Raw genomic sequence first — 72,089 nt, 5'->3', positions numbered from 1 at the left:
ATTGATCTGCCATAATCACAGAATCACACAGTGCAGAAGAAGCTCTTTGGCCCATCAAGTCTGCACCAACACATACAAAACACCTGACCTGTCGACGTAATCCCATTTACCTGCACTTGGCCCATAGCTTGGGACTGGTGGAGGGCCTGGGATGAATTGAAATGAAATGAAAATCGCTTATTGTCACGAGTAGGCTTCCTATGAAGTTACTCTGAAAAGCCCCAAGTCGTCACATTCCGGCGCCTGTTCGGGGAGGCTGTTACGGGAATCGAACCATGCTGCTGGCCTGCTTGGTCTGCTTTCAAAGCCAGCGATTTATCCCTGTGCTAAACAGCCCCTAAGGGCAGCGGTGTTGATACTGGGAGGAATAGGGTACGAGGGATTGGGACTGGGATGGAAGCAGTGTTGATACTGGGAGGAATAGGGTACAAGGGATTGGGACTGGTGGAGGACCTGGGATGGGCTGTGATGTTGATGAGTTGAAGCTTGCATTCCTTACCATCTGTAAGAAACAGGAAAAGATTCCTATTAAGACGTCAAATGATGCGAAGGATGAAATGAAACTGGGGACAGGGACAACTTTGAGAGAGAGAGTAAGACGGTGCTGCTGGAGAGAGATGTTGAGTGTCTTCATGTGGCGCCGCATGGCACTGATTGTGGCTTTCAGGATGCAGCGAGAGCAGCAGTTGGAAGAATGTTGTATACCCTGGTGGTACCTGTAATCCTGGAGGTTACATGCAGGGTGAAATCTAAGTTGAAATCCCCGTGGGGGAGACTTACCATTTCTCAATCAGTCCCAATCCCTCGTTCTCCATTTCTCCCAGTATCAACACCGCTGCCCATCCCAGGCCCTCCACCAGTCCCAATCCCTCGTACCCCATTTATCCCAATCCCAGCCCTTGCCGTGTTTTCATCATACCCACTGACCTGCCCCTCTCTGGGGCTGAGCGTGCTGTTCTCAGCAAAGGACTCAGCTTTGTACCCTTACGTCCCCACCTCAATGAATTCCGGGCTCGACATGATGTTGAACTCTTCTTTTGTTGCCTTCGTCTCCGTGCCCACTTCTTTGAGCAAGAATCCTCCCCCGTTCCACTGATCCTTTCATGTGCCTCCAACATTCTGCCTCCAAATGCACCCCCCCCCCCCCCCCCCCACCCCGGCCGGGACAATTACCTGCCCTCGATCTTTTCATTGAGAACTGACGACGGGACATTGGCTGTCTTAATTTTTCTGCCCCCCTCACCCATTCCAACCTCTCTCCTTCTGAACTTACTGCTCTTCACTCTGTCAGGTCTAACCCCGACTTTGTCATCAAACCTGCCGACAAAGTGGGTGCTTTTGTCGTCTGGCGCACTGACCTCTACCTCGCAAAGGCTGAGCGCCAACTCTCCGATACTTCCTCTTACCTCCCCTGGACCATGCCCAGACCACTGAACATCAAACCATTATCTCCAACACCGTTAGTGACCTCATTTCCTCCGGATGCCTTCCCCCTACGGCTTCCAATCTCATAGTCCCCCAACCCCGGACAGCCCGCTTTTACCTACTTCCCAAAATCCACAAAAAGGACTGTCCCGGCAGGCCCATTGTGTCAGCATGCTCCTGCCCCACCGAACTTATTGCCTCTTATCTTGACTCCATCCTCACTCCTGTGGTCCATTCCCTCCCCACCTACATCCGGGATTCCTCTGATGCCCTGCGTCATATTGACAGCTTCCAGTTCATGGGCCCTAACCGCATTCTATTGACCATGGATGTCCAATCCCTCTACACCTCCATCCCACACCAGGATGGCCTGAGAGCCCTTCGCTTCTTTCTCGAAAAGAGACCCGGACAATCCCCATCCACCACCACTCTCCTCCGCCTGGCTGAACTCTTTCTATCTCTCAACAACTTCTCCTTTAACTCATCTCTCTTTCTCCAAATCAAAGGTGTAGCAATGGGTACCCTCATGGGTCCGGGCTATGCTTGCCTGTTTATGGGGTATGTGGAACATTCCTTGTTCCAGGCCTATCTGGGCCCCCTGCCACAACTCCTTTACTGATACATTGATGACTATTTTGGTGCCGCGTCATGCTCTCACCCGGACCTGGAAAAAATCATCAACTTCGCTTCCAGTTTCCACCCCTCCATCACTTTCACCTGGATAATCTCAGATACTTCCCTTCCTTTCCTTGATCTTTCTGCCATTTCCGGCAATAGACTATCCATTAATATCCACTACAAGCCCACTGACTCCCACAGCTATCTGAACTACAGCTCTTCGCACCCTACACCCTGTAAGGACTCCATCCCTTTCTCTCAACTCCTTCACCTCCATCGCATTTGTTCTGACGATGCCACTTTCCAAAATGGGGCTTTGAAAATGTGTTCCTTCTTCCTCGACCGTGATTTCCCACTTACAGTTGTGGACAGGGCCCTCAACAGTGTGCGGTCCATCTCCCGTGCCACTACCCTAGCCCCCTCCACTCCCTCCCAGAACAAGGATAGAGTCCCCCTCGTTCTCACAATTCATCCCACCAGCCTCCGTATGCAAAGCATAATCTTCTGCCATTTTCACCAACTCCAGCGTGATGCCACCACCAAACACATCTTCCCTTTACTCCCTCTGTCAGCATTCCACAGAGACTGTTCCATCCGAGATAATCTAGTCCACTCCTCCACCATACCCAGTACCTCTCCCATCACCCATGACACCTTCCCATGCAATCGCAGAAGGTGTAACACCTGCCCCTTTACCTCTTCCATGCTTCACATTCCAGGCCCAAAACACTCATTCCAGGTTAAGCAGCGTTTCACTTGCACCTCTTTCAATCTCGTCTATTGCATTCGCTGCTCCCAATGTGGTCTCCTCTATATCGGAGAGACAAAATGCAGACTGGGAGATCGCTTTGCTGAGGATCTTCGGTCTGTGCACATTCAGGATCCTGACCTTCCTGTTGCTTGCCATTTTAACAAAAGACCCTGCTCTCAATGTCTTTTACCATTTATTTATTTCCTGCACCGTTCTCTTCTTTGCTTCCCTCTTCCCCTCCCCCCACACCTACAGTTCATCCTCTGATGTTAGTTTCCCTGCTGTTTGATCTTTCACATCTTTTTCCTCTCTGGGGACTGCCATTAACACTCTTTCACCTTGGTATCTGTGGCCATTAGCACCCGGTTTCCCTGGGTTTCTGTGGCTATGGCTCATCTTTCATTCTCACTCCACAGTATAAATATTTCCCACTCTCTCTGTCTGTTAGCTTTGACAAAGAGTCATCGGACTCGAAACGTTAGCTCTTTTCTCTCCCTACAGATGCTGCCAGATTTGCTGAGATTTTCCAGTATTTTCCCTTTCGTTTCAGATTCCAGCATCTGCAGTAATTTCCTTTTATCCTGCTTCAGACAGTGGAGGGTGGTTCACATCAGAGGATGGGGAGAGGGGATACTAAATAAGAGCTGACACTTTACACTCAAATCAATGAGGACTCTGATCTCTGGCAAGGAAGGAAACCCTGGCAGGTGGGTGGGGAGGATTCACAAACACCCGCTAGAGGTCCCAAACCCCTAATAAGACCCATTGGTTTTATTGTCAGTCTGCAGACAGGAGCTGGAGAACTGAACCCAGGCAGAGGAGAGGGAGGGAGAAAACTGGGAGTGGAGGAAAGAAATGGTGAGATGGGTTTGGATTTCAGCCAGGGAGGAGGGAGAGTGTGTGGGACGGGGATTCACAGCTATGGGGGAACAACAGAGAAACAAATGTTCCGGAGAAACTAGAATTGTCTCTTCAAAATTTCTATCCTATCCTGGACTGACAGTGATGACTTTTGTAAATTCCTTTTATAGATTGAGCGAAGAAACTGTAACAGCACAATCTCTGAAAAAGATTGAATCAGGACCTGAATATCAATGTGGAATGAGAAACAATTGTTCCATTTGAAAAAATATATTTAAAACATCAATGTGGCAGGAAAAGCATCGAGATGCACACGAAGCTGAATGAGAGTGTTCCAGTGAACTGACTATGAAAAGAGCTTTAACCAGTTACACAGACTGAAAAAACATCACACCATTCACAGTGGGGAGAAACCATACACCTGTTCTGTGTGTGGATGGGACTTCAACTGATCATCTAACCTGGACAGACACAAGGACACCTGCACAACGGAGAAACCGTGGAAATGTCGGGACTGTGGGACGGGATTCAAATGCCCATCCACGCTAGAAACTCACCGACGCAGTCACACCGGGGAGAGACCATTCACTTGCTCTGTGTGTTGCAAGGGATTCACCAAGTTATCCAGTCTCCAGTCACACCAGCTCATTCACACTCAGGAGAAACCATTTAGCTGCCCTTTCTGTGGAAAGAGCTTCAGACAGTCAGGCACCCTCATTACGCACTGGCAAGTTCACACAGGGGAGAGGCTGTTCACCTGCTCCTTGTGTGGGAAGGGATTCACAAAATCATCCAACTTGCTGACGCACAAGCAAATTCACACTGGGGAGAGGCCGTTCACCTGCTCTGTGTGTAAGAAGGGATTCAGTCGGCCATCCCAGCTACTGATACACCAGCAGGTTCACACTGGGGAGAGACTATTCACCTGGTCCGCATGTGGAAAAGGATTTACCGATTCATACTGCCTCCTGTCACACCAACAAACTCACGCTGAGGAGAGACCATTCAGCTGCACATACTGTGGAAAGAGGTTCCGGAGTTCATCACACCTCATTACCCGTACGTGTTCATACCGGAGAGAGTCCATTTACCTGCTCTGAATGTGGGAAGAGTTTAATTAATTCGTCCAACCTTTTGGCAGACCAACTAATTCACAAGTGATTGCAGAGATTGGATTCTTCTCTTAATCACACCCAGCACTGAAACAAGCTCAAGCTGACAGTTCGTGTTTGTTTCTGCTGTTTTGATACTCCCTGTAACTGGGCTGGTTGTGTTCCTGGGGCTGCAGTTCCGCTGTGTGTGACCTTCCCTATAATTCAGGAACATTAATCAGAAATTAGTTTAGATGAACTTTTATTTCACTTGTAAAATTGATCTTTGATGCAACATTTATTCTCCAATATCTGGAAGATTATACTGATGAACATCTCCAATTCGAAAGTGCTGATTGATCATTGCTGACAATTCTTACTGATTTGTACATTACACACAGCGACACCTCCATTATCCACCAGAAAGAAGGGGAATGGGAATTGGCGGAGAATCGAGAGTCACTAAATGTTACCCCTCCCGTCTGGAACAGAAGCCCCTGAGCACGGGAATGGTGACACATTCAATTCAAGTACTGGACTGTAAGAAATCACCATCTAATAATCTAAGGTTTCGAAGGATGAGGGTGGGAACTTCTTGAAACTTACAGGATACTGAGAGGCCTCAGTAGAATGGAGGGGGAGAGGATGTTTCCACTTGTAGGAAAAACTACAACCAGAGGGCATAGCCTCAGATTAAAGGTACGATCTTTAGAGATGAGGAAGAAGGGCAGCAGGTGGCGCAGTCACCCTGCTGCCTCACAGCATTGAGGTCCCAGGTTCGATACCGGCTCTGGGTCACTGTCCATGTGGAGTTTGCACATTCTCCCCGTGTTTGCGTGGCTTTCGCCCCCACAACCCAAAGATGTGCAGGTTAGGTGGATTGGCCACGGTAAATTGCCCCTTAATTGGAAAAAAATGAATTGGGTACACTAAATGTAAAAAAAAGCAGAAAAAAAGATGAGGAAGCATTGTTTCAGCCAGAAGGTGGTGAACCTATGGAACTCTTTGCCGCAAAAGGCTGTGGAGCTCAAATCACTGAGTATCTTTAAGACAGAGATCAATGAATGAAATGAAATGAAAATCGCTTATTGTCACGAGTAGACTTCAAATAAATTTACTATGAAAAGCCCCTAGTCGCCACATTCCGGCGCCTGTTCGGGGAGGCTGTTACGGGAATCGAACCGTGCTGCTGGCCTGCTTGGTCTGTTTTCAAAGCCAGCCCTGTGCTAAACAGCCCCAGGTCAATAGGTTCTTGATTAATACAGGGATCATAGGTTATGAGGAGAAGGCAGGAGAATGGGGCAAATTCGACGGGCCAAATGGCCTAAATCTGCTCCTATGTCTTATGGTCTTGTGAAGACAGATTCCACAGCAGTTTGCTGGCTGACAAACACAGGATAGGTCTGTATTCTAAAGACATGTCTCTAGCACAGGCGCTGGAAAAGTCATTTCTAAACTGAATACAATTGGATCTCGTGACCCACAGTAAACCAACTCCGTTTGACTCCGTAAAGATTAAAACTGGCTTTCAAGAGAAAAATATTACTTTGCTAGGAACATAATTTCAAAGTAATACTTCAACACATTGGCTTCTGCCAGTTAAACGTTCAGAGGAGACGACCGTCACCAGGTACAGAGACCAGCTCTCACTCTGCATCATCCGTCTGTCTGTCCTCTGGGACTGGTAAACCATTCTCACTCCCTGTGCTTCAAGACTCTCTTTCTGAAAGGGCTCCAGCCATGAGTCTGCAGCATGTTGAGCATTTCTAACGTTATGACGATGCCCTGGAATGAGTTGCTTCACCATTCCCACAATGGCGGCCATCTGCAATTAATATTAGTCAACTCTGACTCCCCCACCACCATCATCTCCAATCCCCACTCTGACTCCATGAAGAGTGAGCTCCAGGTTTTCCCAGGCTGTGCAGCAGAGTGTGAACCAGTCACCGCTGATGATCCTGAGCTCCAGGTTTTCCCAGGCTGTGCAGCAGAGTGTGAACCAGTCATCGCTGATGATCCTGAGCTCCAGGTTTTCCCCAGGCTGTGCAGCAGAGTGTGAACCAATCACCGCTGACGATCCTGAGCTCCAGGTTTTCCCAGGCTCTGCAGCAGAGTGTGAACCAGTCATCGCTGATGATCCTGAGCTCCAGGTTTTCCCAGGCTGTGCAGCAGAGTGTGAACCAGTCACCGCTGATGATCCTGAGGTCCCGGCAGTTCTCGAGTCTGTGCCGGGTGTATTCACAACCCATAAACATGGTCATGGAGACGTGTCTAAACTCGAAGATATTAGCGGACCGACACAGTGTCCCATGAAGCAGTAGCCTCTCCCTGCTGAGAGTTCGCCAGACACTCAAAACACCGTTCATTCATTGTTAAAGAAGAGTGGTGTACATAAACAGCAAAAATTAAAAAATTAATTGGTTTGAGGAAGAAGTTTGGAAACAATTGTTATTTAATCTAAAATGCTGACAGCTTCTGTACTGAGAAAAATTAAACAGTAAAATTACAACTGTGAAAAGGTTTATGTTTGATTCCCAAAGGATAAGCTTCAGCCTTAAAGGATGTCTGGCCGAAATCCTGTTTGAATTTGGGATCATTTAAAAATGATAAAACATCAGGAGCTTTTATAATAGGTTAAAGTGAAAAATAAACAAAATATATTAATGCCTGGAATTAAATGGGGATGTTGGATCTCTGATCTAAAGGGTTTTCGAGCATGTTGTAGTGGACAGGAATGTTTATCCAGAGCTCATCAATGAGAGAGGATAGGAATTAATGAGACGTCTCAGATTGAGAAGAAGTGAGTGAGGATAGGGGAAGAGACAGGAAAATCACAGCAGGAAATGAATGTAATTCAATGTAACATCTCAATCTGGTATTAATGTACGTTCCAATGAAAGGAAAGTGTAAATGAGATGAATAAATTGAAAGTATTCTTTTGAAGAAGTTTGTATCTTTGTCAACAATCATTTTTAAAAGGAAACTACATTTGTAATATTACAATCCCAGACCAGACCCCAGCAGCAGCTAGGATACTGGACCAAAACCCCAATATTTTAGTTTATTTTGTAAGGCTGTGCAGAAAAAATACTTTGCAACAGGAGTGATTGCACAAGAAATAGGAATTTGGTATTTTAAAATAAAACTTTATTATTAACACAACATTAAACTCTTTAACATCACAGCCGAAAATAGCTTCCAATGACCCCTTAAACAACACAACTCAACACAATAAATACCCTGAATTACCATCTCTATTCCCAAGTAAATAACAAGAAAGGAAAACCCGACGGCTCTCAATCCATCCCACATCCCAAAGGCACAGAGTAATATTAGTTTGCCGGAACAGATTTGACTCCTGTTAGAACCCCTGCAGACTCTATTATATAATCCCCACAGTACAAAAAGAGGCCATTCGGCCCAACGAGTCTGCACCAACTCTCTGAACGAGCACCCTACCTAGCCACACTTGTCCGCTCTATCCCTGTAACCCCACCTGGCTTGAACATCGCTGGACACCAAGGGGCAATTTTTGCCTGGCCAATCCACCGATCCTGCAGATCTTTGGGCTGTGGGAGGAAACTGTAGCACCCGGTGGAAGCCCACACAGACACGGGGAGAAAGTGAAAACTCCACACAGACAATCACCCAAGGTCGGAATTGAACCCGGGTCCCTGGTGCTGTGAGACCACCGTGCCAGCCTGGCTGGATGTCGTTTGGCAGGAATTCTTCAAAAAGCTGTTTCAAATGGTTTGTTTTCCCTTGTCCTCATACAATTCTGCTCTGCATTAAATACTATTACTCTTCTTTAACTATCTTACAGTGAGAGCAAAATACCTTTCTTGTGGTCCAAATGGTAGCCAGATCAGACCTCAACTCAAAATGCTTTCGCTAAATGTCTGAAAACCGTATCATCCAGCAATGACATCATCTCCCAAGCTAAAAACAAATTAACTCCCCGGACTGAAAAGACATTAACTCCCCAGGGATTCCCCCTAGTCAAACAACATTGCATTACCCCAGGCTGAAAACACATTACTCTGGTTAATTTCACCTCTGGCTCCGAAAAGCTTTCTGGTCTTGCAAAACAAGATTATTCTTAAAACATGACAGCAGTCAGACACACACTAACCCAAGCTGTTAACCCTTAAATTGTGAAATATTTATAATGTAATATATCTAAAATCCTGCATTCGTTACAGTGAGCCTGGCCACTAACCAAGATACTGGGCAGCACAGTAGCATGGTGGTTAGCATAAATGCTTCACAGCTCCAGGGTCCCAGGTTCGATTCCCGGCTGGGTCACTGTCTATGCAGAGTCTGCACGTCCTCCCCGTGTGTGCATGGGTTTCCTCCGGGTGCTCCGGTTTCCTCCCACAGTCCAAAGATGTGCAGGTTAGGTGGATTGGCCATGCTAAATTGCCCGTAGTGTCCTAAAAAGTAAGTTTGAGGGGGGTTGTTGGGTTACGGGTATAGGGTGGATACGTGGGTTTGAGTAGGGTGATCATTGCCTGGCACAACATCGAGGGCCGAAGGGCCTGTTCTGTGCTGTACTGTTCTATACTGGGACCATTCAGATGGAGATAGAACATAGGAATTAGGAGCAGAGGGAGGCATTTCAGCCCTTTGGGCCTGCTCCACCTTTCAGTCAGATCATGGCTGATCTCTTCCTGGTGTCAAATCCACCTGTCTACCTGTTCCCCATATCCCTCTAACCTGTTAAGATAAACAAAGATCTCGAGACAGACACCACCTTGAACTTTTGATAAGATCACCTGAAAGTGTATGAATGGGTTGTATCATAGGGAACGTGTGCATGATAATGCGATACCAGTGTGAGTGGGCAGATTTATTTATTAGGCGTGGATTAACTAACATGCGGATGTGCATAGTGAGTCTTAGCTGAAGAACAGGTCCCAAGACTTGCTCAGTGGATTGGACACTAGAACATCTCTAATGGTTCCTTCTCTTCCCCAGTGATCAGAAACAGTAACTCTTAGGATTCCTTCAAGCTTCTTCCCTGTAATCGAGGTCACACTGATGAACTGTTGTTCCCTGGCTCTGATTTGGAAAATGGGAACGACGTGAGCTATATTCCAATCTCGGAACAATCCCTGACTCTATTGAGCTGTTGACGATATGGGCAAGGGGCTCACAGAGTCAGTCAAGGAGGAACTAGAGAGAGTTTTGTCCCATGGGCGAGTGGAAGGGGGGAAGCAGCTGATTGGATTGTCTCACTCTTCGTGACAAAGATGCTCCATGAGTTCATCACACTTGTTGTTGGAGGTGACGGTGGAGGAGACTGGGGAGAGGGAGAGACCTTTAAGGAATGTCCGTAGTGTGCATTTAACACAAATCCGATTTATTTCACATTTACGTAGAATATTAACTCGGCTGAAGTTTGTTAACACAGAAGATACAATGCAGAAGGAGGCCATTCGGCCCATTGAGTCTGCATCGACCCACTTAAACCCTCACTTCCACCCTATTCCTGTAACCCAATAATCCCTCCTAACATTGTTTGGTCACTAAGGGCAATTTCTCTTGGCCAATCCACCTAACCTGCACTTTGGACTGTGGGGGGAAACCCACGCAGACATTGGGAGAAAGTGCAAACTCCACACAGTGACCCAGCAGGGAATCGAACCTGGGACCCACGTGCTGTGAAGCCACAGGGCTAATCACCTGTGCTACCGTGCTGCCACTGGCAGATATTACCCTGCTAACATCAGCAGAAACAGAGCACAATGAACATGGTTCATTTCTAGATGTAACTGGCAGCAAAATCCAATTACTGTCGTCATTTGTGAATTCGCTGGTGTGCCCGCAGGTTGGATGAATGACTGAATCCCTTCCCACAATCGGAGCAGGTGAACGGTCTCTCTCCCGTGTGAGTGCGCTGGTGTACGGTGAGGTGAGCTGATTCTCTGAACCTAGTCCCACAGTGAGAGCACCTGAACGGTCTCTCATCAGTGTGAACACGTTGATGGGACATCAGATTGGTGGGACTTCTAAAGCACTTCTCACAGTCTGAGCATTTAAAAGGTCTCTCCTCAGTGTGCGCATGTTGATGGCGTATCAGTTCCCTGGAACTTTTATAGCATTTCTCACAGTCCTGGCATTTAAAAGGTTTCTCCTCACTGTGAGTGCGCTGGTGTGCAGTGAGGGTAGACGATGTCTTGAACCTTTTCCCACAGTGAGAGCAACTGAACGGTCTCTCGTCAGTGTGAACACGTTGATGGCGCATCAGTTCCCCAGAACTTTTGTAGCATTTCCCACAGTCTGGACATTTAAATGGTCTCTCAGTGGTGTGAGCTTGCTGGTGTCTCAGCAGGATGGATGACTGATTGAATCCCTTCCCACACTGGGAGCAGATGAAAGGTCTCTCATTCGTGTGAACTCGCTGGTGTCTCAGCATGCTGGATGAGTGAGAGAACCCCTTCCCACAGTGGGAGCAGGTGAATGGCCTCTCCCCAGTGTGAGTGCGCTGGTGTACAGCGAGGTCACTCGATTGTCTGAACGCTGCCCCACAGTGAGAACACTTGAACGGTCTCTCATCAGTGTGAGTGCGCTGGTGTTTGGTGAGGGCGTAAGATGTCTTGAACCCACTCTCACATCGAGAGCACCTGAACGGTCTCTCGTCAGTGTGAACACGTTGATGGGACATCAGTTCCCCAGAACTTTTATAGCACTTTCCGCACTCTGGACATTTAAAGGGTCTGTCGTCGGTGTGAACCCGCTGGTGTGCCAGCAGGTTAGATGACCTTGTGAATCCCTTCCCACACTCGGAGCAGGTGAATGGCTTCTTCCCAGAGTGAACTCGCTGGTGTCTCAGCAGGTTGGATGAGCGAGGGATTCTGTTCCCAGATTCAGAGCAGGTGAACAGCCTCTCCCCAGTGTGAACTCGCTGGTGTCTCAGCAGGTTGGCTGACTGAGTGAATCCCTTCCCACAGTCGGAGCAGGTGAATGGTTTCTCCCCAGTGTGAATGCGGCAATGCTTTTCAAGATGAGATGGCGATCGGAATCCCTTCCTACATACTCCACATTTCCACGGTTTCTTCCCAGTGTGACTGCGCTTGTGTATCAACAGGTCAGATGATCGTCTGAATCCTCGTCCACACACAGAACACGTGTTCAGTTTCTTCCCACTGGGAATGATTCCTTTACCTGCCATGTTCAAAATCCGATAATATTCCGGTCCCAATAAAACGGGTGATTCTGTCTGATCCTGATGTGATGTTTGGTTTCAGTTTCCTAACTGCAAATCTCCTCTTCTAATATCCTGTGGAATTGATTTAAAACAGAAAATACAGAGTGAGAGAACGCACAAAAAAACAAAAGCAGGTTGTGAAATTGAGCTGAATGAATCTGGTCATTTGTGGGGCTGACACTGGGAAAAAGTGACCATGAAAACTGCTGGATTGTCATAAAAAAACCAGCTGGTTCATAAATGTCTTTCAGGGAAGTAATTCTGCCACCCGGTCTTGGCCCACACAGGATTCTGGCCAATATGTGGGAGAAGAGGACAAGAGAGAGAAGGGGCCATGTGTACGAACCAAGGGGCAAAGGAGGATTTTATTTATCTCGAGAGAATTTTGACAAACCCTCAACCTGACCACCCAGAGGACCAGGGTATCAGGTGGATGTGAAAACCATCACCTCTAGGTTTTCTCCAACTCACACACCGTCCTGACTTCTGTGACATCCAGTACTAGATGAACAGATATTTCCTCCAAATAAATATTGGGAAGACCAAAGACATTATCATCAGTCCCCTCTACAAAGTCCACACCTTAACCAACGACTCAATTTCTCTCCCTGGTAACTGTCTGAGTCTGAACCAGACTGTTCAGTCATGGCAAAATATTTCGACCCAAACTGAGCTACCAGCTACATATCCACATGATCACTATCTCAGTCTCAGTTCATTTGCTGCTGAGATTGTCATCCATTCTTCTGATACTTCGGGACTTAACTCTCCTAATGACTTACAGCCGGTTCCACTATCGCTCAGTCAAGTAGAGAAATTCACAATATTCTCTCCTCTGGCTGTCTAGTCGAGGATAACCGCTCTTACTCCCTTTTGCACATATCCCCTGTTGCAGGGGCTGTTTAGCATAAGGCTAAATGACTGGCTTTGAAAGCAGACCAAGCAGGCCAGTAGCACGGTTCAATTCCCGCACCAGCCTCCCTGAACAGGTGCCGGAATGTGGTGACTAGGGGCTTTTCACAGTAACTTCATTTGAAGTTCATTTGAAGCCTATTCGTGACAATAAGCGATTTTCATTTCATTTTCCCCGTAGTCATCAGCAGTCCCTCGATCTGAGGATGATGTCTACTCAGGGTCTGTGTTTCTGCCATGGGTCTTCATGTGACTGCACAGACCTGCAGTTTTTTGGACACATGGGGCAGGACATCCGAAGAGGGAGTGGGAATCAGAGCAGGATTTGCTTCATGCTAAATTGACCCTTAGTGCCCAAAGGTAACGTGGGCCTACATAGAGTGGTCTTTCAGGTTAGTTGATGCAGACTCTATGGGCCGAATAGCCTCCTGCTGCACTGTATGGATTCTATGATGTGATTACAATGATCTCTCTTTCGCTGTGATATTATTACGCACCCCATTCAATGAAAACATTGCCCCGTACAAAGATGGCGACTGCACATGCGTCCTGCTCTAATTGCCCCTATGAAAGATGGCGGTCTTTAAAACGGGCCGGAGAGGACCAACTCGGTTCAAATGGGAGACTGGGAAGTCTTTTTCCGAAGTTTGTGCTTGCACAACATGTTTACAAAAATACTCCACACACCTGGCAGATCGATTGGTGCCTACTTTCCGCAATTTTCCGCTTACCGCTCGCGGACTGAAGAAACAACCGTCACCATTACCACATCACCAGAACCGGAACTGCACATGCGTCACTCACAGCCCGACCCTCCCCCTCATTCTCTCCGATTGGTTGGAGGACCAGCCGCTCCCGCTCGGGCCTCAAGTCTCGCCCCCTCTTCCTATTGGCCCAAAGCCGCTGTCAATCACTCCACAGACATTGTGATGTCCAGGGACAGACGCTTGTTTGTCTCATCTTCAGGCGGATAAGCGGAGGCAGCGTTAGGGGCTGTGGGTGGGTGGGTGGGAGGGGAAGCTTCACAAACACCCAGTGGGGGCCTCAACACCCCCAATAACAAACTAGCCGCACCGCCTCAACACCCAACACAACGGCAGCTGCCGCTTTCTCCCAGTGGACAAATGTGGCTTCAGGAAGGAAATGCAGCAATGGATTTGTTCAGGAGAAATTATCTTTAACTCACTTTACTGATCCTGGAGCAGGAGGAGAGAATGGGTGGGATTTCTATCCTGCACTCACACTGTAATGTAAATGGTCGAATTAAAATTCAGTGAATAACCTGGAATTCAAAGCTCCACTTAGTATTAATGACCTTGAAACTATTGTGGTGAGTTTGTGGGAAAGGGGAAAGTGTGTGGGACTGTGATTTGCAGCTTCAGGAAACAAAATAAATAATTATTCCCCAGAAACTAGACTTATCTGTCCTGAATTTCTGACCTGATTTTACAGGGTTACAAGGAGTGGATCGACAGACTGGAAACTCAAATCAATCATCACATCAAGATCTGACAGTCTGGAAGGACAAATGTTTGTTCTCTCTGTGGGAAAAGTTTTCAATCATAAGTATGACTGGAAAAACACAAAGACACGCACACACCCGAGTGGGAGTGTTTCAGTGAACTGACTGTGGAAAGAGCTTTAACCAGTTACACAGCCTGAAAAACACCACACCATTCACAGCGAGGAGAAACTGTACACGTGTTCTGAGTGTGGAAGAAGCTTCAACTGATTGTCCAAAATGGAGAGACACAATGATGCCGGCACCATTGAAAAACCGTGGAAATGTGAGGATTGTGGGAAGGGATTCAGTTACCCTTCTGAGCTGGAAACACATCAGCGCAGTCACACCGTGGTGTCGCTGGCCAGTCCAACATTTATTGCCCAGCCCAAATCTCGGAAAAGGTGGACGAGCGGCTCTGTTAGTTATTTCTTTTGCATTAGTAAATTATACACTTTAATCTCCGTTATTATACAGCTGGTAATCAAAGGGACAGAGACCGGTGATACATTATCTGCAAGTCTTGAAATTTCAGCAGAAAGAGAAGAATGGTCGTTAGCATCTGATTCCCATTCCAATCGCCATGAAGGTTCCAAATGTGCCTCTGCTCTGCATCATGGTCTTCCCCACACCACCCAGCAGCTCTTGCCCCCTCAGTCCCAGCCGGAGGCATGAGAAACTGCCAAAAAGTGTACCGGCTGCCATGCCAACTGCACAGCCCATCAGGAAGCCCATTCGAACACTGTTGAAGCAGCTGGCCTGTGACTGCCCGGACGGTCCCACTGTGACTGGCATCGCGGGCGGGGGAGGAGGGGCGATTCCGATTCCCAGTCCTTCAGGATGACATCACCTGGGACAAAGTGGGCTCTGTTAATTATTGATGGTGTCCGCACATTAGACAGGGATGACCTAAGCTCAGGAAATCAGGATGTAGGAGTAGTTTGGTTTGACATGAAAAATGCTAAAGGCAAGAATTTACTTCTGGGAGTGGTGTGCAGGCCTCCTAATTGTAACGACACAGTAGGACAGAGTGTGACGGAAGAGATAATGGGAGTTTGTCAGAAAAGGTACAGCGATAATCAAGGGGGATTTTAGTCTACTTATAGACTGGAAAAATCAGATGGTCAAAGGTAGAATAGATGAGGAGTTCACAATGTTTTTAAAAAATATTTTTATTCTCTTCCTTTTCACAATTTTTCTCCCGAATTTACACCCACCAGCAACAAACAATAATCAACAACAAATATATCAAACCCCATAACAATAACAACAATCCCATCCTCCCACCAACCCCCAAACACCAACCCTCATGTTAACATAAACAAATGACAAAAAAGGAATCAGGGATTACCCATAGCCATCTTTAATATACATAGCCCCCCCCCTCCCCGCCCAAATTAATGTTCGATGTTATCCAGTTCTTGAAAGTGCATAATAAATAGTGCCCATGACTTGTAGAACCCCTCTGAGCTTCCCCTCAGTTCGACCTTAATCTTCTCAAGGATCAAGTATTCCAACAGGTCTCCACGCCAGGGCACAGGGTGGAGAGGCCGCTCTCCACCCCAGCAGGATCCACCTTCAGGCGATCAACGAGACGAAGGCTATGATATCTGCCTCCGCACCCGTTTCCAACCCTGGCTGATCCGACACCCCGAATATGGCCTCCCGGGGACCCAGGTCCAGTTTCACGTGCACCACCTTGGAAATTACCCTAAAAACCTCCTTCCAGTACTCCTCCAGCTTTGGAGAGGACCAAAACATCTGAAAGTGATTAGTGCGCCCCCCCCCCCCAGTCCTCCCGCAATGCTCACACACATCTTCCACTCGTTCAAATAATCGGCTCATCCTTGCCCTCGTGAGGCGTGCTCTGTATACCACCTTCAGCAGTATCAGCCCCAACCACGCACATGGTGGAGGCATTTACTCTCCTCACATCCGACCCCCTCCTAAATAACCTCTCCCAACTCTTCCTCCCACTATGCTTTGATCCCCTCCAGTGGTGCCTTATCCTTTTCCAACATAGCTCCGTATACCGCTGACACTGCCCCCTTCTCCAGTCCCCTTGCCGTCAGCACTTCCTCCAGCAACATGGAAGCCGGTTCCTCCAGGAAGCTTTGTATCGCCTTCCTGGCAAAGTCCCGAACTTGCATATATCTAAACATTTCTCCCTGCTCCAGCCCATACTTCGCTTCCAGCTCCCTCAATCCTGCAAATCGACCCCGAAGAAACAAATCTTTTAGTGTCTTAATACCCTTCTCTTCCCATTTCCGAAAGCTTCCATCCCACCTCCCTGGCTTAAATCTGTGGTTCCCCCAAATTGGCATTTCCCTTAAATTCTGGCTGGGTTCAGTTCTCAACTCCCTCTGTGCAGAGTGAGAATAAAACCAATTTATCACCATTTTCTCTCCTGGTCACTGGAACCCTGAAGCCCCGCCCACTCCGGGCTGTTCCACCAAGAAGGTCGTATGTGAAGTAAACAAGCACCTGAGCTGCAAACCAGGGAGCTGACAATGATGGTGAAGGGTTTGCTCCAGCTCACAATGCCCAGGGACTGATTGACGACAGATACCAACCAATAGGAAGAGAGGGCGGGGCTGGAGGACCGAACACAAGCGGCTGATTCTCCAACCAATCGGAGTGAATGGATGGGACAGAGCATTGGTCTCAATGTCTGCGCATGCGCCAGGCCAAACACAGTCGCACGGGAAAATGGTAAGAAGTCTTACAACACCAGGTTAAAGTCCAACAGGTTTGTTTCAAACACGAGCTTTCGGAGCACAGCTCCTTCCTCCTCCTGAGGAAGCTGCAGTGATCCGAAAGCTCATGTTTGAAACAAACCTGTTGGACTTTAACCTGGTGTTGTAAGACTTCTTACTGTGCTCACCCCAGTCCAACTCCGGCACCTCCACAGCATGAGAAACTGGCGGCTGTTAACTCGGGCCTGTTTCAGGGAAAAGCCCAAGCAGCTTTTGCCGGTTCAAATGCCGCATCTGAGCTTCGTATTGGGGGTTTCAGGCCTGTGCGGGGTGTTTATGAAGCCTCCCGAATCACCCACCACCTTTAATCGTCCCTCAGGACTCACCCGGCGGTACCTCAAAACCAAAACCTTCAACACAACCTCCTCAATCCTGAGCAATGAACAGCACTGCGCATGCTCCAGTTTATAATCAGGGATGTCCGGGCCCAGCCCCGCCCCTTATTCACTCCGATTGGTTGGAGGAGCAGCCGCTCCACTAGGTCCTCCAGACCCGTCCCTTGCATCCTATTGGTCCAGAGCTACCATCAATCACTCCCTGGGCATTGTGAGCTGGAGCATGCGCAGTGCCAATGCTGGACTCGGCCGGGAGGTTTCGCTGAAACCCGGTGGAGACTCCAAACCCCAATAAGAGGTTTCCGGGCCCGGGTTTGCATCGAGCGGGGGGACAGCTGCGGCCTGCTCCCGGTGACAGGCCTGAGTTAACGGCCGCCGTCTTTATAAAGGCTGCAAACCCGCAGGGGGCAAAACATCAGAGATAGAGTTTGTTGGGAAACCAATGGGATATTGTAAAACAGGAGGTCAGGGTTACAGTCAACAACAACAACTTCTATTTATATAACACCTTTAACATCATAAATCATCCCAGTCAACTTTACAGGAACATTATAAAGCAAACTGAGACACCCAGACACAAAAGGAGATATTAGGACAGGTGACCAAGAACTTGGTCAATGAGGTGAGTTTTAAAGAGTCTGAAAGGAGTAAGTGAGGTGGAGACGGGGAGGTTTATGGAGGGAATTCAGTGCTTGGGGCCGAGGGAACTTAAAACATGGCCGCAAGTGGGTGGAGCAATTATAATAGGTGTCATAATATACATCCATGTATATAATGGAGTGCAGACAGGCAGTGATTGATACACAGGATGATCAGTAAAGACACAGAACACAGCAGCCAATCACCAGACAGTACACGACCACTATAAAGCCAGAGGGGACCAGTCTTCCCGCTCTCTCGGGATCCAGCCTCTGAGACAGATAGAGATTGTGAGCATAGCCAGTGCAAACACCATGTGGTAGTCAGTTAGTCTGGTCAGGCTAGCCTCAGGCCTCCAGTCAAGTCAGCATAGTGTCAATCCACAGTTGAACATGTAAAATAGTTAGATGTTAAATAAAATCATGTTGCATCTCATCAAGTGTTGGAAGTCTGCCTCTCGCTACACTGTATCGAATGCAGTCCACATAGACCCAGCCTACCCAACACATCATGGTACCAGGTTTGGATGCTGAGAATTGACGGACCCACCTTGAGGTGATCAGCGTTGACCAGCAATCAGCCATCCGGTGACTTGGACAACGTCCGCCCTCCTCCGCAACTCCGCATCGACGGCAACCTCAGTGCATACTGGAAGTTCCAACTCTATCTCCAGGCCACCAACCTCAAGGCCGCATCAGACGCCAGGGAGATCACACTATTCCTCGTCACAGCTGGGGAAAACGCCATCCACATCTACAACTCCGTTACATTTGCTGAAGGATTGAATTGGACTGGATTGGATTTGTTTATTGTCACGTGTACCGAGGTACAGTGAAAATTATTTTTCTGCAAGCAGCTCAACAGATCATTCAGTACATGGGAAGAAAAGGGAATTAAACAGAATTCAAGAAAATACATGAGAATACATAATAGGGCAACACAATATATACAATATACTACATAAGCATTGGCATCGGATGAAGCAGACATGGGTGTAGTGTTAATGAGGTCAGTCCATAAGAGGGTCATTTAGGAGTCTGGTGACAGTGGGGAAGAAGCTGTTTTTGAGTCTGTTCGTCCGTGTTCTCAGACTTCTGAATCTCCTGCCCGATGGAAGAAGTTGGAAAAGTGAGTAAGCCGGGTGGGAGGGATCCCACAGAAGACAAGACGAAATTTAAAACAGTCCTGCTGAAGTTCGACAGCCTCTGCGACATTGAGATGAATGAGAGCTTTGAACGGTATGTTTTCCAGCAGAGGCTTCAGGGTAAGGATGAACCTTTCAATACTTTTTGACACATCTCCACATCCTCACGCAGTCATGTGACTGTGACTCGACAATTGATTCCATGATCTGGGATCAGATCGTTTTCGGGGTTCAGTCCGATTCCCTTCGCAGCAGCTCCTGAAAGTCAAGCAGTTCACACTCACCATCGCTATTGAAATATGCGTTCTCCACGAGCATGATAACAACCGGTACTCCCACACCAGGGCGGCAGAAATGGCAAAGCTAAACCCCCAGGAGGCAGAACGGGTGCAGGCCATCACACAAATGCAGGGCCTGAGTCTTGATGAGAGTGGCCATTTTGCGCGCTTTTCCTGGCTCTAGCGCATGCGCGCCACGACCAAGGGGACGGCGAGACCGACGACCGGCCTGTGCAGGTGCATACGTCATTCCACCACACTGCGCATGCGCGTTGGTGCACGGAACGCGCTGACATCGGCGTCATGACGTGTTCGAATTGTGGCTCCGCCCATTTAAAGCGGAAATGTCCGGCAAAATCACCACGCTGTCTACAGTGTGGCAAGCTTGGCCGCAACGCAGTCCTTTGAAAATCTGCTCCACTACCCAGCATCCAGCGATCCCAGCCATGGCGCAGAAGCGTCCGTTCGATACAGCAGGCTGTGCCAGACTCCGACCCCAACAACCCACCAGATCCTGACGCCGAGTGCCTCAAATCCCATGTGCAGGTTAGGTGGGTTGGCTATGTAAATTGTCCCTGGGAGGGGTTATGAGGATAGGGTGGGACATTGGATTCAATGATCATAGAATTGCTACAGTGCAGAAGAAGGCCATTTGGCCCATCGAGACTACACCGCCCCTCTGAAAGATCGTCGACCTGGGCCAATCTCCCACCCTATCCTCATAACCCCTCCCAGGGACAATTTAACAGAACCAGTCCACCTAACCTGCACATCTTTGGACTGTGTGGGAGGAAACAAGAGCACCAACAGGAAATCTGTGCAGACACAGATGTGTTCACTCACACACTGCAGCCTGACTCATTATTGGAACAGACACTGTGTTTGTTACTCTCAAAGTGAGTGAATCCTTTGCTGTTTCCCCTCTGGGCCCCATCTCCACTATTATTGTCTGATTGTCCCACTGAGACTCTCACTGTTATTATTGCACAATCAGCGAGTCAGCCTGAGCCTGTGGCCGCTCTCACCATCTGTCACCGTCACAATGCCCCGGTGATTGACGGCAGCTCCTGACCAATAGGAAGAGGAGGGGCGGAATTGGAGGCCCACCGGGAGCGGCTGGTCCTCCAACGAATCGGAGTGAATGAGGGGCGGGGCCCGCTGTTATTGGCGCATGCGCAGTGTGGGTAATGGCGAAGTAGAAGGACTGTCTTCAGGTCGGAAATTGGTAAAAGGCGTTTAACAATATGGAGGGAGCGAGAGATCGCGGGGGTGGGCGGAAACGTTGTGTAAAGCTGTTGGGAGCCGCAAATCGCGGAAGAGTTTACGGGACCCAGTCTGTACCGAGCGGGGCTGCAGCTCCTCATTCCGGTTGGGGTTAACGGCCGCCATCTTTGTTGGCTGTGCAGCAGGGCGCATGCGCGTTTCTCATCTTTGTCGGGGCGATGTTTCAATGAGTGGGAGGAGCTTGTTCCCCATTGTTCAGAATGGAGACAACTTGTCCATCAAACTGGATTAGTCTTTCAGTCCCAATGTCTACTTGATGATGCAAAGCGGTGGCAGAGATGGAAAGAAAAGGAAGCCAACCCTGCTCTCCAGATTTCACTGTTTTATTAATTTCTCTCATTTCTCTCTCCGCCCTCCCCATATATCTACATTGTGCTTCAAAAAGAAAATCTCTCTTAATCCCCACAGATTTTATCAGAAAATATCAAAAACTGTATAAAGGTTATCACAACACCCATCCTACCCCACCGGACATCCTGTCCCATGCGTCCAAAGCTCTGCGGCTCTGTTCAGTCACATGAAGATACAAGGCAGAAACTCACAAACCTGAGTTGTCGTCACCCTCAAATCGAGGGACTGCTGATGACAACAAGGGTCAGTGTGCAGCGGGGGTTATGAGCGGTCATCCTGGACCAGGGAGCTGGAGGAGAGAATGTTGTGAAATTCTATCCTGGATTGTGAGTGATTAATTTTGGAAACTCCTTTTACAGGGGATTAGTAGGGGAGGATTTACACACAGCAAATTCAAACCAGGAGAAATGTTTATCTTTCCTGAATTTCATTTCTGGACTGACAGTGATGCCTTTGTAAACTTCTTTCACAGGGGCTTAGAAAGGGATTCGCAGACAGGAAACTCACAACCAATCCTCACATCAAATTCTGACAGCACTGTTCGAGTTACCAGGACAAATTCTATCGGCTCACCACTCTCTGGGTGAAGAAATTTCTCCTCATCTCTGTCCTATATGGTCTAACCCTAACCCGTATCCTCAGACTGTGACCCCTATTTCTGGACACACCCACTATCAGAAACATCCTTCTGAATCTACTCTGTCTCGCCCTAGTTTTTGTTTGAGTGCCCAATTCTTCTTTTCCAATTAAGGGGCAATTTTAGCGTGGCCAATCTACCTACCCTGCACATCTTTGGATTTGTGGGGGTTAGACCCACGCAAACACAGGGAGAATGTGCCACACAAACAGTGACCCGGGGCCGGGATGAAACTCGGGTCCTCGGCGACATGAGGCAGTAGTTCTAACCACTGCAGCACCGTGCCACCCACTTTTTATAGGTTTCTATCAGATCCCCCCCCTCATTCTTCTGAACTCCAGCGAATACACTCCTAACCGATTTTACCTAACCTGCACATCTTTGAACAGTGGGAGGAAAACGTCCCTGGTGCTGTGAGGCAGCAGTGCTCAGCACTATGCCACCCCCTGTCTCAACCTTCAAGAGATAAAATCCTTATCCCCATCTGAAATGGGTGACCCCTCACTTTGCAACAGTGACCCTCCTTGTTCCAGATTCTCCCACAAGAGGAAACATCCTCTCCACATCCACCCTCTCAAGAACCCTCAGGATCTTATATAGTTCAATCCAGGTTTTATCCAAAACTTTAAATCTGCGTCCCGACTGCTTGTCCGATCAGTGAATGGAAACAGAGTTTTTTAGTCCACCCGATGGAAATCTGGCATAGTCTTGTGGACCTGAATCAAATCTCCCCTCAACCTCCTTTGCTGGAACCATTCTGGTAAATCTCCTCTGCGCCTTCTCCAAGAACCTTCACATCCTTCCTGAAGAGTGGTGACCAGAGCTTTATAAAGATGCATAGAATAGAATTAGAACCAAAGAATTCCTCAAGTGCAAAGGGGGACCATTTAGCCCATCAAGCCTGTACTGCTTCTCTGAAAGGGCACCCTGCCTCGGCCCACACCCCTACCCTGTGCCTGTAACCCCATAGCCCCACCCAACCTGCACATCCCTGGACCCTAAGGGGCAATTTATCAAGGCCAATCCACCTAACCTGCCCTTCTTTGGACTGTTGGAGGAATCCTGAGCACCGGGTGGAAACCCACACAGACACGGGGAGAAAGTGCAAACTCCACACAGACAGTCACCAAGGCCGGAATTGAAGCCGAGTCCCTGGTGCAGTGAGGCAGCAGTGCTAATCACTGTGCCACCTGAAGCAGTTTCAGTATCAATATTACTGTTTATGATGCACAAGATAGAATTTGCTTTGCCAACTACTCTCTTAATAAATGGGTTTAGCACACTGGGCTAAATAGCTGGCTTTTAAAGCAGACCAAGGCAGGCCAGCAGCACGGTTCAATTCCCGTACCAGCCTCCCCGAACAGGCGCCGGAATGTGATGACTAGGGGCTTTTCACAGTAACTTCATTGAAGCCTACTCGTGACAATGAGCGATTTTCACTTCACTTTCAATATGTCTTGTATATATACAAAATCCCTCTTCATGTCTTTCTCCTCCCAAAGAGGCCAGTTGGGTTTTTGTGACAATCCAGCAGTTTTCATGGACACTTTTTCCCAGAGCCGGCCCCACAGATGACCAGATTCATTCACCTCAATTTCACAACCTGCCTTTGTGTTTTTCTAGGTTTAAATCAGTTTCACAGGGTGGTCGAAGGGGAGGCTTCTTAGTCCGGAAACTCAAACCAAGCATCACATCAAGATCTGACAAGAGTTCTCAATTTATCATATCCTGAATATTACCATACTTTGAACATGGAAGGAAAAAGCATCGTTCACAGTGAGGAGAAACCATACACGTGTTGTGTGTGTGGACGAGGATTCAGTCAATCATCAGGCCTCACGAGACACAAATGCAGTCACACTCAGGAGAAACCGTGGAAATGTGCGGACTGTGGGAAAGGATTCACTTACCCATCCAAGCTGGAAACTCATCGACGCAGTCACACTGGGGAGAGACCATTCACCTGCTCCAAGTGTGGGAAGGGATTCACTGAGTCATCCACTCTGTCCACACACCAGCGAGTTCACACTGGGGTCAGACCATTCACCTGCTCAGTGTGTGGGAAGGGATTTACTATTTCAACCCACCTGCTGAGTCACCAGCGAGTTCACACTGGGGAGAGACCATTCACTTGCTCCAAGTGTGGGAAGGGATTTACTATTTCATCCCATCTGCTGAGACACCAGCAAGTACACACTGATGAGAGACCGTTTCAGTGTCCAAACTGCGGGAAGCGCTGCAAAAGTTCTGGGGATCTGATGAGCCATCAACGTGTTCACACTGACGAGAGACCGTTCAGGTGCTCTCACTGCGGGACTGGGTTCAGACAATCATCTGACCTCGCTGTCCATCAGCGAATTCACACTGGAGAGAGACCATTCGGCTGCTTCAAGTGTGGGAAGGGATTCACTAAGTCATCCCAGCTGCAGAAGCACCAGCGAATTCACACTGGGGAGAGGCCATTCACCTGCTCTGACTGTGGGAAGGGATTCACTCTGTCAACCAGCTTGCTGACACACCAGCGAATTCACACTGGGGAGAGACCATTCACCTGTTCTGAGTGTGGGAAGGGATTCACTTGGCCATCTGCTCTGTCCACACACCAGCGAGTTCACACTGGGGAGAAACCATTCACTTGCTCCGAGTGTGGGAAGGGATTCACTCAGTCAGCCCACCTGCTGAAACACCAACGAGGCCACAAGTAACCACAGTGATTGGATTTTGCTGTTCCTCACATTCAGGACTGAACCATGTTCATTTGGGTCTTCTGCTGATAAAAATTCCTGATCATTTCCAGGGGCTAATATTCAGGCTAAAAATCAAATAAATTAGATTTGTGTTAAATGTGCAGTGTGTTGAAACGTATTAATATCTTTGACACAAGTTAGTTCATTTTGAAGTACTCTCGCTTTCCATTGTCTCTTCCGTCCTCACCTCCAACAAGAAGTGTGAGGAGCTCGTGGAGCTTCTTTGTGACTGAGATTGAGTCAATCCGATCAGCTGCCTCTGCTGCCTCCACTAGCCCACCGGACCAAACTGTCATCCTTTCCCGAGCCCTGAACCCACATCTTTCTCTAGTTTCTCTCCCCTCATGCCCTCTCAGAGCTCATCTTGTCCATGAGACCCAGCTCCTGCTCCATCGACCCTATTCCCACTCAGCTACTGATCAGCCAACTACACTGTGGCCACGGATATTGTCAACATTTCTGTCCCTTCAGGTACTGTCCCTCTGTCCTTCAAATCTGCCATCAACACCCCCTCAATAAAACAAACCCTTGACCCTGCCATCCTTACAAATTATTGCCCCATCTTCAACCTCCCTCTCCTCTCTAAACACTTTGAACATGTTGTCACCTCCCAAATCCTTGCCCATCTTCCCCAGAACTCCCATGTTTGAATCCCTTCAATCAGCTCTCTGCCCTGTCACAGTGAAGTACAAGAGACAAACAGAATCTCACCCGGAGAGAAAGACAGACATTCCGGGAGCTTGGATCCAACACGGATATGTTCATAAGACCAGAAGACAAGGGTAGCAGGACAGTCATTATCGAGAGACAACAATACCTGCTGGAAACACACGGACAACCAAACAACACGAATCACAACACCAAGCTACCTGGACCCATATACCTGAGACAGGAAGGAGAATTGGAGACAGACTGGAAGAACTCAGACTCCAGACACATTAACCAAAAACAGATGGAATATCTGAGGGACAACAGGTAGAACCAAGGAGGGCCTACCTGCTCCTTAAAATATCCAAACGCTGAATAATAATAATCTTTATTATTGTCACAAGTAGGCTTACATTAACACAGTCTGCACGGCTCCGAAAGCTCGTGTTTGAATCAAACCTGTTGGACTTTAACCTGGTGTTGTAAGACTTCTTACTCTGCACAGACAGTGACCCAAGTGGGAATTGAACTCGGAACCCGGGTGTTGTGAAGCAACGATGCTAACCACTGTGCCACCGTCAGGGAAATACCACCAGACAGACCCATCGGATCAGACTGTGAGAGAGAAATTCCTACAGAATCAGTTCAGAAGGAGGCCATTCGGCCCATCCAGCCTGCACCAGCCCTTGGAAAGAGCTTGGAAAGACTTAAGCGCATGCCTCCACCATATTAAGGGGCATCTTGACAATTACATGAATAGGATGGGAATAGAAGATAGGGAGCCCGGAAGCATTGAATATTTTAGTTTAGCCGGGCAGCATGGTCGATGCAGGCTTGAAGGGCTGACGGGCCTCTGCCTGTGCTGCACTTTTGTCTGTTCTTTGTTTATCCCCGTAACCCAGTAACATTACCTAATCTTTATTTGGACACTAAGGGGCAATTTAGCGGGGCCAATCCACCAAACCTGCCCATCTTTAGACAGTGGGAGGAAACCGGAACACCCGGAGGGAACCCACACAGACACTGGGAGAATGTAAAAATTCCACACAGTCACCCAAGGCCGGAACAGCTGAAACATCAACACACTGCTCCTGGGAGTTAATGGTACAGTGGTTCAATAAATATAATCAGTGGATTAAAAAGGTATGTAATGTAGAGTAATACCAGAAAATGCTAGATTAACTCAACAGGTCTGGCAGCATCATGGAATCCCTACAGTGCAGAAGGAGACCATTTGGCCCATCAAGTTTGCACCAACCTACAAAAGAGCTCCCACCCAGGTGCACTTCCCCCACCCTCTCCCCATAACCCCACTTCAGCTTTGGACACTGAGGGACAATTTAGCATAGCCAATCCACCAAACCTGCAGATCTTTGGACAGCGGGAGAAAACAGGAGCACCCGGAGGGAACCCACACAGACGGGGGGGGGGGGGGGAGAATGTGCAAACTCCACAGTCACCCAAGGCCGGAATTGAACCCTGCTCGCTGGCGCTATGAGGCAGCTGTGCTAACCACTGTGCCACCTCTGTTGCGAGAGACACGGAGTTAATGTTTGTTGTTCCTTGTAACAGTTCTGTAGAAGGGTTAATGGACTCTAATTTAAAATCCATTGAAGTGAAAAGCGGGAAGTGTTTTCCTCAGAGGTTTGACACAGGAAGAAGTTTTAGTCTGTGTGAAGTTCAATCTTCATTTACACAAAGCCCGCAGTATGATTGGCTGGAGGACCAGAGTACATCCGGTCTTCCAAATTACATTAACACAGCAATGAAGTTACTGTGAAAATCTCCTAGTCAACATACTCTGGTGCCTGTTTGGGTACACAGAGGGAGAATTCAGAATGTCTAATTCACCTAACAAGCACATCTTTCGGGACGTATGGGAGCACCCGGAGGACACCCACACAGACACTGGGAGAATGTGCAGACTCTGCACGATGTTCCGTGGACCAGTCCCACAGCCCAAAAGGGGAGGGCAGGAAGGTGGGACAGTCGATGCGACTTTCTGTGTGTGAGCAGTTCAGCTGGAATTCCATCCTTGCCGGGCACCTTTCTGCTTGCTCAGCAATCAATGGCCTTTTCCAACTCCAATGATGAGAGTTCCTTGTCTAACTCAACCATGACAGGAAGCTGCTGGAGAGTCAAACAGAGACTGGGAGATGCCCGTCTCACAGGGGTACAGCTCACTGTTGTGTTCAACCCAGCTCCTCCTCACTCTCTCACCATGACTGACACTGAGCATGCTCAGAGCACACACCCACACTGCCTCTCAGCACAGGCCTCGTACACTCACTGATAGGGAACTTTCTGCAGCGCGGGGGATTCTGGGTAACACAGCCGCCATAGAGCAATTAGTAAACAGGAAGATTCTATTTCCCAGTTAGCAAAACAGAAGATCCACAGTTAGGCAAGATGCTGGGCATGAAGCACAATGAGAGGTTTGGATACTTTATTTAATACAGAAGCACATTATTCTGATAAGATATCACTTAGACATGGGCAGTAAGCAGGCTGATCTACAGTATGTATAGTATTTACAACACCTGAGACACAGTATATCATCTCATCAAACCAGTGATAGGTTTGTTTACTGTTCATAATTGTGACTGGGTCACACTCATGGTTCGTGCAAAATGCAACTCCCCAGGTTCTCTGACCCACTCCCTCCAGACCTGTTTTCACTCCAAGGGTCTTTATCCAGCCATGTATGTTCAGCTCACACTGCCCAACAACCAGCCTTTCCTGCACTGGGGCACAGGGTTTCCATCATCAAAAATCTGTCCTGGTCCACGTACATCGACGCTACCACCAAGAAAGCACAACAGCGCCTATACTTCTTCAGGAAATGAAGGAAATTTGGCACGACCTGATTAATACTACACTCCTGTCTGCTTCACTCAATGCCTTTGTCTATATATTTACATTGTGTACCTTGTGTTGCCGTATTATGTATTTTCTTTTTAGTTCACTTTCTTTTCATGTACAAAATGATCTGTTTGAGCTGCTCGCAGAATAATACTTTTCACTGTACATCAGTGCATGTGACAATAAACAAATCCAATCCAAATCGAGGGAGCAATCTGCCTCTCTTGCATTGGTGCACTGCATTTCCCTCATAACACAGTGGCATAGAAAGGTGACAGCACAAAACAAAGGCACTCAACAAATTGTATCTGTGCCAACTTTCTGCAACAGTCACAATCCCCTGTCATTGGCCCTGAACTCTGCAGATATTTTTCTCCTCAAAGGATACGAACAGATGAGCAAGGAGCTGGAGTTGGCCATTCAGCCCAGTCCGCTCCACCATTTAATAAGGTCATGGCTGATCTGACAGTAACAGATAGTTGTCCAATTCTCTTTTCAAGGCATCAATTGAATCTGCCTCCACCAAATTTCGAGCAGTGCATTCATGATCCCACATGCAGCACAGAATATTTTTCTTCACATCATAAGACACAGGAACAGAATTAGGCCACTCGGCCCATCGAATCTGCTCCGCCATTCAATCATGGCTGATATTGTTCTCATCTCCATTCTCCTGCCTTCTCCCCATATCCCCTGATCCCCTTATTAATCAAGAACCTATCTATCTCTATCTCAAAGACACTCAGTGATTTGGCCTCCACGGCATTCTGTGGCAAAGACTTCCACAGATTCACCACCCTCTGGCTGAAGAAATTCCTACTCATCTCTGTTTTAATTCCTCTTCATCACCTGAGGAAGGAACTGTGCCCCTAAAGCTAGTGAGTTGAAACAAACCGGTTGGACTTTTTGTTGTAAGATTTCTTACTCTGTTTTAAAGGATCGCCCTGAGATGGTCTGAGATGGTGTCCTCTGCTTCTAGTTTTCCCTACAAGTGGAAACATTTTCTCTGTGTCCACTCTCCCCAGGCCTCGCAGTATCCTGGAAGTTTTAATATGATCCCCCCATATCCTTCTAAACTCTAACGAGTACAGACCCAGAGTCCTCAACCGTTCCTCATACGACAAGCTCTTCATTCCAGGGAGACCAGCAGCACGGTTCAATTCCCATATCATCCCCGAACAGGCACCAGAATGTGGCGACTAGGGGCTTTTCACAGTAACTTCATTTGAAGGTTACTTGTGACAATAAACAATTTTCATTTCATTCTCGTAAAGCTCCTCTGGACCCTTTCCAAAGCCAATCCATCCTTCCATAGATACGGGGCCCAAAACTGCTCATAATACTCCAAATGGGGTCTGATCAGGGCCTTATGTAGCCTCAGAAGTACATCCCTGATCTTGTATTCTAGCCATTTCGACATGAATACAATGCATTTTTCAGATCGCGACCCTGGGTCACTGTCCGTGTGGAGTTTGCACATTCTCCCCGTGTCTGGGTGGGTTTCACCCCCACAAACCAAACATGTGCTGGTTAGGTGGATTGGCTATGCTAAATTGCCCCTTAATTGGAAAAATTAATTGGGTACTCTAAATTTATTTTTTTTAAATGAATACAATGCATTTGCCTTCCTAAATGCCGATTGAACCTGCACATTAACCTTTTGTTTTTACTTTTTTTTTAAATTTAGAGTACCCAATTCATTTTTCCAATTAAGGGGCAATTTAGCGTGGCCAATCCACCTATCCTGCACATCTTTGGGTTGTGGGGGCGAAACCCACGCAAACACGGGGAGAATGTGCAAACTCCACACGGACAGTGATCCAGAGCCGTGATCGAACCTGGGACCTCGGCGCCGTGAGGCTGCAGTGCACCTGCACGTTAACCTGAAGAGAATCTTGAACAAAGTCTCCCAAGTCCCTTTGTGCTTGTGATTTCCTCAGCATTTTCCCATTTAGAAAATAGTCTATGCCTCCATTTCTCCTTCCCAACTGCATCTCACACTTTTCCACATTGTATTCCATCTGCCACTTCTTTGCCCACTCTCCTAGCCTTGCTCAGCATTGCTTCTTTTTCTAATCACTTTAAATGAATGCCCTCTGTTTATAATCTTGCCCTAAATATGACTTCCTGGATCAAACGTCTAATGCAGATCCTTAGTTTTAATGTGGTCAAGTGCCTTTCCATTTGAGAACTGTTCAATAAAGTTATTAGAATTATTTGTAGCTAGGGCAGCATGTGGAGCAGTGGTTAGCAATGGGACTACAGCACTGAGGACCCGGGTTTGAATCCCGGCCCTGGGTCACTGTCCATGTGGAGTTTGCAAAATCTCCACGTGCTGCATGGGTTTCACCCCCACACTCCAAAGATGTGCAGGTTAGGTGGATTGGCCACGCTAAATTGTCCCTTAATTGGAAAAAAAATAATGATTTGAGTATTCTGAATTTTTTTTTAAATGATTATTTGTAGCTTCCCCACCAAACAGTTTTTTCCATTATCCTGAAATGACCTTATTTTTATCGGGAGTTAACTGAAGTGTGTTCCTAACCTCTCATTATCCAAATTTCCATTTACCACTTTTCTATCCACCATGGCTTTCTCCCTCATTGTCTAAAACACATCAGCAAGTTTTGTATAATCCTGGTGCATACATTTCAGTCTAAATCACTGATATATACCAGAAAACTGTGGAGCCCCACTGGAAACAGCCGTCCAGGCATCATTCAGTCCTGGATGTAACTAACAGCAGCAACAACAGCCGAATCCAAACCCTGCTGCTGCCTGTGAACTTGCTGATGTCTGTGCAAGTTGTTTGACTGAGTGAATCTTCTCCCACAGACGGAGCAGTTAAACAGTCTCTCCCCAGGACCGCTCCCGCATGTGGATGACACAGTAGCACAATGGTTAGCACTGTTGCTTCACAGCACTGGGGTCCCAGGTTTGATTCCCGGCTTGGGTCACTGTCTGTGCAGAGACTGCGCGTTATCCCAGTGTCTGTGTGGGTCTCCTCCGGGTGCTCCGGTTTCCCCCCACAGCCCAGGTTAGATGGATTGGCCATGCTAAATTGCTATTCGTGTCCAAAAAGGTAAGGTGGGGTTATGGGTTAGGTTGGAGGTATGGGCTGAAGTAAGGTGCTGTTTGCAAGGGCCGGTGAACTCGATGGGCCGAATGCCCTCCTTCTGCACTGTAAATTCTATGATTCTGTTTCAGTGTGAACTCGCTGGTGTTTCAGCAGGTTCGATTTACTTTTAAATCTCTTCTCACAATCAGAACATTTAAAAGGTTTCTGATCAGTGTGAACAAGATGGTGTGGTCAGGTGGGATGACTGAGTGACGTTCTTGTCACACACGGGGCAAGTGTACGGTCTCTGCCCAGTGTCAACTCGCGGGTGTATCAGAAGGTAGGATGAACATGTGAATCTCATCTCACACACGGAGCAGGTGAATGGCCTCCCCCACTGTGAGTGCGTTCGTGTATCAGGAAACAGCTTTTACTTTTAAAGCTCTTCTCACAGACAGCACATTTAAACGGTCTCTGATCAGTATGAACAAGTTGGTGTCTCAGGAGGAGTGATGACCAAGTGAATCCCTTCCCACACACGGAGCAGGTGAATGGCCTCTCCCCAGTGTGAATGCGTTGATGTGTCAGTAAATACTTTCTGCTTTTAAAGCTCTTTTCACAGTCAGCACATTTAAACGGTCTCTGGTCAGAGTGGACCTGACGGTGAGCCCAGAGATTTGACGAAGCATTAAATCCCTTCCCACATTCCAAACAGGTGAATGGCCTCTCCCCAGTGTGAGTGCGTTGATGTATCAGTAAATCATTTCTGCTTTTAAAGCTCTTCTCACAGCCAGCACATTTAAACGGTCTCTCATAATTATGAACAAGTTGGTGCCTCAGGAGGTGGTTTGACTGAGTGAATCCCTTCCCACACACAGAGCAGGTGAACGGCCTCTCCCCAGTGTGAGTTTGTTGATGTGTCAGTAAATTAATTCTGCTTTTAAAGCTCTTCTCACAGTCAGCACATTTAAAAGGTCTCTGATCAGTATGAACAAGTTCGTGTCTCAGGAGGAGTGATGGCTGAGTGAATCCCTTCCCACACATGGAGCAGGGGAACTGCCTTTCCTCAGTGTGAGTGCGTTGATGTATCAGTAAATCCTTTCTGCGTTTAAAGCTCTTCTCACAGTCAGCACATTTAAACGGTCTCCGGTCAGTATGAACATGCTGGTGTTTGATGAGGTTCGATGACAGAGTGAATCCCTTCCCACACACAAAGCAGGTAAATGGCCTTTCCCCAGTGTGAATACGTCGATGAATTTCCAATTCAGAGGGGTAATTGAATCCCATCCCACAGTCCCCACATTTCCACGGTTTCTCCATGGTTATCGACGGGTTATCGGGTGTAGATGGGATGCAGATTTGAGGTCACTATCAGATCAGCCGTGATGTTATTAAATGGTGGAACAGGCTCACGGGGCTGAATGTCCTATTGCTGCTTCTTTATTCCTTTGGTGCGAATGTCCTTCTGTCTCTCCAACCTGGATCATCAGTTGAAGCCTGAGTACGGGGTCTCCCTGATGTAAATGCTGCAATTTAATTTCATGTGTGATTGGTTAAAGCTCAGTTCCAGCTAACTGGAAAATTACATAGATGGCTGTGTGTCGGTGCTTTTCCAATCACAGTGATTTTTGAATTCTTTTCCCGAAAGACAAAACAAACATTTCTCCTTCCACGTTGAAAGGCCGGTCCTGATGAATCAAGTGACTCTGTCAGATCTCGACATGATTGCATCTGCAAATATTCTGTAAAAGGAGATTACATTGAAATACTGTCAATATGTAAGACACAAAATTCTGTCACAGAATCTGCTGTTGTCAATACTCGGCACACATCTCCGACTGTCACACCTATCAAATCTCAGCCTTTCAGCAGATTTCTGATTCCATTTTCGCTCATGTGCTTGTCCCGTTTCCTTTTGAAAACATCTCAGCACTTTCCTCAACTCCTTTCCATGGTAATGAGTTGCACATTCTGAACCCGTGATAAATAAATTTGTCCGTCTTGTCCACTTGGATTTATTTGTAACTATCTTGTATTTATGACTTGTTTGTTGAAATGAAATGAAACAAAATGAAAATCTCTTATTGTCACAAGTAGGCTTCAAATGAGGTTACTGTGAAAAGCTCCAATCGCCACATTCCGGCGCCTGTTTGGGGAGGCTGGTACGGGAATTGAACCGTGCTGTTGGCCTGACCTGGTCTGCTTTCAAAGCCAGTGATTTAGCCCAGTGTGCTAAACCATGGTCAATCTCTCACATTGCCCCCCCACCCCCCCCCCCTCCATTTAATTTAGAAATTTAGAACAGTACAGCACAGAACAGGCCCTTCGGCCCTCGATGTTGTGCCGAGCAATGATCACCCTACTCAAACCCACGGATCCACCCTGTACCCGTAACCCAACAACCCCCCCTTAACCTTACTTTTTAGGACACTACGGGCAATTTAGCATGGCCAATCCACCTAACCCGCACATCTTTGGACTGTGGGAGGAAACCGGAGCACCCGGAGGAAACCCACGCACACACGGGGAGGACGTGCAGACTCCGCACAGACAGTGACCCAGCTGGGAACCGAACCTGGGACCCTGGAGCTGACCACCATGCTACCGTGCTGCCCAATCTTTCCTGAGAGCTGTAATCTCTCATGTTACAAAAGTCATCACTGTTGATGCAGGATAGAATTCGCAGAGACAAACCTTTCTGTTGGGTTCAGTTTGTTGTGTGCAAATTCTCCAATTCTAACCCCCTGTAAAAGGAGTTTACAAAAGTCATCACAGTCAGTCCAGGATAGAAATTCTGAACAGACAATTCTAGTTTACCTGGAACATTTTTTCCTCTCTTGTTCCCCCAAAGCTGTCAATCCCCGTCCCACACACTCTCCCTCCTCCTTGGGCTGAAATCCAAACTCATCTCACCACCTGCACCATCTCTTTCCTCCACTCCCAGTTTTCTCCCTCCCTCTCCTCTCCCTGGGTCCAGTTCTCCAGCTCCCGTCTGCAGACTGACAATAAAACCAATGGGTCTTATTGGGGTTTTGGGGCCTCCAACGGGTGTTTGTGAATCCTCCCCGCCCACCTGCCAGGGTTTCCTTCCTTGCCAGAGATCAGAGTCGTCATTGATTTGAGTGCAAAGTGTAAGCTCTTATGTATTATCCCCCCTCCCCCATCCTGTGATGTGAACCACCCTCCAGTGTGTGAAGCAGGATGGTGCCCGTTAACCTGGGCCTGTTCCCGGGAGGGAGGGAGAAGCTCCGCAGCTGCAAACCAGGGAGCTGACAATGATGGTGACGGGATTGCTCCAGCTCACAATGCCCGGGGACTGATTGACGGCGGGTTCAGACCAATAGGAAGAGTGGGCGTATGGGAGGCGGAGCAAAGCCGGGGCTCTCGCTCCCTCCGCATCCACCCGGGCCTGTCTCGGGGATAAGCCTGAGCAGCTTTCGCCGGTTTAACTGCTGTGTCCGGGCTTCCTATTCGGAGCTTGGGCTACACGAAGTGTTTATGAAGCCTCCCGACCCATCCGCCGACTCCATCCCTCCCTCATGACTAACCGAACGGGATCTGACCGGCTGAGGATTTCCACCCGACCACATCAATCCTGAGCTGTCATCGGTACTGCGCATGCTCCACCTCACGTGGAAGACCGGGCCCCGCTCCGCCCCTCATTCACTTTAATTGGTTGGAGGACCCGCTCCTCCAGTCCACCCCTCTCCTCCTATTGGTCTAGAGCTGCCGTCAATCATTCCCTTGGCATTGTGAGCCGGAACATGCGCAGTGCCGATGCTGGACTCGTCCGGGAGTTTTCACTGAAACCCGGTGGAGGTTCCAAATCCCAATAAGAAGTATCCGGGCCCAGGTTTGCATCGAGCGGGGGGACAGCTGCGGCCTGCTCCCGGTGACAGGTCTGAGTTAACGGCCACCGTCTTTACAGAGGCTGGAAACCTGCAGGGGGCAAAACATCAGAGATAGAGTTTGTTGTGAAACCAATGGGATATTGTAAAACAGGAGGGCAGGGTTACAGTCAACAACAACTTCTATTTATATAACACCTTTAACTTCATAAATCATCCCGTCAATTTCACAGGAACATTATAAAACAAAGTGAGACACCCAGACACAAAAGGAGATGTTATACACATGACCAAAAACTTGGCCAAAGAGGTGAGTTTTAAAGAGTCTGAAAGGAGGTAAGTGAGGTGGGGACGGGGAGTTTCAGGGAGGGAATTCAGTGCTTGGGGCCGAAGGAACTTAAAACCATGGCGGAGTAATTGGAATCGGGAGTGTACAAGAGTCCAGGATCAGAGCTGTGCAGATATCTCAGGGGGTTGTTGAGCTGGAGGAGATGACAGACACGGGGAGAGATGAGGCTATGGAGGGATTTGAAAACGAGGGTGAGAATTGACTGGGAACAAATGCAAGTCTTAGAGCACTGGGATCATGGTGGAAAGGAACTTACGGTGAACTAAGACACCGTTAAGACAGACTTTTGGATGGCTTTAAGTTCACAAAGGTAGAATGTGGGAGAGCAGCAAGGTATGTAATGGAATTGTCGAATCGGGAGGTGACGAATGCATGACCAAGTTTTCAGCCCCAGGCACACAGACACAGGAGAGAGGCTGGATAATGTAACGGATACTGTAAAGTAGGTGCAAACGGGCAGTCTTTGTGATAGCACAGGCATGAGTCCAAATATGTGCAGGTTAGGTGGATTGGCCATGCTAAATTGCCATAGTGTCCAAAAAGGTTAGGTGTGGTTCCTGGTGTATGGGGATAGGATGGAGGTGTGGGGTTAGGTAGGCAGCCTTCAGAACGTACGGCAATGCAGTATCGCCAAGCAGAAACTGATAGCCAAGTTCTGCATGCATGGGTAGACCCTCAACCAGGACTTTGGATTCATGTCGCATTACATTCACCCCGCACCATCTGGTCTGGGCGTTGAAAATCCTATCAACTGTGCTGCCTTGAGACAATTCACATCTCTTTAACCTGTGATTATCCCTCTCTCCAGTTGCACCATCTGGACTGGCAAAGATTTAATTACCTACAAAGACTCGCATTCGAAGTATCATCTTGAATCACTGAATTTGTCTATATATGTGGTTGTGGAACCCACCTCTTCATTCACCCGAGGAAGGAGCTGTGCTCCGAAAGATAGTGATTCAACACAAACCTATTGGACTTTAACCTGGTGTTGTCAGACTTCCTACTGTGCCCACCCCAGTCCAATGCCGGCATCTCCACATCTAGACCAGTAAAGCAGAGAACCAGGCTGAAGCTCCGGGGATCAGGATTCCACATGGCAGATTAACGCAGCAACCCAATTCAAGGGCAATTCAGGATGGGTGTCAATGAATAGTGAAAATGTCAATCATGTAACTTTTCCACACACGGAAATGAATCGGGTTTGATGTTTCTGAGCGGTTTTAAAGCGAGGCCCTTTGAGCAAACATGATCATCACTACACTACAGAAACAGGGAACAGCGCTTCGTGCACTGACCGAGAACAGTAAACAGTGCATCCTTATTGCACTGAAGAACTTTCTATTGTGGAAGTAAAATTTGACTGAAAATTAGGCAATTGGTGGAGAAATTGATCTGACTTTTGAATCATAAAATGCCACAGCACATTAGAAAACCATTCACAACTAACACGTGTGAACTCTGACTGCGATTCCTGCCAGTCTCCATCGCAGAGTAGTTTGCAGGATAACATTTGGAACTTTGCGGGTGTCAGGTAATGCATTTGTTTAACTATTGAACAATAAATAACAATGATACAACTTATCTGTAAATTTAGATGAGTAACGTCAATAATGTTTCGAAAAATAATAATGAGGGACACTTGGTGTGTGAGGAGACGTGATAATCGGGGGGGGGGGGGGGTTGTTGGGTTACGGGTATAGGGTGGATACGTGGGTGTGAGTAGGGTGATCATTGCTCGGCACAACATTGAGGGCCGAAGGGCCTGTTCTGTGCTGTTCTATGTTCTAATATTCACAGAATTCTCTGAAAGAATTTTGAGGCCAAATATATATCTAATAAATGGGATTCAGATGATATGCGGATTCAGATGATATGCAGAAACAAACGCATGTTATCCAAACATCCCTCAAACTAAGCGAGAAGAATTCAATGTTCCTGCACAGTTTTGAATGGAGGATCTTTCGCGAGTTAGATGAACATGTTAAGCACTACACCACAGAAACAGGCAGCAGCGGAGCAGCCAATGGACCTATGCTATGTTCAACTGCAGTGTCTTGCTGCAGCTTCTGATAGATAGGCTGAGAGGCCATGTCACTTATTATTCTCCTCCACCTTCCCCACATGTTTATTTCCAGCAACTTATTTTCATTTCTTCCATCGATCTGTTTTTCCTCCACCATTGACCCCCCTCCCCCCTTGGACAATCTGCTCCCTGTTCCTAGTCTTCCTTTCACTCACTGCTAACTTTTATTCTGCCGTTAAGATTCTAATCTCTTAACGCGCCACTATCAGCAGTGTTCTTAGCCTTTATTACCCCGATTTACATTCCCTTTTTCTTTCTGTCATTTTAGTCATTCTCCACCTATCCCTGGCCCTCTACCCAGCCCCACATCTCCACAAGCTCCCTGCCCTCCCGCCCATCCACTGTCCACCCACAATAGTCTAAACCTGACCCTATTTGCAGTTCTCCAGCTTTGACAAAGAGTCCACTTGACTGGAAACGACAGCTGCCATTTCGCTCCCCAGAGGCTGTCAGACCTGCTGAGATTGTCCAATATTTTCTGTTTTTGTTTCCGATTGAACAATCCGCAGTAAGTTGCTTTTATCTCACAATTAGACATGATTGAGACAGTTATGTTCATCTGCATCTGTAAGCACATTAAATTCTGTTGTGGTTGAACAAACTGCCAATATCGGAACTGTGTCAAAGCAGGAAATTCTTTATCATCTCACTGCTTCTTGAAAATGCAGCACTTCAGACTTTGCTGAATCAATTTTTGTGGCTGATGTGAGACCAGATCTCCTATTCCTCTCACATACGAGATTCAGGTAATATTCAGGGACAAATGGATGTTGTGGAAAGTTTTCGTCGGACTAAATGAGAAGCATTTAATGCTTCTGCCAGTTTCAAACAGGAGACCTTTCACGTGTTAGGTGACTGCAATAACCCCTACTCTACACAGCTGGCACCCGGGCTTTTCACTCGTGACGATAAGCGATTTTCACTTTTTCACTTTCACAGGACCCAATGGACTTGTGCAACATTCAACTGCACAGTCTTGCTGCAGCTTTCAATGGGCAGCACATGTGGTTATCACTGTGGCTTCACAGCGCCAGGGTCCCAGGTTCGATTCCCTGCTGGGTCACTGTCTGTGCGGAGTGTGCACGCTCTTCCCGTGTCTGCGTGGGTTTCCTCTAGGTGCTCTGGTTTCCTCCCACAGTCCAAATTTGTGCAGGTTAGGTGGATTGGCTATGTTAAATTGCACTTAATGTCCACAACGGTTAGGAGAGGTTATTGGGTTATGGGATCGGGTGGAAGTGAGGGCTTAAATGGGTCGGCACATACCTGATGGGCCGAATGGCCTCCTTCTGCACTGTATGCCCTAATGGTTCAGCTGAGAAGCCATGTCACTGATTATATGAAGACAACTGTTTCTTTAAAACAGACGTCTCAACTTGTAAGACCGTAAGATATAAAACTGATATTGAACTTAAGCATTTGTTCAGTAAACATCCAAGGGAACAATGCTCTCTGTTCAATCATTAATACATCATTCTTATCTTCCTACCGAAAATTTCCCCCAATTTTACTCAATATTTGTTTCATTATTCAATGTTCAACATCAGTATATTTATTTGTTACATATGACTTCATTTTGAATTGAACAGATCTCGAGTCTTCACTCTGAATAACTCTGAAATATACACCATTGAATTGTAAACATGACTGACCAAGAAAAGAAAGTGTTTCACTGGGCAATACAAATCCCATGAATCTTTGCTAACATTGACCACAGACAGCTTTTAAACAAAGTCAAATATAATTAAATGGAAGTGAATTGAGAATTAGGTGTTGCTTATATTTGACCCCTCTGTGTTTTGGTGTGAAACATTCTGCAGCCTAAATACCGTTCATGTATAAGAAAGGAGGGGTGACAGCAAATCGGCACTGAGCCTGGATTTCCTCATCTCCATGAGTGGCTTTTCCTGTTTCTCCATCATGAAGGCCGAATTTTTCAAAAAGGTGGTTCAGTTAAATCTCTGTCATTTCCTCTAATTCAGTGACAGTATTGTTTGTGTCTGTCTATATGAGCATACATTACCATTAGAAATGTTTTGGATGGTGATTAAAATGTTAATCTGCTTCTACAACGTCATTAAATTCTTTTGTGAACTGAGCAAACTGCCAAGATCCGCACTTTGTTTTTTCATGTATGGAACGATCTGTCTGGACTGTACGCAGAACAATACTTTCCACTCTATCTCAGTATACGTGACAATAAATCAAATCCAATCAAAGAGACAGTTTCTTACTCATCTTCAGATTGAACAATGAGTCTTCTTAAAAATTATTCATTCATGGGAGGTGGGCGTCACTGGCTGGACCAGCATTTACTGCTCATTCCAATTACCCTTGAACTGCGTGTCTTGTGAGGCTATTTCAGAGGGCACTTACAAATCAACCACAACATTGCTGTGGATCTGGAGTCCCATGTAGGCCAGGCCACGTAAGAAGAGCAGATTTCCTGAAGGACATTAGTTAATGGATTTTTACAACAATCAACAGTGTTATCATTAAACTTACAATTTGAGACTTTTATTCAATTGCACCATCTGTCAAAGGCAGATTCGACCCCAGATCCCCAGAGCATTAACCTGGGTCTCTGGATTACTAGCTCAGTAACAATATAATTACCAGGATGTTGCCTGGTATGGAGGGAAAATCTTATGAGGAAAGGCTGATGGACTTGATGTTGTTTTCGTTAGAGAGAAGGTTAAGAGGTGACTTAATAGAGGCATACAAAATGATCAGAGGGTTAGATAGGGTGGACAGCGAGAGCCTTCTCCCGCGGATGGAGGTGGCTAGCACGAGGGGACATAGCCTTAAATTGAGGGGTAATAGATATAGGACAGAGGTCAGAGGTGGGTTTTTTATGCAAAGAGTGGTAAGGCTGTGGAATGCCCTACCTGCAACAGTAGTGAACTCGCCAACATTGAGGGCATTTAAAAGTTTATCGGATAAGCATATGGATGATAAGGGCATAGTGTAGGTTAGATGGCCTTTAGTTTTTTCCATGTCGGTGCAACATCGAGGGCCGAAGGGCCTGTACTGCGCTGTATCGTTCTATGTTCTATAATTACACCAATGCTTAGTTCACATATTCTTGACAGAATATGATGCCTGTGTTCTGTGATCTTTTCTTGCAATGCTTCCACAGAACTGCTGGTGACTTTGGCAGAACGATGATTTATTAATGTACACGTGGTCAGGTAACGATCAGAATGCTGTACAGACTAAGTTATCACAGAGCTATATTAGACTCTCTTGGAACTACCCTTATGTGCGACTGGCCTCGTGTATGCCTGACAACCTTCTACTGGTAGCCGGATGTCACCTGACTAATGCCTGACACCACCTACTGGTGGGAGGTCACACTGCTGAGTACATGTAATATTATATACAGGCTTATCATCACACCCCGTAACTTCTCAAAATTATTGAGTAATTTATTTTATCAAACAAATTCTGATAGCTCTGCAGTTTCTGGAAACATTTTGGTTCATCGTGTTATTTAAAAAAATAAACACGAGCGTTTGCAAGATAATTACCTAATACACCAATTCCCTGATCATAATCAATATTCACTACTGAATAAACTTGAATTTAATTATTGTATTTTGCTATGAAATCAATACATGGTTAATATAGAAAAGGTACAGAAGGGGAAATGGCTGCAGGAAGCCACATGTTAGAGGTATAAAAGGGCTTCCTTGACCTTGTTACTGATGACAGTGAATACACTATGAAAATAACAATTTTAAAACTAAATGTGATTACAGATGTGTACTTACAGCTTCCTACATAACAACAGTGAATATGGTTCAAAAGTACTCCATTGGCTTTAAAACACTTTAAGAGGTCCAATGGTCGTGAGAGGTTTGATAGAAATGTACATTTATTCTAATTGTCCGCAAATTAAGATCTATTACAGTCGGTGACCTCACCAGAATCATTGATGAAGACTGAGTCTTAATTTTGTGTAATAACCACGGTGTTGAATACTCTGAAACTCCCAACACACCATATGCACAATTATTTGTCGTAAAACACAGCGAGTTGTTGTGATTTGGAATACACTGTCTGTAAATAGTGGTCGAGCCTCATTAGACCGTCATTTGATATATTCCGAAAAATAAAATAAAAGTCGAACTCTGGGATTAAATGGTTCGCTGAACAAAGAGCTGGCACGGGGAAAATGGGCCAAATAGACTCCTCTGTGCTCGAGGAGCCTTGTGTACGTGTAAAATGAGTGGTAGCAACCTGGTACCTGCTGCCTATTAGGGTAGGAGATGCAGAGATGACAGAAGGATTTCAATCGGAAATTGGACAGGCACTGAGAGAAATAAACCCACAGGGATTCTGGGATAGAACTGGGCAATGGACAGACTGGCTTCCTCCACAGAGCGCTGACTTGGTCTCAAAGGGCTGAATGGCCCAATTCCCCACCCTCCAGATGCTGTGATCTCAGGAGAGAAATTCGACATGCCAACTAACTGGAGTCACTTATCTCTGGTGCCATTGTAGCACAATGGTTAGCACTGTTGCTTCACAGCACCATGTCCCAGATTCGATTACCGGTTTGGGTCACTGTCTGTGCGAAGTCTGCACGTTCTTCCTGCATCTGCGTGAGTTTCCTCCAGGCGCTCCAGTTTCCTACAAGTCCCGAAAGATGTGCTTGTTCATTGAATTGGAGATTCTGAATTCTCCCTCGGTGGAACTGGACAGGCGCAGGAGTGTGGCGACTAGGGGATTTTCACAGTAACTTCATTGCAGTGTTAATGTCAGCCCACTTGTGACAATAATAAAGATGATTATTATTATTGTAAATGTCCTCTGCACCCTCTCGAAGAACTTCACATCTTTCTTACAGTGTGAGGCCCATATCTAGGGTTCTATTCCAGAGGGATAGAATTGAAAAGCAGGAGGAAATGTTCAACTTGTTTAGAATTAGGATTAGACAACACTGGGAGCACTGACAACATTGGTTATCTCCATTTAGAAAAAGAAAATAGAAGCACTGGATAAGGTCCAACAAAGACTCATAATATACAGAACTGAGAGCATTTAACACTCATGATGTGGAGATGCCGACCATCAGGAGCACAGAGACACAGAGATCTGGGCGTGCAGGTCCACAGATACTTAAAAGTGGCAGCACAGGTGGAAATGGTGGTGAAGAAAGCAGATAGCATGCTTGCCTTCATTGGACGGGGTATCGAGGATAAAAGCTCAAAAATTATGTTACAATTACATAGAATGTTGGTTAGGCCACCTTTGGAATACTGTGTCCCAATTCTGGTCACTGCACTACCAGAAGGACGTGGAGGCTTTGGACAGAGTACAGAAAATGTTTACCATGATGTTGCCTGGTATGGAGGGTATTAGCTATGAAGAGAGATTGAATAAACAGGATTGTTTTCCCTAGAGAAATGGAGGCGGAGGGGTGACCTGATAGAAGTTTATAAAATTATTAGGGGTACAGAGTGAACAGTGCAGAAATGGCAATTACAAGGTGAGGGTGGAAAGGTTCAGTGGAGAACGGAGATGCGTGCGGGAAGAGTATTTTACACAGAGGGTGGTGGTGGCCTGGAATGCACTGCCAAGTGAGTTGGTTGAGGCAGATACGTTAGCGACCTTTAAGACTTATCTGGATAGGCACATGAACAGATGGGGTATAGACGGATACAGGCGGTTGGTCTAGATAGAACACGTGATCGGCGCAGGCTTGAAAATGAAATAAAAAATGAAAATCGCTATTGTCACGAGTAGGCTTCAATGAAGTTACTGTGAAAAGCCCCTAGTCGCCACATTCCGGCGCCTGTCCAGGGAGGCTGATACGGGAAGTGAACCGTGCTGCTGGCCTGCTTTAAAAGCCAGCGATTTAGCCCAGTGAGCTAAATCAGCCGAAGGGCCTGTTCCTGTCCTGTATTGTTCTTTGTTCTATACAGGGCCTTGGCGAGGCTGTAGCTGGGATATTGTGAGCAGTTTTGGTCTCCTTATCTGAGGAAGGATGTTTTTGCTCTGGAGGAAGGAAGTGCAGCGAAGGTTTACCAGACTGATTCCTGGGATGGTGGGACTGACGTATGAGAGATTGTGGGCGCGAATTCTCCACAAATGCGGCGAATCGTAAAGGCTGCCGTGAAACTGGCCGTGTTTCACGTCAGCCTCCGCGCCCCCTCCCGGGACCCGATTCTCCCCCCCGGGCAGGGCTAGCAGCGGGGCCCCTTGAAGCACGGCATCGCGACCGTCGCTAAGTCCGCGCGCTAAGTGTCACAACGGCTGGCGCGCACGATGACGTCAGCCGCGCATGCGCGGGTTGGACGGCTCCGACCCGCGCATGCGCGGATTACGTCATCACGCAGACGCGTCAAACCCACGCATGCGCAGGCCGTCATGCCCCTCAGCCGCCCCGCGGACTGATCCTGCGGGGCGGCGGAAGAACAAATAGTGCGCGGGTATCGGACCCGCTGCCCGCGATCGGTGCCCACCGATCGCAGGCCCATGCCACCCTTGGCACGGCCGTGCCAATCAGTGCCATGGTTGTCCGGGACGGGCATTTTGCGGCCTTTTTCACGAACGCTGAAAGCAGGTGTGATCGCGGCCGTGAAAACGGTCGTAAACTCCGTGGTATTCAGCCCATCGGCCTACGGAGAATCGCTGTTCGCCGTAAAAAACGGCGAGCAGCGATTCGTGTCGGGGGGCGGGGGGGGGGATAGCGGGAGGCCGTGAAAATTGTCGGGAAGGCCTTCCCGCTATTCTCCGACCCGTCGTGGGCAGCGGAGAATCGCGCCCTGTATCTGTTAGGATTGTATTCACTGGAGTTCAGAAGAATGAGGGATCTTATAGAAACCTACAATATTCTAACAGGGTTTGATTGGGGAGATGCAGGAAAGATTTTCCCGATGGTGGGAATGTACAGAACCAGGGGTCGCGGTCTGAGGATACGGGGTAGACCATTTAGACAGAGATGAGGAAACACTTCTTCACCCAGAGAGTGGTGAGTCTGTGGGATTTGTTACCACAGGAAATAGTTGAGGCCAATACCTTGCATGTTTTCAAGAAGCAGTTAGATACAGCACTGAGGGCAAAGGGGATCAAAGGATATGGAGGGGAAATCGGGATTAGGCTGTAGAGTTGGATGATAAACTATGATCATAATGAGTGGCAGAGCAGGTGCAAAGGGCCAAATTATCTCTTTCTGCTCCTATTTTCTATGTAATCCCTTCCCACACTAAGAACAGGTGAATGGCTTCTCCCCAGTGTGAACTTGCTGGTGTGTCTGCAGAGTGGATAACTGTGTGAATCCATTCCCACAGAGGGAGCAGGTGAATGGCTTCTCCCCAGTGTGAACTCGCTGATGTCTCTGCAGGATGGATGGATCAATAAATCCCTTCCCACACTGAGAGCAGGTGAACGGCCTCTCCCCGGTGTGAATTCGCTGGTGTGTCTGCAGACTGGATAAATCACTGAATCTCTTCCCACACTCAGAGCAGGTGAATGGCTCCTCCCTGGTGTGAATTCGCTGATGGCTGCGCAGACTGGCTAACCAAGTGAATCCCCTCCCACACTGAGAGCAGGTGAATGGCTTTTCCCCAGTGTGAAGTCGCTGGTGTGTCTTCAGGATGGATAACTGTGTGAATCCATTCCCACAGATGGAACAGGTGAATGGTCTCTCCCCAGTGTGAACTCGCTGATGTTTTCGCACGGCGGATGAATCAATGAATCCCTTCCCACACTGAGAGCAGGTGAATGGCCTCTCTCCAGTGTGAACTCGCTGATGTGTCTGCAGGGTGGATAACTCAGCAAATCCCTTCTCACACTGAGAGCAGATGAACGGCCTCTCCCCAGTGTGACTACGTCGATGAGACTCCAGCTTCGATGGGGCTCTGAATCCCTTCCCACAGTCCCCACATTTCCATGGTTTCTCCCTGTTTTGGGTCTCGCCGTGTCTCTCCAGCTTGGACAGTCAGTGGAAGCCTTGTCTACACACAGAACATGTGCACTGTCTCTCCTCACTGTGAATAGTGTGATGTTTCTTCAGGCTGTGTAACTGGTTGAAGCTATTTCCACAGTCAATTCATTGGAACTCTCTCACTCGGGGTGTGTGTTGTGTGGTTCTCGGTGCTTTTCCGGTCACACTGATGTTTGAAACCTTTAGAAGCTGACAGTTCAGACAAACATTTCTCCTTCTCACAATGGTATTCAGATCAGAAGGAATTGAGTGCGTTTGTCACATCAAGATGTGCAGTTTGAGATTTCTGTCCATAATTCCTCCTCTTCCAATTTCCTTTAAAAACAATTTGCAAAAGTCATCATTGTTAGTACACGATGAAAATTCAGAAGACAATTCTAGTTCCTATGGAGCATTATTTCCTCTCTCGTTCTCCAAAAGCTGTAAATCTCCATCCCACACACTCTCCCTCCATTCTCACTCTGCTGTATCTAATATTCACCCTCAATTCTCCTGAAGATGCTGGTTCATGTTGATCGACAGATCCAAGCTCAGCTCACTGCTTCCTGACCAGGACACAGAGATTAGAATGGGAGTAAGAGTAGGCCAATCAGCCCACTGAGTCTGCACAACCATTTAATGAGATCCTTGGCCGATCTACCTCAGCACCATTCTCCCACACGATCCCCATATCCCTCAATATCTTCAATATCTAGAAACCTGTCAATATTTGTCTTGAACATATTTGATGACTGAGGCTGCACATTCCTCTGGGATAGAGAATTGCAAAGCTTCACCACATCCTCGAGTAAAGAGATCCCTCCTCATCTCATCTTTCTCTCTATTTTCCTACCTGTTCCCCATAATCCTTAACTCCATTGCCAATAAAACACCTGTCTAACTTGTGCTTCAATATATTCAATGAGCCCCAGATCCAACTGGTCCCTGTGGAAGAGAAATCTAAAGACTATCAACCCTCTGAGGGAAGAGATGACTGAAAATCAATAACGTAGCTACAGTCTTATATTACAAGGCGAGAAATAATAATAAATATAATTTATTACAGAACCGCAAATAATATATCTAATCTGTACTATGTAACATATCTCTGTCCATTATTCATTTAATTGCCCTGAAATGTCAGCCATCTCCTGGGGAACCTACACATGTAATTGTGAACATTAGGAAAGAGGCCATCCTTTTCGCCAGACAAATAAATATGTCAAGCTCAGGGAAGAGACCTGGACCACAAGGGAGAATAATAAATCAGAGGTCTCTCCAATGGCAAGGAAGGAAACCCTGGCAGGTGGGCGGGGTGGATTCACAAAAACCCGCTGGAGGCCCCAAACCCTCAATAAGACCCATTGATTTTATTGTCAGTCTGCAGACAGGAGCTGGAGAACTGAAACCAGGCAGAGGAGAGGGAGGGAGAAAACTGGGAGTGGAGGAAAGAAATGGTGCAGAAGGGCAGCATGGTGGTGCAGTAGTTAACACTGCCTCATGGCAACGAGGTCCCAGGTTCGATCCCGGCTCTGGATCACTGTCTGTGTGCAGTTTGCACATTTCCCCCGTGTTTGCGTGGGTTTCTCCCCACAACCTAAAGATTTGCAGGTTAGGTGGATTGGACACGCTAAATTGCCCCCGAATTCGAAAAAATAAACTGCGTACTCCAAATTTAAAAAAAAAGAAATGGCGCAGATGGGTTTGGATTTCAGCACAGGGAGGAGGGAGAGTGTGTGGGACGGGGATTTACAGCTTTGGGAGAACAAGAGAGGGAAAAATGTTCCAGAGAAAATAGAATTGCCTGTTCAGAATTTCTATCTTGGACTGACAGTGATGACGTTTGTAAACTCCTTTTATAGGGGGTTAGAAGGGGAGGATTTACAGATGGAAACTCAAATCAAACTTCACATCAAGATTTAACAGAGTCACTCCATTCATCAGGACCCGAATATCATTGGCCTGTGAATGTGGAAGAAGAAATGTTTGTCTGGTCTGTCCGTAGGGAAAGATTTTCCAAGATCAGTGTGAGTGTAAGAAAACCCGATACACACACACTCGACTTGAGTGAGTGTTCCAGTGAACTGACTGTGGAAAGAGCTTTAACCAGTTACACAGTCTGAAAAAACACCACTGCATTCAGAGCGGGGAGAGACCGTACTCATGCTCTCTGTGAAGACAAGGTTGCCACGATAGCACAGTGGGTAGCATTGTTGATTCTCAGCGCCAGGGACTCGGGTTTGATTCCCGGTTTGGGTCACTGTCTGTGTGGAGTCTGCACATTCTCCCTGTGTCTGTGTGGGTTTCCTCCAGGTGCTCCTGTTTCCTCCCACAAGCCCCATAAATCGTGCTTGTTTGGTGATTTGGACATTCTGAATTCTCCCTCCGAACAGGCGCCGGAGTGGGGTGACTAAGGGATTTTCTCAGTAGCCATTGCAGTGTTAATGGAAGCCTATTTGTGACACTAATAAAGTTTATTATTTATTATTCGACTGATCATCAAACGTGGAGGGAAAAGGACACCAGCAGCATGCTGAAACCGTGTAAATAGGGGCTGGTTTAGCACAGGGCTAAATAGCTGGCTTTGAAAGCAAACCCAGGCAGGCCAGCATCACGGTTCGATTCCCGTACCAGCCTCCCCGAACAGGCGCCGGAATGTGGCGACTAGGGGCTTTTCACAGTAACTTCATTTGAAGCCTACTTGTGACAATAAGTGATTTTCATTTCATTTTTCATGTCAAGTCCGCATGTGAGCTGGAAATTCATCACTGTAGTCACACCGGCAACAGACCATTCGTGGGAAAGGATTCACTCAGTTTTCCGAGTGAGGATTTATCAGGATGAGGGAGCCGAGCTGGTGAGGAAGTGAGCGGCCTTTAATAAGGTTCAGGGTGCTCTATTTAAGAAAGGAGTTTGATTCGGGGTGGTATACCCGGCAAAGCTCGTGTTTGAAACAAACCTGTTGGACTTTAACCTGGTGTTGTCAGACTTCTTATTATGCTCACCCCAGTCCAACACCGGCATCTCCACATTATTTCTCAGAGGCATCGACATAATTTGCTCCCTCAGATTGAAACATTTATTTCTAAGATAAAAGTAAATGACTGTGCTGATTGAAACATCGGCCCAGACAAAGATGAGAAACGCGCATGCGCCCTGATGCACATCCAATAAAGATGGCGGCCGTTAACCCGAACCCAACATAAGGAGCTGCAGCTCAGGTCGGTACAAACTGGATCCCGGAAACTTTCCGAGGTTTGCAGCTTACAACAGTTTTACACAACGTTTCCGCCCACCCCCGCGATCACTCGCTCCCTCCATATTGTTAAACGCCTCTCACCAATTTCCGATCTGAAGACTCAGCCCTTCTCCTTCGCCATTACCCACACTGCGCATGCTTCAATCACAGCTGGCCCCGCCCCTCATTCACTCCGATTGGTTAGAGGATCAGCCGCACCCGGTCGATCCTCCAATCCAGCCCCTCCTCTTCCTATTGGGCGGCAGCTGCCGTCAATCACCCGGGCATTGTGACGGTGACACAGTGAGAGCGGCCACAGGCTCAGGCTGACTCGCTGATTGTCCAATAATAACAGTGAGAGTCTCAGTGGGACAATCAGACAATAATAGTGGAGATGGGGCCCAGAGGAGAAACAGCAAAGGATTCAATCACTTTGAGAGTAACAAACACAGTGTATGTTCCCATAATAAGTCAGACTGCAGTGTGTGTAAATCATAAAGTCCTTACAGTGCAGAAGGAGGCCATTTGGCCCATCGAATCTGCATCGACCCCATGAAATATCACCCTACCTGGGACAATCTAAGGCGGCATGATAGCACAGTGGGTGGCACTGTTGCTTTCCAGATCCAGGGATATGAAAAATTAAATGAAAATGTTGAATTTCAAATAAAAATTAGGGGCTGTTTAGCACAGGGCTAAATCGCTGGCTTTGAAAGCAGACCAAGCAGGCCAGCAGCACGGTTCGATTCCCATAACAGGCGCCGGAATGTGGTGGCTAGGGGCTTTTCACAGTAACTTCATTTGAAGCCTGGTTGTGACAATAGCGATTTTCATTTCATTTCATTTTCAAATGAAAATTGCTTATTGTCACAAGTAGGCATCAAATGAAGTTACTGTGGAAAGTCCCTAGTCGCCACATACTGGCGGCTGTTCGAGGAGGTTGGTACCGGCCTTGGGTGACTGTCTGTGTGGAGTTTGCGCTTTCTCCCAGTGTCTGCATGGGTTTCTTACCACCATTCAAAGATTTACAGCTTAGGTGGATTGGCCATGATTAACTTCCCAAATGTGTTGGTTAGGTGGAGTTACAGGGATAGGGGAAGGGGGGGCCTAGGTATACTGCAAATGCAATGGGCAGAATGGCCTCCATTTGCACTGTAGAGATTCTATGAGTGCACTGCCGAATTCATCTGATTCACCATAACACTGCCAATTTACCCTCTACAAGTGTAACTCCCTTTGAACGTTACTGTAAATCTGCTTCCAGCAGCCTGCCAGTGTCAATTCCAGATCACATCACATCACTATGTAAAAACAATTCTTATCATCACCCCCTTGGGTTCTGGTGTCAAATATCTTAAATCTCTGTGTCCTCTGGTTACAAACCCTCCTGTGCTTGGGAAACAGTTTCTCCCCATCGACACTATCACAAATCCTTAATTTTAAACACCTCTATTAAATTTCCTTTTCACCTCCCCTGATATCAGAGGGACAATCCCGGTTTCTCCTGCTCTGAGTCAGAGGGACTCGAAACGTTAACTCTGTTTCTCTCGGTACCGATGCTGCCAGAACAGCTGAGTTTTTCCAACATTTACTGTTTCGCTCCCTCTTTTTCCTCCTTCAATCTATCAAACACTTCATGATTTTGTACACTTAAATTAAATAGGAATAAGAGAGAAATACAGATGAAAGGAGAAAGAAAGACTGAGATTTTAAAAAACAGAAAGGTGAGGTGGCGAGAATAAAAGCTGAGTAATAGAGGAATCAAGGAACACAGAAATAATGATATAAATTATAAGGGAGCAGGTTATCAGCTCCCAGCTACAGAGAGCAGAATGAACCATGGAAGAGAGATTGGGACACATTTCTTACACGCCTCAGGATTAACCCACACGGGGACTTTGCTGTCGGTGAAGAGAGATGAGAAAGACCCAAGTGTGATTTGTCCCTCTCAGTGTGACCCTGAAAGACTGTGTCCAGGTTGAAGTTCTGTTCCTGCTGTATGATACTTCCCCAGATTGTCCTTTCTGAGCTCCAGACAGGTGATGTTAAACACTCAGGAGGGAAAGATAAAAATCTGCACCAACACTTCAAACAAAGTTGATTTATTTCACATTTATTCAGAATAATAAACCTCATCAGCAGATTAAGACTGTCAGAGTAAATTATTGAGTCCTGTACATGACTAACATCATCAAGGGTATAATCTAAACCTTGTAGTCGCTTGTGAACTCGCTGGTGTGTTAGCAGGTGGGATGACTGAGTAAATCTCTTTCCACAGACATTACAGTTGAATAGCCTCTCCCCAGTGTGAATGCGATGGTGTTTCAGAAGATAAGATAAATTAGAAAATTCCTTCCCCCATCTGGAGACGGTAAACGGCCTGTCCCCAGTGTGAACTCTCTGGTGTGTCAGCAGGTTAGATGACTGACTGAATCCCTTCCCACACACAGAGCAGGTGAATGGCCTCTCCCCAGTGTGAACTCGCTGGTGATTCAATAGGTTGGATGAATGAGTGAATCCATTCCCACATACTGAGCAAGTGAATGGCCTTTCCTCACTGTGAACCTGCTGATGTGTCAGAAGGTTGTATGAACATGGAAATCCCTTCCCACATGCAGAGCAGGTGAACGGTCTATCCCCTGTATGAAGTTACTGGTGTATCAGAAGATTGGATGAATTAAGGAATCCCTTCCCACAGTCAGAGAAGGTGAATGGCCTCTCCCCAGTGTGAGCATATTGGTGTGTTAGTAAATCCTTTTTGTTTTTAACACTCTTCTCACAGTCAGGAGAGTCAAAAAGTTTGTTATCAGACTGAACAAGTTGATGTGTCTGCAGGTGGGATGACTGAATACATTGATGTGTCAGCAGATCCTTTTTACATTTAAAACTCTTCTCACAGTCAGGACATATAAATGGTCTCTTATCAGTGTGAACAAGCTGATGAGTCACAATGTGGGATGACCGAGTGAATCACGTTCCACACACCAGGCAGGTAATGGCCTCTCCTCAGTGTGAACTCGCTGGTGTGTCAGAAGGTTGTATGAATTGTTGAATCAATTCCCACAAATGAAGCAGATGAACGACCTCTCTCCAGTGTGACTGCGCCGATGAACTTCCAGTTGTGATGGGTAACTGAATCCCTTCCGACAGTCCGCACATTTCCACAGTTTCTCCATGGTGAGGAGTCTTTATGTCTCTCCTGGTTGAAGCTTTGTCCACACACAAACAAGCATTTAATTTCTCCCTGCAGTGAATGATGTGATACTTTTTTGAGGCTGTGGGGGTGGGTCTCGGTGCTTTTGGAGTCACCCTGCTGAAATAGAACAAACACTTCTTCAAATTCAAAGACTGAAGATATTGAGCTCTTAATGAATGGAGTGATTTTGATGTGATGTTTGGTTTTGAGTTTTCTGTCAGCCAAATCTCCACCCAATATCCTGTAAAAGGAGTTTACAAAAGCAATCAGTCAGTCTAGAATAGAAATTCTGAACAGACAATTCCAGTTTCTCTGGAACATTTTTTCATCTCTTGTTCCCCCAAAGCTGTAAATTCCCGTCCCACACACTCTCGTTCCTCCCTGGGCTGAAATCCAAACCCATCTCACCATCTGCACCATTTCTTTCCTCCACTCCCAGTTTTCTCCCTCCCTCTCCTCTGCCTGGGTTCAGTTCTCCAGCTCGTGTCTGCAGACTGACAATAAAACCAATGGGTCTTATTGGGGGGTTTGGGTTCTCACCATTGTCCCCGCTCGCGGCGGCTCTCATTCAGCCTCTGGGAGCCGCACTCACTCACTGCGACTGCGCTCAGGCCAGAGCAGCACCACGCATGCTCCTCTCAGAGAGACGACGTCCGGGGTCGCGGCATACTGGCGCCTGCGCGTTCTGGCTCCTGTGATGGAGATAGGGTGTACTCATCACCGCCGTGCATTCCGGGTACCCTCTTCCGCCATTATTCCATTACGTTCCTCAGGGTGGTAAATTGGTTCCGGCACGTTTGATACAATTCGGTGTTAGTACCGAATGGGGCGGCCGCATCGGTGTTTTTCTCTCTGATCGGCCCCTGTGAACGGCTGTTATCTGTTTCGGTGTCGATATGTCGCAGGGCGCCTGCGCGGCCGCCATCTTTCTCAGGTGGAGCTCGGCGCATGCGCGGCCGTCGTTGACCCGGAAGCCGGAAAAGAGAATCTTGTGAATTTCTCTCCAGGAGTGAGAGTGAAATTCCTTTCGAAACTCCTTTAGAAAGACGAGGATTTACCAACGGGAACTTCAAACCAAACATCCCATCATCCTCTGACTGAGTTACTCGATTCATCAGGACCTGAATATCATTGGGAGGTAAAATGGTTTGTCTGTTCTGTCTGGACAAAGATTGCAGATATCAGAGTGACTGGGAAACTTTTAATGACCATTCCAGGTTAAATTTGAGACTAATTACACCGATCACATTGGGGAAGTTAAATAATTTGCTGTTGTACTCTTATGTAGGCAGGTAAATTTCAAAATTACCATATTAGCATACTTGACAGCAAACTGGGCAAACGCTGACCTTGTTAGTAATGAGAGTTACTATCCGGGATTTTATCAAAGTTTGTTGTTCCTGTTGCATTTCATTCAGCTCATCGTGGCTGCAAAGTACGTATTCAGCCTCATCTCAATTTCCAGATTGTGGTCTGTAGCGTTTTAAGATACGTCAATTCAGATGTCTATCTAAATACTTTTTACATGTTATGAGGGTTTCTGCCATCATTTCAGGTAGCATGTCACAGATCCTCACCACCCTCTAAACCTCCTAGTCCTTCCCTAAATCTCTGCCCCCTTTTTTATGTATCCCTCAACCAAAGGAAATAGGACGTTCTTATCCAATCTATTTAGTTCCTCCGAATTTTGAAAAAATATAAATTTATATTTTTTTCCAATTAAGGGGCAATTTAATTTTGCCAAGCCACCTACCCTGCACATATTTGGGATGTGGGAGTGAAACCCACACAGACAATGGGAGAATGTGCAAACCCCTTACAGACTGTGACCCAGGGACAGGATCGAACCTGGGTCTCCAGTACGCAGGCACACAACCACTGTGCCACCATAATCCCCCAGAATGTTATACATTTAGAATAATCTTTATTATTGTCATAAGTAGGCTTACATTAGCACTGCAATGAGGTTATTGTGAAAATCCCCTAGTAGCCACACTCCGGCACCTATTCGGGTATACAGAGGGAGAATTCAGAATGTCCAATTCACCTAACAAGCATGTCTTTCGGGATTTGTGGGAGGAAACCCATACAGACACTGGGAGAACGTGCAGACTCGCACAGACAGTGTCCCAAGTGGGAATTGAACCCCGGGACCCTGGCGCTGTGACGTAGCAGTGCTAACCACTGTGCTGCAGTGTCACCCATAAAACAGTTCAGCTCAATGTTCTCAGATTAAAGAAGCTGAAGCTTGGTCTTGAACCCATGGCCCAGGGATGAAGAGTCCCATGCTCTACCACCTCAGCTAGCCAGGTTGCTTTTTATAATTTAATTTCGGTCTCCCTTCAGTCTTTTCTGTTCCAAAGAAAACAGCCCCAGTTTATCCAAACTTTCCCTAGAGCAAACATTGTCAATTTCTGGCTGACGTTGTTAAAACCCCTCTCTGCTCTCTCTAGTGCAATCTTCCTGTGCACAGGGATCTAGCTCTGGCCTAACTAATCCTGTCCTGCCATTTATCATGTAACCTTTGCCTTGTTTTCCCTTCAGCTTTCTTCCTCACTATCAAGTGTTTAATCATTTTTGTGTCCAAGGAAACTTATTCATGTTCCTACATTTACTTTCAAATCAATGATGTAACCAGGAGTGAAGGGCCCAGTACTGATTCCTTTGAAATTGGCACTGGAAACAGCCCTTTGATTTTCTCTGTTCTTTATGGGATGTGAGTGTCATGGGCAAACCAGCTTGGTTGCCGATTCCTAATTGCCATTAAACTGAGTGGCTTGCTTGGCAATTTCAGAGTGCAATTCAAAATTAACCACATTTCAGTGGGTTGGCCAGATCAGGTAATGCAGGTGCCGACTCGATGGGCTGAATGGTCTCCTACTGCACTGTAGATTCTATGATTAATTCTGAATTTAGGTCACTGTCTGTGTGTAGTTTGTACATTCTTCCTGTGTCTGCGTGGGTTTCCTCCGGGTGCTCTGGTTTCCTCCCACAGTCCACAGATGTGCAGGTTATATGGATTGGCTGTGTTAAATTGTCACTGGGAGGAGTTGTGGGGATAGGATGGGGAATTTGACAAGGTAGGATGCTCGTTCAGTGGGTTGTTGCAGACTCGATGGGCCAAATGGCCCCCTGCACTGAGAGGATTCCATGATTCTACATTGGATCCAATGATGCGTTCACTCACACACTGCCTGACTCTTATTATGGGAACAGACACTGTGTTTGTTACTCTCAAAGTAAGTGAATCCTTTGCTGTTTATCCTCTGGGCCAGATCTCCACTATTATTGTCTGATTGTCCCACTGAGACTCTCACTGTTATTATTGGACAATCAGCGAGTCAGCCTGAGCCAGTGGGTGCTCTGGTTTCCTCCCACAGTCCAAAGATGTGCAGGTTATTTGGAGTGGCCATATTAAATTGCCCTTAGTGTCAAAAGGGTTTGGGTAGGGTTGCTGGGTTGAGGGAATGGGTTGCAAATGCGGCTTTAAATGCGGTGCTCTTTCCAAGGGCCAGTGTAGACTCGATGGGCCGAATGGCCTCCTTCTGCACTGTAAATACAAGATTAATTGGACATCCTGTCCCATGCGTCCAAAGCTCTGGGGCACTGTTCAGCCACATGAAGACCCCGGGTAGAAACTCCCAACCCTGAGTCAACATCACCCTCAAATCAGGGGACTGCTGATGACAAGAGGGTCAGTGTGCAGCAGGGGGCGGGGGGTGTATGAGCGGTCATCCTAGACCAGGGAGCAGGAGGGGAGAATGTTGTGAATTTCTATCCTGGACTGACAGTGATTAATTTTGGAAACTCCTTTTACAGGGGATTAGTAGGGGAGGATTTACACACAGCAAATTCAAACCAGGAGAAATGTTTATCTTTCCTGAATTTCACTTCTGGACTGACAGTGATGCCTTTGTAAACTTCTTTCACAGGGGCTTAGAAAGGGATTCGCAGATAGGAAACTCACAACCAATCCTCACATCAAATTTTGACAGCACCATTCGGGATATCAGGACCTGGAGATTATCGCCCTTTGTGTGTCGGCATTGAGTTCAGATCATTATCACTCACTGTGTAACATCTCCCCTGCAGATCTTGCTCCCAATCTTAAATCTGTGTCCCATAATCCTTTTACAATCTGTTAATGAACAGCTTTTCTTTATCTTTTGCTGGGTTTGCTGTTGTTGTTTCCGGTGCCTGGGTCGCTGCCGGGTGGTCCGTCTGGTTTAATTCCCTTTTCCTGTTTTTGTAGGGGATGAATGGGCTTGGACCCGTCCATTTAGGATCCAGTACACAATTAAAATTTGCTCCAAGAATCAACCGATGTGTATCCAGGTCTGGGATGGATCCCAACAATTTTTCATACAAATGCCACATCGTCCCAGTTAGGGGCTTAGCCATTCACCAGCACCCAACGACCCACTGACCACCTCGTATCTCCCATTAGTGTCCGCAATGATCCTAGTGACCGAAGGAGGGGTCTGTTTATTGATTAGAATTGCAGCACCTCACGGGCAGCACAGTGGCGCACTGGTTAGCACTGCTGCCTCACGGCGCCGAGGTCCCAGATTCGATCCCGGCCCTGGGTCACTGCCTGTGTGGAGTTTGCACATTATTCCCGTGTTTGCGTGGGTTTCACCCCCACAACCCACAGATGTGCAGGGTAGGTGAATTGGCCACGCTAAATTGCCCCGCAATTTGAAAAAATGAATTGGGTATTCTAAATTTAGCAGCACATCGAGCCCTTCTGTCAAAGCCCGAGTGAAACACTTTGCTCACCCCTCCGCAGTCTGGTCTGATCTCTAACCTGCAAGTGAGTCTCCTGCAAGAACCCTACATCAGCATTTAGATTCTTTAGGTGAGCGAAAACCCTCAACCTCTACACTGGTCCATCCAATCCCTTTACGTTCCAGGTGACCAGCTAAATCAGGGGTCACCCCCACCCCCCATCACGGAATCAACCATGATGGACTATCCAGTAAATGTTCAACATGTGCAGGACAAGAGTCCACCCAAGATGGCCGCCATATGTACCCATACAGTCTCAGAGTAAAACAAAAACAATTCTTTAGTCATCAGGTAGCTAACCTGTCTCCCTCCCACCCCCTATATATCTACATTGTGCTTCATAAAGAAGAAACCATCTCTTTCCTCCCTTCACTCAGAACAGAAAAACAGATTTTATCAGAAAATATCAAAACTAAAGGGGGCAGCAGGGTAGCATTGTGGATAGCACAATCGCTTCACAGCTCCAGGGTCCCAGGTTCGATTCCGGCTTGGGTCACTGTCTGCGCAGAGTCTGCACATCCTCCCCGTGTGTGCGTGGGTTTCCTCCGGGTGCTCCGGTTTCCTCCCACAGTCCAAAGATGTGCGGGTTAGGTGGATTGGCCGTGATAAACTGACCTTACTGTCCAAAATTGCCCTTCGTGTAGGGTGGGGTTACTGGGTTATGGGGATAGGGTGGAGATGTTGACCTTGGGTAGGATGCTCTTTCCAAGAGCCAGTGCAGACTCGATGGGCCGAATGGCCTCCTTCTGCACTGTAAATTCTATGATCTATATAGAGGTTATCATAACACCCATCCCACCCCACAGGGAACGTAGATCTTGTCCAATACAGATAACTGGACCCCAGTCCATGCTTTACAATGTTCGCCTCCTCTGGTTTCTCAAAATGGAAGTCTTTGGACTTGTATGTGAGCTGCAGCTTTGCTGGGTATACCACCCCAACTCCTTCCTCACCAGCTCGGCTCCCACATCCTGGTAAATCATCACTCGGATAACTGAGTAAATCCCTTCCCACATTCAGAACAGGTGAATGGTCTGTTGCCGGTGTGACTACGGTGATGAATCTCCAGCTCACTGGGATATCTGAATCCCTTCCCACAGTCCCCACATTTCCATGGTTTCAGGATGCTGCTGGTGTCCTTGTCCCTCTCCACGTTTGACGATCAGTTGAAGTCTTGTCCCCACAGAGAGCATGTGTAGGGTCTGTCCCCGCTCTGAATGGTGTGATGTTTTTTCAGACGTGTAACTGGTTAAAGCTCTTTCCCCAGTCAGTTCACTGGAACACTCTCACGTGAGTCGTGTGTGTCTCGGGTTTCTTTCAGTCACGCTGATCTTGAAAATAATTTTCTACAGACAGACCAGACAAACATTTCTTCTTCAACGTTCACAGGCCAATGATATTCAGGTCCTGATGAATGGAGTGACTCTGTTAAATCTTTAAAAAAAAAATTTTTTAAATTTAGAGTGCCCAATTTATTTTTTCCAATTAAGGGGCAATTTAGCGTGGCCAATCCACGTGCTCTGCACATTTTTGGTTTGTGGGGGCGAAACCCACGTAGACACAGGTAGAATGTGCAAACTCCACACGGACAGTGACCCCAAGCCGGGATCAAACCTGGGACCTCAGCGCCCTTAGGCAGCTGTGCTAACCACTAGGCCACCGTGCTACCCGACTCTGTTAAATCTTGCTGTGAAGTTTGATTTGAGTTTCCATCTGTAAATCCTCCCCTTGTAAAAGGAGTTTATAAAAGTCATCACTAGGGGCAGGCACGGTGGCTCAGTGGTTAGCCGAGAACCCGGGTTTGATCCCGGCCTGGGTCACTGTCCGTATGGAGTTTGCACATTCTCCCAGTGTTTGTATGGGTGTCACCCTCACAATCGAAAAAGATGTGTAGGGCAGGTGAATTGGCCTCGTTAAAATTACTCCTTAATTGGAAAAAAAGAGGAATTGGGTACTCTAAGTTGATTTTTTTTTTTGTAATTAAATCAAACAAAAGCCATCACTGTCAGTCCAGGATAGAAATTCTGAAGAAACAATTCTAGTTTCTCTGGAACATTTTTTCCTCTCTTGTTCCCCCAAAGCTGTAAATCTCCGTCCCACACACTCTCCCTCCTCCCTGGGCTGAAATCCAAACCCATCTCACCATCTGCACCATTTCTTTCCTCCACTCCCAGTTTTCTCCCTCCCTCTGCCTGGGTTCAGTTCTCCAGCTCCTGTTTGCAGACTGACAATAAAATCAATGGGTCTTATTGGGGGTCTGGGTCCTCCAGCGGGTGTTTGTGAATCCTCCCCGCCCACCTGCCAGGGTTTCCTTCCTTCCCATAGATCAGAGTCCTCATTGATGATTTGAGCCCAACCTGGAACCACGCTAAATTGCCCCTTAATTGGGGAAGAAAAATTATATGAAGGTTCACGGCTCCACAAAGTGTTTCCTATTCCTCCCATCCATCTCCTTAACAGGTTGACAGATTTATTTATCTGCCTAAAAGAATGGTTTTTGCTGGCACAGGGATCAGCACTGCTGCCTCACAGCGCCAAAGACCCAGGTTTGAACTCGGCCCCGGGTCACTGTTCATGCGGAGTTTGTATATTCTCCCTGTGTCTACATGGAGATGTGCAGGATAGGTGGATTGACCATGGTAAATTGCACCTTAATTGGAAAAACAATAATTGGGTACTCTAAATTTATTTTGAAAAAGGATTGTCTCTTTCCTGATGTTCACAATTAAACTGGTGGATTCTCCAGGAGATGGGTGACACTTCAGCGGAATTAAATTAGTAATGGACAGAGATATGTCCAGTGTTGTTACATGATACAGATATATTATTTATCGTTCTGTAATAAAGTAAATGTATTTATTATTTCTCGTCCTGTAATATCAGACTGTAGCTACGTTATAGATTTCCAGTCATCTCTTCCCTCACAGGGTTGTTAGCCTTTGATTTCTCTTCCACAGGGACCAGTTGTATCTGGGGGTCATTGAATATATTGAAGCACAAGTCTGACATATTTTATTGACAATGGAGTTAATTTTTATTACATTTATTATAAACAATTTTATTGACAATGGGTTATGGGGAACAGGTAGGAAAATAGAGAGAACGCTGAGATGAGGGATTTTTTCACTTGAGGATGTGGTGAAGCTTTGGAATTTTCTACCCCAGAGGAATGTGGAGCCTCAGTCATCAGGTATGTTCAAGACAAATATTGACAGGTTTCTAGATATTGAAGATATCGAGGGATATGGGGATTGTGTGGGAAATGGTGCTGAGGTAGATCGGCCAAAGATCTCATTGAATGGTTGAGCAGACTCGGTGGGCCGAATGGCCGACTCTTGCTCCTATTCTAATCTCTGTGTCCTGGTCAGGAAGCAGTGAGCTGAGCTTGGATCTGTCAACGAACATGAATCAGCACCTTCAGGAGAATTGGGAGGGTGAATATGAGATACAGCAGAGTGAGAATGGAGGGAGATTGTGTGTGATGGATATTTACAGCTTTTGGAGAACGAGAAAGGAAATGTTCCATAGGAACTAGAATTGTCTGCTCTGAATTTTAATAATAATAATCTTTATTGTCACATGTAGGCTTCCATTGCAATGAAGTTATTGTGAATTTCTATCCTGTGCTCACTGATGACTTTGTAAATTGTTTTTAAAGGATGTTGGAAGAGGAGGAATTATAGACAGAAATTCAGTCACCATGTCTCGATGTGACAAACTTGCTCGATTCCTTCTGATCTGAATATCATCGGGCTCTGAATATCATTGGCGAGTAGGAGAAATGTTTGTCCAGTCTGTCGGCTTCAATAGATTTTAAACGTGAGCGTGACTGGAAAAGCACCGAGACCCACACAACACACACCTGAGTCAGAGTGTTCCAGTGAACTGACTGTGGAAAGAGCTTAAACCAGTTACACAGCCTGAAAAAACATTACACCATTCACAGTGAGGAGCGACAGTGCACATGTTCTGTGTGTAGACAAGGCTTCCACTGATTGTCCAATCTGGAGAGACACGAGGAGACCCAAAACATGGAGAAACTGTGGAAATGTGGGGACTGTGGTAAGAGATACAAATTCCCATCTGTGCTGGAGATTCATCGACGCAGTCACACTGGGGAGAGGCCGTTCCCCTGCTCTAAGTGTGGGCAGGGATTCACTCAGTTATCCACCTTGCAGTCACACCAGCGAGTTCACACTGGGAAGGGACCGTTCACTTGCTCTCGTTGTGGGAAGGGATTCACTCAAGCATCCCACCTGCAGACACATGAGCGAATTCACACTGGGGAGAGGCCATTCACCTGCTTTCAGTGTGGGAAGGAATTCATTGATTCATCCACCCTGCGGAAACATCAGCGAGTTCACACTGGGGAGAGGCCATACATCTGCTCCCTCTGTGGGAATGGATTCACACAGTTATCCAGTCTGCAGACACACCAGCGAGTTCACACTGGGGAGAAGCCATTCACCTGCTCCCTCTGTGGGAAGGGATTCACTAGGTTATCCAGTCTGCAGGCACACCAACGCGTTCATACTGGGGAGAGGCCATTCACTTGCTTTCAGTGTGGGAAGGGATTCATTGATTCATCCGCCCTGCGGAAACATAAACAAATTCACACTGGGGAGAGGCCATTCACCTGCTCTCAGTGTGGGAAGGGATTCACTCAGTTATCCAGCCTGCAGTCACACCAGCGTGTTCACACTGGGGAGAAGCCGTACACCTGCCCTCAGTGTGGGAAGGGATTCAGCCATTCATCCAACCTGCGGAAACATCAGCGAGTTCACACTGGGGAGAGACCATTCACCTGCTCTCAGTGTGGGAAGGAATTCACTCGGTTATCCAGTCTGCAGAGACATCAGCGAGTTCACACGGGAGAGAGGCCATTCACCTGCTCTCAGTGTGGGAAGGGATTCATACAGTTATCCAGTCTGCAGAGACATCAGCGAGTTCACACTGGAGAGAAGCCATTCACCTGCTCTTAGTGTGGGAAGGGATTACATATAAAATAGGAGCAGGAACAGTTCATTTGGCGCTTTGCGCCTGCTCTGCCATTCATTATGATCATGGCTTATCATCCAACTCAATATCTTAATCCCGCTTTCCCCCCCTCCATATCCTTTGATCCCCTTCGCCCTAAGTGCTGTATCCAACTGCTTCTTGAAAACATGCAATGTATTGGCCTGAACTATTTCCTGTGGTAACAAATCCCACAGACTCACCACTCTCCGGTTGAAGAAATTACTCCTCATGTCTAAATGGTCCTAAATGGTCTACCTCATATTCTCAGACTGCGACCTCTGGTTCTGTACACTCCCATCATCGGGAAAATCTTACCTGCATCTAATAATAATAATAATCTTTTATTGTCACAAGTATGAAGTTACTGTGACATGCCCCTAGTCACCACATTCCGGAGCCTGTTCGGATAAGCTGGTACAGGAATTGAACCCGTGCTGCTGGCTTTGTTCTGCAACACAAACCAGCTGTTTAGCCCACTGAGCTAAACCAGCCCTCTCTACCCTGTTGGAATATTATAGGTTTCTATGAGATCCCCCCGGCCCCAATATTCTGAACTCCAGCGAATACAATCCTAACTGATTCAATCTCTCGTACGTCAGTCCCACCATCCCAGAAATCAGCTTGGAAAACCGCTGCACTCCCTCTTGAGCAAGAACGTCCTTCCTCAGATAAGGAGGCCAAAACTGCTCACAATATTCCAGGTATGGCCTCTCCAAGGCCCTGTATAATGACAGCAAGATATTCCTGCTCCTGTAGTCTAATCCACTCGTAATGAAGGCTCGCACACCATTTGCCTTCTTTACTGCCTGCTGTACCTGCATGCTTAGCGACAAAAGAACAAAGAAAGGACCAGCATGGTAACAGGCCCTTTGGCCCTCCAAGCCTGTGCCGACTATGCTGCCCATCTAAACTAAAATTTTCTGCACTTCTGGGGTCCGTATCCTTCTATTCCCATCCCATCTATGTATTTGTCAAGATGCCCCTGAACGTCACTATCGTCCCTGCTTCCACCACCACCTCCGGCAGCGAGTTCCAGGCATCCACTACCCTCTGTTTAAAAATAAAAAACTCACCCCGTACATCTCCTCTAAACCTTGCCCCTCGCACCTTAAACCTACGCCCTCAAGTAATTGACCCCTCTACCCTGGGAAAAAGTCTCTGACTATCCACTTCACTGTTTGTGCCCCTTGGTTTTTCTCAGCTCTACCCATACAGATTGCACATTGTCGGAGCTAATATCCTTCCTCACTTTTGCATTAATTTCCTCTTTAACCAGCACTGCCACTCCACTGCCTTTTCCTTTTTGTCTGTCCTTCCTAAATACTGAATATATTCAGTTCCCATCCCTGGTCACCCTGCAGCCATGTCTCCATAACCCCGATTATCTCACACCCGTTCACGTCTATTTGCGCGATTCACTTGGTTATGCCGTCTGCAGTCACACCAGGGAGTTCATTCTGGGCTGAGGCCGTTTACCTGCTCTCAATGTGCGAAGGGATTTTGTAATTCATCGCACTTCCTGAGACACCAACAAGTTCACAACTGATTACAGGGATTGGATTCTGCTGTTATTGTTTCTGTTCTCCATTGCATCCAGGACTGCATTTTGTTCATTCCGTTGGTCAATGGGGATGGTCAGAGGGTTTCTTTCTGCTGGACTGGCCGGTCTATGACTTTGTCTCCAGTGGGCTGATTCTCTCTGAGCCTTCTTGCGAATATCTGGTTTCACATTTCACAAGGATCAAAGAGTGAAAGGGTGTTTGGAGGTTCGAAGATGTTTCATTACCATTTCTGTTTGGAACCCCAAAATCATGCCACATTGCCATGAAGATGGGCTATTGTGGTAACATGGTTCTTCTGTTTAATTGATCTTGGTGCTTCTCACAGAAGAAATCTATCGGGGTATGAGGGGCACGTTGTCTGAAGTGCACTGGGGAACAACATTAAACAGTATGGTGGAGACAGGCAATCATTAATATTTAAGGAATTATTACAGATTTACACTCGGATCGGTTAGCTCTGATGGCTGGTTTGTGCTGAGTTACACCAGCAGCACAGGTTAAATTCCCATACCAGCTGAGGTTAGCCATGGTCTCTGTCAATATTTATGCTCCACATGATCCTCTTCATCTCCCTCCATCAGCATCTCCCTCTATTCCTTTCTCCCTCTGTGTATGTCTCTAGCTTTACGTTCAATGGATTCATGCTGTTCACCTCAACCAGTCACTGTGGTAGCAAGTTGCACATTCTCACCACTCGGGTAAAGAGGTTTCTACTGAAACTCCTATTGGATTATTGAATCCCTTCATAATCTCAAATACTTCCATCAGTCTTCTCTTTTCCAGAAAAAAGCAGCCCCAGCCTTTCCTGAGTGTTAAGTGCTCTCAGTTCTGTATATTATGAATCTTTGTTGCACCTTATCCAGTGCCTCTATTTCCTTTTCCTAAACGGAGATCACCAATGTTGACAGAGCTCCCAGTGTAGTCGAACCCTGGTTCTAATCGAGTTGAACATTTCCTCCGTGCTTTTCAATTCTATCCCTCTAGAATGGAACCCTATATATGGGCCCCACATTTTGGGAAAAACGTGAAGTTCTTAGGGTGTAAAGAACATTTACAAGAATGGCACCAGAGATGAGGGACTCCAGTTAGTTGGAGTGACTGGAGCAGCTGAATTTCTCTCCTGAGATCACAGCATCTGGAGGGTGGGGAATGGGGCCATTCAGCCCTTTGGGACCGTGTTGGCTCCCTGTGGAGGAAGCCAGTCTGTCCATTGCCCCGTTCTATCCCTGAATCCCTGTGGGTTTATTTCTCTCAGTGCCTGTCCAATTTCCTATTGAAATCCTTCCATCATCTCTGCATCTCCTACCCTCATAGGTAGTAGGTTCCAGGTTGTTACCACTCGCTTTATATGTACACAGGGCTCCTAGAGCACAGAAGAGTCTATTTGGCCTATTTTTCCCTGTGCCAGTTCTTTGTACAGCGACCCATTTAATCCCATAGTTCAACTATTTTGTTTTCTTTTTCAGAATGTACTAAATTCCCTTTTGGAAGTTACAGTCCAATGAGATTCCAGCACCATTTCTGGAACGTGCATTCCAAATCACAACAACTCGCTGTGTTTTACAACAAATAATTGTGCAGATGGTGTGTCTGGAGTTTCATAGAGTATTCAAAATGGTGTCAACACCTTGGTTCTCACACAAAATTAAGACTCAAATCTTTATCAATGATTATGGTGAGGACACCAAGTGTAATATATCCTAATTTATGAACAATTAGAATAAATGTACATTTCTATAAAACCTCACTGCCACTTGACTTCTAAAGTGTTTTAAAGCCAATGGAGTATTTTAAATCATATTCTTTGTTGTAATGTAGGAAGCTGTAAGTACACATGTGTAATCACATTTAGTTTTAAAATTGTTATTTTCATATTGTATTCCCTGTCATTAGTAACAAGGTCAAGGAAGCCCTTTTATACCTCGAACATGTGGCTTCCTGCAGCCATTTCACCTTTTGTACCTTTTCTATATTAACTATATATTGATTTCATAGCAAAAACAGCAATTAAATTAATGATTATTCAGTAGGAACATTGATTATCATTCGTGAATTGGTGTATTAGGTAATTATATTGTAAAGGCGAGATCTTCATTTAAAAAACAAACATCATCAACCAAACTGTTTCCAGAAACTGCAGAGGTATCTGAATTTGTTTGAAAAAATAAATTGCTTTATAATTTTGAGAAGTTACAAGACATCATATTCTGCCAAGACTATGTGGGCTGGGCAGTGGTGTAATGGTATTGTTACTGGGCTAGTAATCCAGAGACCCAGGTTAATGATCTGGGATCGAATCTGCCTGTGACAGATAATGAAATTGAATAAAAGTCTCAACTTAAAAGTCTAATGACGCATCTGGTTCACTAATGTCCTTCAGGAAATCTCTCCTTACGTGGCCTGGCCTACACGTGACTCCAGATCCGCAGCAATGTTGTGGTTGATTTGTAAGTGCCCTCTGAAATAGCCTCACAAGACACACAGTTCAAGGGCAATTGGAATGAGCAGTAAATGCTGGTCCAGCCAGTGACCCCCACCTCCCATGAATGAATAATTTTTAAGGCGGCTCATTGCTCAATCTGAATACGAGTAAGAAACTCTCTTTAATTGGATTTGATTTATTGTCACGTGTACCGAGGTACAGTGAAAAGTATTGTTCTGCGTACAGTCCAGACAGATCGTTCCATACATGGAAAAACAAAGTGCGGATCTTGGCAGTTTGCTCAGTTTACAAAAGAATTTAATGGCTTTGTAGACGCAAATTAATATTTTAATCACCATCCAAAACATATCGAATGGTAATGTATGCTCATATAGACAGAACTGAAATGGAGGAAATAGCAGAGATTTAACTGAACCACCTTTTTGAAAAATTCAGTCTTCATGATAGAGAATCAGGAAAAGCCACTGAGGGAGATGAGGAAATCCAGGCTCAGTGCGGATTTGCTGTCACCCCTCCTTTCTTATAATAAACGGTATTTAGGCTGCAGAATATTTCACAGCAAAACACAGAGGGGTCAAATATGAGCACACATAATTCACAATTCACTTCCATTTAACGATATTTCACTTTGTTTAAAAGCTGACTGTGGTCAAACTGAACAAAGATTCATGGGATTTCTGTTACCCGGTGAAACGCTTTCTTTTCTTGGTCAGTCATGTTTGCAATTCAATGGTGTATATTTCAGAGTTATTCAGAGTGAAGACTCGAGAGCTATTCAATTCAAAATGAAGTCATTTATAACAAATAAATAAACTGACGTTCAACATTGAATAACAAAACATATTGAGTAGAATTGGTGGAAGATAAGCATGATGCATTAATGATTGAACAGAAAACATTGTTCCGTTAGATATTTGCTGAACAAACGCTAAAGTTCAATATAAGTCCGATATCTTATGGTCTTACAAGTTGAGAAATCGGTTTTAAAGGAACAGCTGTCTTCATGTAATCAGTGACATGGCCTCCCAGCCGAACCATTGAAAGCTGCAGCAAGACTGTGCAGTTGAACGTTGCACAGGGCCATTGGGTACTGCACTGCCAACTGTTTCTGCAGTACATCAGTTTTTACATTCGCCTAACGTGCGAAAGGTGCCTCGTTCGAAACTGGCAGAAGCATTAAATGCATTTATTTAAAAGAAATTTAGTGGGGGGGGGGGAATTTAGCGTGGCCAATCCACCTAACTCACACATCTTTGGGTTGTGGGGGTGAAACCCACACAGACACGGGGAGAATGTGCATACTCCACACAGACAGTGACCCAGGGCTGGGATTCGAACCCAGGTCCTCAGCACCGTAGGCAGCAATGCTGACCACTGCCATGCCATGTGCTGCCCTAAATGCTTCCCATACATGATGTGGCAATGCCAGCGTTGGACTGGGGTGAGCATGGTAAGAAGTCTTACAACACCAGGTTAAAGTCCCAACAGGTTTGTTTCAAATCACTAGCTTTTGGAGCGCAGCTCCTTCCACGGGTAAATGAAGAGGTGGGTTCACAAACATATATAGAAAAATTCAATGATGCAAGATGGTAATTTGAGTCTTTGCAGGCAATTAAGTCTTTACAGGTCCAGATGGTGCGACTGGAGAGAGGGATAATCACAGATTAAAGAGGGGTGTGAATTGTCTCAAGCCAGCACAGTTGGTCGGATTTCATGAGAGCAGGACAGATAGTGGGAGGGTGAATGTAATGCAACATAAATCCTAGGTCCCGGTTGAGGCTGTAGTCATGTGATATTTGGTTTGTGTTTCCTGTCTGTAAATCCTGTCTCATTCAATGTAAAAGGAGTTTACAAAGGCCACCACTATCAGTCCAGGTTAGAAATTCAGAACAGTTAATTCCAGTTTCTGGGGAACACTTTTTTCTCTCTTCTGTCCCCAAAGCTGTAAATCCCCGTCCCACACATTCTCCCCCCTCCCTCTGGGGCTGAAATCCAAACAAAGTATTAGATCATTATTTCTGTATCCTGTTACCAAATTTAAATAATTAGAGCTAAGAATATGCTTTATAAGTCACTTCATCCATGACTTGTGACAGATATTAATCTGAATCACCCTGACTGAGCAGACAGAATAACTTGTGTCCAGAAATGACTGTGTGGAGATTTGATGAACAATTGCAAAGGTCGTTTCTCCAAATCTTCCAGGGTTTCCTTTGTTCTTCCTCTCGAACTAAGTTATACCGGATATCAGACTCAGGGTCCATTCTGGTTCTCTTCCTGCTGACTAAATAATTTGAATCAAATATGGAGAAGACTGAATCCACTCTAAAGTCCCTGCTCCAACCTTCATTCCTGACATACCGACTCCATCCTTCTCCATGGCAACAGTCTGAGACTTAGCCAGTCTCTTTGTAAACTTTGTTTCAAACTTGATCCAATATGAGCTTCTGACCTCATAGAATTTACAGTGCAGGAGGAGGCCATTCGGCCCATCAAGTCTGCACCGGCCCTTGGAAAGAGCATCCCAGCTAAGCCCACACATCCACCTATCCCGGTCACCCCACCTAACCTTTATAGATACAGAGGCAATTTACCATTGTCACCTCCCAATTCGACAATTCCATTACACACCTGGCTGCTCTCCCACATTCTCCCTCTGAAACTTAAAGCCATCCAAAAGTCTACTACCCATGTCTTAATTCACAGCAAGTTCCTTTCCTCTATGATCTCTGTGCTCCGAGACTTGCATTCTCTCCCAGTCAATTCTCACCCTTGTTTTCAAACCGCTCCATGGCCTCGTCTCTCCCTGTGTCTGTCATCTCCTCCAGCTCCACAACCCCCTGAGATATCTGCACAGATCTGATCTTGGACTCTTGTCCATTTCCGATTCTAATTACTCCGCCATGGTTTTAAGTTCCCTCGGCCCCAAGCACTGAATTCCCGCCCTAAACCTCATAAATCATCCCAGTCAACTTCACAGGATTTATGATGTTAAATGTGTTATATAAATAGAAGTTGTTGTTGTTGACTGTAACCCTGACCTCCTGTTTTACAATATCCCACTGGTTTCACAACAAACTCTATCTCTGATGTTTTGCAGCCTCTATAAAGACGGCGGCCGCTAACTCAGGCCTGTCACCGGGAGCAGGCTGCAGCGGTCCGCCCGCTCGATGCAAACCCGGGCCCGAAAACAACTTCTTGGGGTGTGGAGCCTCCACCGGGGACACTGCGCATGCTCCAGCTCACAATGCCCAAGGGAGTGATTGACGGCAGATCTGGGCCAATAGGACGAGAGGGGTGGGCCGGGAGGCCGCAGCAAACCCCCACCGCCGATCGGCGTGAATGAGGGGCGGGGCTGAGGCCGGTCTCCCACGTGAACTGGAGCATGCGCAGTACCGATGATAACGCAGGCTGCAGGAGGTTGAGTGGATATCCTCAGCTGGTCAAATTCCGTCGGGTAAGTCATGAGGGAGGGATGGAGCCGGCGGATGGGTTGGGAGGCTTCATAAACACTCCGTGTAGCCCAAGCCCCGAATACGAAGCTCGGATACGGCAGTTGAACCGGCGAAAGCTGCTCGGGCTTTTCACCTAAACAGGCCCGGGTCGGCCGGGCGCATGCGGAAGGAGCGAGAGCCCCGGCTTTGCTCCGCCTCCCATTCACTCTGATTGGCTGGAGTACCAGCCTCTTGTTCGGTCTTCCAGGCCGGCCCCCTCTTCCTATTGGTCCGAACCCGACGTCAATCAGTCCCCGGGCATTGTGAGCTGGATCAAACCCTTCACCATCATTGTCAGCTCCCTGGTTTGCAGCTGCGGAGCTTCTCCCTCCCTCCCGGGAACAGGCCCAGGTTAACGGGCACCATCCTGCTTCACACACTGGAGGGTGGTTCACATCACAGTGATGGGGGAGGGGGGATAATAAATAAGAGCTTACACTTTGCACTCAAATCAATCAGGACTCTGATCTCTGGCAAGGAAGGAAACCCTGGCAGGTGGGCGGGGAGGATTCACAAACACCCGCTGGAGGCCCCAAGCCCCCTGTATCCTGTCGGTGATGGATTTTGTAAAATTATTTTTACAGGATATCAGAGGATTTACAGACACAAAACTCAAACCAAACTTCACATCAAGATGCTTTAGTGATCTGATTCATCAGAATCTGAATATCATCAGCCTTTGTATACAGAAGGAGAAATGTTTGTTCCGTTCTGTCTGTGGAAAAAGATCTGAGCCATCAGTGTGAGTGAGAAAACACCAAGATACGCAAATACCCGAGAGAGTTTCCAATGTGCTGACCCTGGAAAGAGCTTTCACCAGCCTGAAAGCAAAACAACAGCATTCACAATGAGTAGTCACCCTGGACATATACTGTGTCAATGAGGCTTCAACATTAAGACCCATTGATTTCATTGTCAGTCTGCAGACAGGAGCTGGAGAACTGAACCCAGGCAGAGGAGAGGGAGGGAGAAAACTGGGAGTGGAGGAAAGAAATGGTGGAGATGGTGAGATGGGTTTGGATTTCAGCCCAGGGAGGAGGGAGAGTGTGGGATGGGGATTTACAGCTTTGGGGGAACAAGAGAGCAAAAAATGTTCCAGAGAAACTAGAATTGTCTGTTTAGAATTTCTATCCTGGATTGACAGTGATGACTTTTGTAAACTCCTTTTACAGTGGGTTAGAACTGGAGAATTTGCACACAACAAACTGAACCCAACGGAAAGGTTTGTCTCTCTGAGAATTCTATCCTGCATTGACAGTGATGACTTTTGTAACATGAGAGATTACAGCTCTCGGGAAAGATTAAATGGAGTGGGGCCTTTTTTCTATCGACAACAACAAATTAAGCAGTGACCTGCTATAAATCTTTAAATTGTCTGTAGTTTGGAGAGGGGCGATGTGAGAGAGTGATCATCAATAAACTACAAGTCATAAATACAATATAGTTAAGAATAAATCCAAGGGGACAATACGGACAAAATTATTTATCACAGGTTCAGAATGTGCAACTCATTACCACAGAAAGGAGTTGAGGAAAGTGCTGAGATGTTTCCAAAAGGAAAAGGGACAAGCACATGAGAGAAAATGGAATCGAAAATTAGCTGAAAGGCTGAGATTTGATAGGTGTGACAGTCGGAGATGTGTGCCGAGTATTGACAGCAGCAGAATCTGTGACAGAATGGTCTGTTTGTGTCTTATATATTCACAGTAATTCAATGTAATCTCCTTTTACAGAATATTTGCAGATACAAACATCATGTTGAGATCTGACAGAATCACTTGATTCATCAGGACCGGCCTTTCAACGTGGAAGGAGAAATGTTTGTCTGTTTTGTCTTTGGGGGAAAATTTCAAAAATCACTGTGATTGGAAAAGCACTGAGACACAGACATGTAAGTAATTTTCCACAGTTAGCTGGAACTGAGCTTTAACCAATCACACAGCATGAAATTAAATTGCAGCATTTACATCAGGGAGATACCGTACTCAGGCTTCAGCTGATGATCCAAGTTGGAGAGACATAAGGACATTCGCACCAAAGGAATCAAGAAGCAGCAATAGGACATTCAGCCCCGTGAGCCTGTTCCACCATTTAATAACATCACGGCTGATCTGATAGTGACCTCAAATCTGCATCCCACCTACACCTGACAACTTGTCGATAACCATGGAGAAACCGTGGAAATGTGGGCACTGTGGGATGGGATTCAATTACCCATCTGAATTGGAAACTCATCAACGTATTCACACTGCAGAAAGGCCATTCACCTGCTCTGTGTGTGGGAAGGGATTCACTCTGTCATCCCACCTCCTGAAACACCAACTTGTTCACACTGACCAGAGACCGTTTAAATGTGCTGACTGTGGAAAGAGCTTTAAACGCAGCAATTATTTACTGAGACATCAACGCACACACACAGGAGAGAGACCATTCATCTGCCCCGTGTGTGGGAAGGGATTCACTCGGTCATTCCACCTCCTGACACACCAACTTGTTCATACTGATCAGAGACCTTTTAAATGTGCTGACTGTGAGAAGAGCTTTAAAAGCAGAAATCGTTTACTGTTACATCAACGCATTCACACTGGGGAGAGGCCATTCGCCTGTTTGGAATGTGGGATGGCATTTAATGCTTCATCAAACCTCCGGGGTCACCGTCAGGTCCACTCTGACCAGAGACCGTTTAAATGTGCTGACTGTGATAAGAGCTTTAAAAGCAGAAATGATTTACTGACACATCAACGCACTCACACTGGGGAGAGGCCATTCATCTGCTCCGTGTGTGGGAAGGGATTCACTCGGTCATTCAACCTCCTGACACACCAACTTGTTCATACTGATCAGAGACCGTTTAAATGTGCTGACTGTGAGAAGAGCTTTAAAAGCAGAAATAGTTTACTGTTACATCAACGCATTCACACTGGGGAGAGGCCATTCGCCTGTTTGGAATGTGGGAAGGAATTTAATGCTTCATCAAGCCTTTGGGCTCACCGTCAGGTCCACTCTGACCAGAGACCGTTTAAATGTG

At 46.7% G+C, this 72,089-nt stretch overlaps 2 protein-coding genes and 2 long non-coding RNA genes across 4 annotated transcripts; 1 reads left to right on the top strand and 3 right to left on the bottom strand.

Moving 5' to 3' along the window:
- Window positions 1–10,344: 10,344 nt before the first annotated feature.
- On the bottom strand, window positions 10,345–13,668 carry LOC119961695 (zinc finger protein 135-like). The gene is made up of 2 exons (XM_038788982.1): window positions 13,556–13,668; window positions 10,345–12,028 (listed from the first exon to the last, which is right to left on the bottom strand). Exon 2 carries the CDS (start codon window positions 11,918–11,920, stop codon window positions 10,547–10,549), a length of 1,374 nt encoding a protein of 457 aa, XP_038644910.1. The 5' UTR covers window positions 11,921–12,028; window positions 13,556–13,668; the 3' UTR covers window positions 10,345–10,546.
- A 1,133-nt stretch (window positions 13,669–14,801) lies between these two features.
- LOC119961697 (reactive oxygen species modulator 1-like) lies at window positions 14,802–15,164 on the bottom strand. Its single transcript, XM_038788986.1, has one exon. It carries the CDS (start codon window positions 15,162–15,164, stop codon window positions 14,925–14,927), a length of 240 nt encoding a protein of 79 aa, XP_038644914.1. The 3' UTR covers window positions 14,802–14,924.
- Window positions 15,165–32,384: 17,220 nt separating this feature from the next.
- On the bottom strand, window positions 32,385–34,706 carry LOC119961694. Its single transcript, XR_005459722.1, has 2 exons — window positions 34,657–34,706; window positions 32,385–32,850 (listed from the first exon to the last, which is right to left on the bottom strand). It is a non-coding gene; the product is annotated as an uncharacterized LOC119961694 (long non-coding RNA).
- A 241-nt stretch (window positions 34,707–34,947) lies between these two features.
- LOC119961693 lies at window positions 34,948–36,897 on the top strand. Its single transcript, XR_005459721.1, has 2 exons — window positions 34,948–35,266; window positions 36,114–36,897. It is a non-coding gene; the product is annotated as an uncharacterized LOC119961693 (long non-coding RNA).
- Window positions 36,898–72,089: the final 35,192 nt, after the last annotated feature.

The sequence above is a fragment of the Scyliorhinus canicula genome, unplaced genomic scaffold (assembly GCF_902713615.1).
Source record: "Scyliorhinus canicula unplaced genomic scaffold, sScyCan1.1, whole genome shotgun sequence".
NCBI lineage: Eukaryota > Metazoa > Chordata > Chondrichthyes > Carcharhiniformes > Scyliorhinidae > Scyliorhinus > Scyliorhinus canicula.
This window is presented reverse-complemented; position numbering and strand designations above follow the sequence as displayed.

What these genes read in the sequence shown, in the direction of transcription:
- LOC119961697 (XM_038788986.1), bottom strand. Translation starts at nt 15,164, where the DNA reads ATGCCAGTCACAGTGGGACCGTCCGGGCAGTCACAGGCCAGCTGCTTC.
- LOC119961695 (XM_038788982.1), bottom strand. Translation starts at nt 11,920, where the DNA reads ATGGCAGGTAAAGGAATCATTCCCAGTGGGAAGAAACTGAACACGTGT.